Below are 58,527 nucleotides of genomic sequence, written 5' to 3'. Positions count from 1 at the left end.
TACACTATAGAACCCACTCTGGCTATGCTACATTCAGTTATACTATAGAGCCCACTCTGGCTATGCTACATTCAGTTACACTATAGAACCCACTCTGGCTGTTTTAAATTCAGTTATACTATAGAGCCCACTCTGGCTATGTTACATTCAGTTACACTATAGAGCCCACTCTGGCTATGCTACATTCAGTTATACTATAGAGCCCACTCTGGCTATGTTACATTCAGTTACACTATAGAGCCCACTCTGGCTATGTTACATTCAGTTACACTATAGAGCCCACTCTGGCTATGTTACATTCAGTTATACTATAGAGCCCACTCTGGCTATGTTACATTCAGTTACACTATAGAGCCCACTCTGGCTATGCTACATTCAGTTATACTATAGAGCCCACTCTGGCTATGTTACATTCAGTTACACTATAGAGCCCACTCTGGCTATGTTACATTCAGTTACACTATAGAGCACACTCTGGCTATGCTACATTCAGTTATACTATAGAGCCCACTCTGGCTGTGTTAAATTCAGTTACACTATAGAGCCCACTCTGGCTATGCTACATTCAGTTACACTATAGAACCCACTCTGGCTATGTTACATTCAGTTACACTATAGAACCCACTCTGGCTGTGTTAAATTCAGTTACACTATAGAGCCCACTCTGGCTATGCTACATTCAGTTATACTATAGAACCCACTCTGGCTATGCTACATTCAGTTATACTATAGAACCCACTCTGGCTATGCTACATTCAGTTATACTATAGAACCCACTCTGGCTATGCTACATTCAGTTATACTATAGAACCCACTCTGGCTATGCTACATTCAGTTATACTATAGAGCCCACTCTGGCTATGCTACATTCAGTTACACTATAGAGCCCACTCTGGCTATGCTACATTCAGTTACACTATAGAGCCCACTCTGGCTATGCTACATTCAGTTACACTATAGAGCCCACTCTGGCTATGCTACATTCAGTTACACTATAGAACCCACTCTGGCTATGCTACATTCAGTTACACTATAGAACCCACTCTGGCTATGCTACATTCAGTTACACTATAGAACCCACTCTGGCTATGCTACATTCAGTTATACTATAGAGCCCACTCTGGCTATGCTACATTCAGTTACACTATAGAACCCACTCTGGCTATGCTACATTCAGTTATACTATAGAGCCCACTCTGGCTATGCTACATTCAGTTACACTATAGAACCCACTCTGGCTGTTTTAAATTCAGTTATACTATAGAGCCCACTCTGGCTATGTTACATTCAGTTACACTATAGAGCCCACTCTGGCTATGCTACATTCAGTTATACTATAGAGCCCACTCTGGCTATGTTACATTCAGTTACACTATAGAGCCCACTCTGGCTATGTTACATTCGGTTACACTATAGAGCCCACTCTGGCTATGTTACATTCAGTTATACTATAGAGCCCACTCTGGCTATGTTACATTCAGTTACACTATAGAGCCCACTCTGGCTATGCTACATTCAGTTATACTATAGAGCCCACTCTGGCTATGTTACATTCAGTTACACTATAGAGCCCACTCTGGCTATGTTACATTCAGTTACACTATAGAGCACACTCTGGCTATGCTACATTCAGTTATACTATAGAGCCCACTCTGGCTATGCTTCATTCAGTTACACTATAGAACCCACTCTGGCTGTTTTAAATTCAGTTATACTATAGAGCCCACTCTGGCTATGCTACATTCAGTTACACTATAGAACCCACTCTGGCTATGTTACATTCAGTTACACTATAGAACCCACTCTGGCTGTGTTAAATTCAGTTACACTATAGAGCCCACTCTGGCTATGCTACATTCAGTTATACTATAGAACCCACTCTGGCTATGCTACATTCAGTTATACTATAGAACCCACTCTGGCTATGCTACATTCAGTTATACTATAGAACCCACTCTGGCTATGCTACATTCAGTTATACTATAGAACCCACTCTGGCTATGCTACATTCAGTTATACTATAGAACCCACTCTGGCTATGCTACATTCAGTTATACTATAGAGCCCACTCTGGCTATGTTACATTCAGTTACACTATAGAACCCACTCTGGCTGTTTTAAATTCAGTTATACTATAGAGCCCACTCTGGCTATGTTACATTCAGTTACACTATAGAACCCACTCTGGCTGTTTTAACATTCAGTTACACTATAGAGCCCACTCTGGCTATGTTACATTCAGTTACACTATAGAACCCACTCTGGCTATGTTACATTCAGTTACACTATAGAACCCACTCTGGCTGTTTTAAATTCAGTTATACTATAGAGCCCACTCTGGCTATGTTACATTCAGTTACACTATAGAACCCACTCTGGCTGTTTTAAATTCAGTTATACTATAGAGCCCACTCTGGCTATGTTACATTCAGTTACACTATAGAACCCACTCTGGCTGTGTTAAATTCAGTTACACTATAGAGCCCACTCTGGCTATGTTACATTCAGTTATACTATAGAACCCACTCTGGCTATGTTACATTCAGTTACACTATAGAGCCCACTCTGGCTATGCTACATTCAGTTATACTATAGAACCCACTCTGGCTATGCTACATTCAGTTACACTATAGAACCCACTCTGGCTATGCTACATTCAGTTACACTATAGAACCCACTCTGGCTATGTTACATTCAGTTACACTATAGAACCCACTCTGGCTGTGTTAAATTCAGTTACACTATAGAGCCCACTCTGGCTATGCTACATTCAGTTATACTATAGAACCCACTCTGGCTATGCTACATTCAGTTATACTATAGAACCCACTCTGGCTATGCTACATTCAGTTATACTATAGAACCCACTCTGGCTATGCTACATTCAGTTATACTATAGAACCCACTCTGGCTATGCTACATTCAGTTATACTATAGAACCCACTCTGGCTATGTTACATTCAGTTACACTATAGAGCCCACTCTGGCTATGTTACATTCAGTTACACTATAGAGCCCACTCTGGCTATGTTACATTCAGTTATACTATAGAGCCCACTCTGGCTATGCTACATTCAGTTATACTATAGAACCCACTCTGGCTGTTTTAAATTCAGGTATACTATAGAGCCCACTCTGGCTATGTTACGTTCAGTTACACTATAGAGCCCACTCTGGCTATGCTACATTCAGTTACACTATAGAACCCACTCTGGCTATGCTACATTCAGTTATACTATAGAACCCACTCTGGCTATGCTACATTCAGTTACACTATAGAACCCACTCTGGCTATGCTACATTCAGTTATACTATAGAGCCCACTCTGGCTATGCTACATTCAGTTACACTATAGAACCCACTCTGGCTGTTTTAAATTCAGTTATACTATAGAACCCACTCTGGCTATGTTACATTCAGTTACACTATAGAGCCCACTCTAGCTATGCTACATTCAGTTATACTATAGAACCCACTCTGGCTATGCTACATTCAGTTATACTATAGAACCCACTCTGGCTATGCTACATTCAGTTACACTATAGAACCCACTCTGGCTATGCTACATTCAGTTATACTATAGAGCCCACTCTGGCTATGCTACATTCAGTTATAGTTATACTATGCTACATTCAGTTACACTATAGAACCCACTCTGGCTATGCTACATTCAGTTATACTATAGAGCCCACTCTGGCTATGCTACATTCAGTTATACTATAGAGCCCACTCTGCTATAATATAATAATAATAATATATGCTATTTGCTACATTCAGTTACACTATAGAACCCACTACCCTGGCTATGCTACATTCAGTTACACTATAGAACCCACTCTGGCTATGCTACATTCAGTTATACTATAGAGCCCACTCTGGCTATGCTACATTCAGTTACACTATAGAACCCACTCTGGCTATGCTACATTCAGTTACACTATAGAACCCACTCTGGCTGTTTTAAATTCAGTTATACTATAGAGCCCACTCTGGCTATGCTACATTCAGTTACACTATAGAACCCACTCTGGCTATGCTACATTCAGTTACACTATAGAACCCACTCTGGCTATGCTACATTCAGTTATACTATAGAGCCCACTCTGGCTATGCTACATTCAGTTACACTATAGAACCCACTCTGGCTATGCTACATTCAGTTATACTATAGAGCCCACTCTGGCTATGCTACATTCAGTTATACTATAGAGCCCACTCTGGCTATGCTACATTCAGTTATACTATAGAGCCCACTCTGGCTATGCTACATTCAGTTACACTATAGAACCCACTCTGGCTATGCTACATTCAGTTGTACTATAGAACCCACTCTGGCTATGCTACATTCAGTTACACTATAGAACCCACTCTGGCTATGCTACATTCAGTTACACTATAGAACCCACTCTGGCTATGCTACATTCAGTTACACTATAGAACCCACTCTGGCTATGCTACATTCAGTTATACTATAGAGCCCACTCTGGCTATGCTACATTCAGTTACACTATAGAACCCACTCTGGCTGTTTTAAATTCAGTTATACTATAGAGCCCACTCTGGCTATGTTACATTCAGTTACACTATAGAGCCCACTCTGGCTATGCTACATTCAGTTATACTATAGAGCCCACTCTGGCTATGCTACATTCAGTTATACTATAGAGCCCACTCTGGCTATGCTACATTCAGTTACACTATAGAGCCCACTCTGGCTATGCTACATTCAGTTACACTATAGAACCCACTCTGGCTATGCTACATTCAGTTATACTATAGAGCCCACTCTGGCTATGCTACATTCAGTTACACTATAGAGCCCACTCTGGCTATGCTACATTCAGTTACACTATAGAACCCACTCTGGCTATGCTACATTCAGTTACACTATAGAACCCACTCTGGCTATGCTACATTCAGTTATACTATAGAGCCCACTCTGGCTATGCTACATTCAGTTACACTATAGAACCCACTCTGGCTGTTTTAAATTCAGGTATACTATAGAGCCCACTCTGGCTATGTTACATTCAGTTACACTATAGAGCCCACTCTGGCTATGCTACATTCAGTTACACTATAGAACCCACTCTGGCTATGCTACATTCAGTTATACTATAGAACCCACTCTGGCTATGCTACATTCAGTTACACTATAGAACCCACTCTGGCTATGCTACATTCAGTTATACTATAGAGCCCACTCTGGCTATGCTACATTCAGTTACACTATAGAACCCACTCTGGCTGTTTTAAATTCAGTTATACTATAGAGCCCACTCGGGCTATGTTACATCCAGTTACACTATAAAACCCACTTTGGCTGTGTTAAATTCAGTTATACTATAGAGCCCACTCGGGCTATGTTACATTCAGTTACACTATAGAACCCACTCTAGCTATGCTACATTCAGTTACACTATAGAACCCACTCTGGCTATGCTACATTCAGTTATACTATAGAGCCCACTCGGGCTATGTTACATCCAGTTACACTATAAAACCCACTTTGGCTGTGTTAAATTCAGTTATACTATAGAGCCCACTCGGGCTATGTTACATTCAGTTACACTATAGAACCCACTCTAGCTATGCTACATTCAGTTATACTATAGAACCCACTCGGACTGTGTTACATTCAGTTAAACTGTTGTGGAAATTCTATACAGGGACACTCAAAGTTAATATTGAATTCATAATTATTTATTAACAGTAAGCTGGAGAGTTCTCAGTCAAATTTAGATGCTTAAAGTACCGGTCTGAAGTGAACTCTGCCAAGGCTGTCCCGTTAGTTCTCATATATACTGCTTACACAGAGAAGTTATATTTACATGATTTATCTTATTCATTATTCCTAATTAATTCATCATTAACATTGGTTCCTGCTTGTGACAGACAAATACCTCACAAGGCTTCTTCTCTCCAAGCTGAGACCTTGAAACTGAGATATCCCTTTCCGTTCTCAAAACAATGTTCTGTGCGTACTTCCAAATTGCAGATACTGATAGTGAAGATTCCTCCCAGGCACGATCAGTCAGTTACTTGCATGAACACAGTCAAATTGGTTATTAGAAATGCACAAACATGACATTTTTCTTCACAATACTACAGAACCTACTCTGGCTATGTTACGTTCAGTTATTAAGCTATAGAACCCACTCTGGCTGTGTTTTATTCAGTTATACTATGGATCTCACTCTGGCTGTGTTTCATTCCAGACTTTTGCTCCCTCCCCTCTGTCCTCATTCCCTCCCCCTCATTACTCCATCTTCAAGGGAAGTGAATGCAGGCATAGTGGAAAGGAGAAACTTTCTAGAATGAAATGCAGTCACAGTCAAGCTACCCTCATCCCCTCCTCATCCCCTCATTCTGTACAACACTGAGATTCATAAACACAGCCATCTGTATCTAATCTGATTTAATGCCGACCTTCCCTACTCCCACCTCTCCACGTGTCACTCCAATCCCTGGCTATAGTCTCTGTTCAGCCCTGTGCCGATGAAGCAATACACCCTACCCCTCCCTAGCCCCATCCCCTCTCCCTCTCCCCATCATCACCCCCTTTAGCTCCCCCCACCCCTCTCCATCTTCATCCCTACTCCCCTCCCTAGTCCTATGTCTGAGGCAATCGCTCCCCCTCCTCTCTTCTACCCCCCTCCTTTGCGCCTCCATAATTGTTCCTGATATTTCACCAAAGTATCCGTGTTCCATTAACTGACCAGGGCTTGTTGATTGGCTCCGGCCGCCCCCTGAAATAGCAGGGCTGGCCACCAGCCAAACTCCCATTTCCTGTCGGTCTGAGAGGCTGCAGGCAGCCGCTGGGGCTCAGATGCATTTCCTGACTGACTAGGTATAAAACGTGTATTAATGGCCAGGAGTGCATCAGCAGCTAGGGCATGCGAGCCGAAAAGTGGACCGAGAAAGAGAGAAAGAAAAAAAGAAAGAGATGGAAGAGTGAGAAGAGAGATGGAAAAGATGAGAGGTTAAAAGTGACTGTTTTAAAGAGATGGAGAGAGGGAGTGAACCTGAGAGAGAGAGAAATAAATATAGGGGGAGTTTAGAGAGATAAAGAGGAGACAGACAGTCCATAATTACATCAGATGCAGGAAAGATGAGCCTACCCAGCAAACCAAAATTGGTTCTGTGGAAGTTCCCACCACATTTGTTAGGTCACAGCAAATATCACAAAAACTGTCATGTCATGCTGATGATTCTAGAATGTTTGTATAAAACATTTGCCTGATGTTGCAAGCAAGTTTCTAGAACACATTCAATATGTTCTTTAAAGGTTCCCAGAGTGTTTGATTAAGTTGAACAGTCTGCTGGGAACATTGTGTGGAAATCAATAAAGATATTTTTCCAAAACACAAAACTGTCCATTCTACAATGTGAAATTTTAGGTGCAAAAATCATTAACCAGAACACATTTAGTCTGTTCTTTAAAAAAGGTTCCCAGTATGTTTCTTCAGGTTGTGGGAACATTGGGGGGGAGATGATTTGAGATATAAAACAGTTCAGTTGTGCTGGCATTCGGATAATGTTTGTATCAGGGTGCACAAAACATTCCTCTGATGTTGCCAGACTGTTGACAGAACAGCCTTTCTGAGTCCTTTAACCTCTAGTGACTTCCCAAGACTGTTGACAGAACAGCCATTCTGAGTCCTTTAACCTCTAGTGACTTCCCAAGACTGTTGACAGAACAGCCTTTCTGAGTTCTTTAACCTCTAGTGACTTCCCAAGACTGTTGACAGAACAGCCCTTCTGAGTTCTTTAACCTCTAGTGACTTCCCAAGACTGTTGACAGAACAGCCTTTCTAGGTCCTTTAACCTCTAGTGACTTCCCAAGACTGTTGACAGAACAGCCTTTCTAGGTCCTTTAACCTCTAGTGACTTCCCAAGACTGTTGACAGAACAGCCTTTCGGAGTCCTTTAAAGGTTCCCAGAACATTTCATTATATTTTGAGAACAGTGTGGATACATTGCAAAATATGCTCAGTTGTGATGACATTCATACAATGTTTAAGGAAGGTTGCACAGGACATTCCTATAATGTTGTAAGAATTTTGACAAAACACCTGGTCTGTTCTTTGAAGGTTCCCAGAACATTTAATTAAGCTATGGGTATTCTCTGGGATGTTTCAAGAATATTCTTGCGATATTCACATAGGTTGCACGTAACATTCCCACAATGTTCCACAATTTCCATATCAGTCTGTTTTAATGACGTTCATATCATATTTGTTTTAGCTTTAACATAATATTAAATTGATGTTCACGCAATATACATTTTACCTTGTATTGGAGGTCCTCAGAACATTTCAAGAACATTTAGACAACTGTATATCTAAGTTTGACCTAATACCACCACATCATTCTCAGCATGCAAAAATGTAGCTCCTTAAAGCATAAGATAACTGATTGGAATACTGTACCCCCATTATGTTTCTTTCCAGACTTAATGTCAATTCTCATTTGAAGGTGTCAGAGACACATGGCATTTTCGTTTAATTCATAGGACATTTGAACAGCATTTAATCATTCAATCACAACCATGTTTTTTACACTTCATACTATATGTTGACCATCTACACCTTGGGGTTTGAACCTAGACTTTCTGGATCTCATAGCAGCTCTTCAATCCTCTGCACTACCAGGGAAGCTCTCTCAGATCTTCTTTTTTCAGTATATAGCCATGGCAGTATGGACAATCAAAGAATTCCATGCTTTTTTTTTTGTTGTCTTTAGACATACAATTGAAGTCAGAAGTTTACATACACTTAGGTTGGAGTCATTAAAACTCGTTTTTCAACCAATACACACATTTCTTGTTAACAAACTATAGTGGAAAGTCGGTTAGGACATCTACTTTGTGCATGACACAAGTAATTGTTTACAGACAGATTATTTCACTGTATCACAATTCCAGTGGGTCAGAATTTTACATACACTAAGTTGACTGTGCCTCTAAACAGCTTGGAACATTCCAGAAAATTATGTCATGGCTTTAGAAGCTTCCGATAGGCTAATTGACATCATTTGAGTCAATTGGAGGTGTACCTGTGGATGTATTTCAAGGCCTACCTTCAAACTCAGTGCCTCTTTGCTTGACATCATGGGAAAATCAAAGTAAATTAGCCAAGACCTCAGAAAATAAATTGTAGACCTCCACAAGTCTGGTTCATCCTTGGCAGCAATTTCCAAAATGCCTGAAGTTACCACGTTCATCTGTACAAACAATAGCACGCAAGTATAAACACCATGGGACCACGCAGCCGTCATACCGCTCAGGAAGGAGTCGCGTTCTGTCTTCTAGAGATGAATATACCTTGGTGCGAAAAGTGCAAATCAATCCCAGAACAACAGCAAAGGACCTTGTGAAGATGCTGGAGGAAACAGGTACAAAGGTATCTATATCCACAGTAAAACTAGGATTAAATGTCAGAAATTGTGAAAAACTGAGTTGAAATGTATTTGGCTAAGGTGTATGTAAACTTCTGACTTCAACTGTAACTAACCCGGGGAAATTCGGGGACAAGACAAAATGTTTCCTGGGAATGTTCTTGCAACATCACGGGAATGTTTTACACAAACATTGCATATTCATCAGCACATCTGGACAGTTTTTGTGTTAAAAGAACATTTTCTGCAACCTAACGAATGCTCTGGGGATTTTCACAGAACCAATTTTGGTTTGGTGGAAAATATTATTGGTACATTAGATTTCCAGGTAATGTAATAATGCAATAAGAACTTTTAGAGAATGTTCTGTGGTGGTTGTTACAGATGTTGTGCACAACATTTTAGTGAATGTTAGGAGAACATTCAATGATATTTCATATATAAAAAAATATATCATTATTTGAATGTTTTTGGGATGTTATCATCCTAATGCTAGATAAAACACTAACTAGAACTTAATGGGAATCTTATCTAAGGCTCTGAGAATGTCCCCGGTTTGCTGGGTAGTCATCTCTTCCATAGGAGAACAGAGAGAGTGGAGGGGTGAGGGCTCTTCCTGACAGAGTGAAACGAAGAGCGGAGGGGTGAGGGCTCTTCCTGACAGAGTGAAACGAAGAGCGGAGGGGTGAGGGCTCTGCTTGACAGAGGGAAACGAAGAGCGGAGGGGTGAGGGCTCTGCTTGACAGAGGGAAACGAAGAGCGGAGGGGTGAGGGCTCTGCTTGACAGAGGGAAATGAGCGGAGGGGTGAGGGCTCTGCTTGACAGAGGGAAATGAAGAGCGGAGGGGTGAGGGCTCTGCTTGACAGAGGGAAACGAAGAGCGGAAGGGTGAGGGCTCTGCTTGACAGAGGGAAATGAAGAGCGGAGGGGTGAGGGCTCTGCTTGACAGAGGGAAATGAAGAGCGGAGGGGTGAGGGCTCTGCTTGACAGAGGGAAATGAAGAGCGGAGGGGTGAGGGCTCTGCTTGACAGAGGGAAATGAAGAGCGGAGGGGTGAGGGCTCTGCTTGACAGAGGGAAACAAAGAGCGGAGGGGTGAGGGCTCTGCTTGACAGAGGGAAATGAAGAGCGGAAGGGTGAGGGCTCTGCATGACAGAGGGAAATGAAGAGCGGAAGGGTGAGGGCTCTGCTTGACAGAGGGAAACGAAGAGCGGAGGGGTGAGGGCTCTGCTTGACAGAGTGAAACGAAGAGCGGAGGGGTGAGGGCTCTGCTTGACAGAGGGAAACGAAGAGCGGAGGGGTGAGGGCTCTGCTTGACAGAGGGAAACGAAGAGCGGAGGGGTGAGGGCTCTGCTTGACAGAGGGAAATGAAGAGCGGAGGGGTGAGGGCTCTGCTTGACAGAGGGAAACGAAGAGCGGAGGGGTGAGGGCTCTGCTTGACAGAGGGAAATGAAGAGCGGAAGGGTGAGGGCTCTGCTTGACAGAGGGAAATGAAGAGCGGAGGGGTGAGGGCTCTGCTTGACAGAGGGAAATGAAGAGCGGAGGGGTGAGGGCTCTGCTTGACAGAGGGAAATGAAGAGCGGAGGGGTGAGGGCTCTGCTTGACAGAGGGAAACGAAGAGCGGAGGGGTGAGGGCTCTGCTTGACAGAGGGAAATGAAGAGCGGAAGGGTGAGGGCTCTGCTTGACAGAGGGAAATGAAGAGCGGAGAGGGGTGAGGGCTCTGCTTGACAGAGGGAAACGAAGAGCGGAGCGGGGGTGAGGGCTCTGCTTGACAGAGGGAAATGAAGAGCAGAGGGGTGAGGGCTCTGCTTGACAGAGGGAAACGAAGAGCGGAGGGGTGAGGGCTCTGCTTGACAGAGGGAAACGAAGAGCGGAGGGGTGAGGGCTCTGCTTGACAGAGGGAAACGAAGAGCGGAGGGGTGAGGGCTCTGCTTGACAGAGGGAAACGAAGAGCGGAGGGGTGAGGGCTCTGCTTGACAGAGGGAAACGAAGAGCGGAGGGGTGAGGGCTCTGCTTGACAGAGCCCTAACACAGGGAAACAGAGATGGGGAAATAGACATGAGAAAAGAGTGACATGACAAAACAGCTGTCAAACAAACACATTCTCCCAGGTCAAAAGGTCAAATAGAAAGACCTTACGGTGATTGGCACCGAATGGTAGGGGCTAGCGGAGGCTGGGGTTAGGGGGTAGGGGTAATGATCACAGAAGGTGGTGAGGGTTGAAGGCCAATGAGGGTGTGTGATATGGTAGGGTCGGGGTACAGACTAGAGAGACAGAGTTGAGTTAGAGGAGCTTGAGGGGTGATGAGGTTGTGCGTGGTTTAGCATTTGAAGCATATACAGTGTATTCGGAAAGTATTCAGACCCCTTGACTTTTTCCACATTTTGCTACGTTACAAACCTTATTCTAAAATGGATTAAATTGTTTTTAGATATTTTTGATAAATTATGTATAAAAAAAATTGAAATGTCACATTTACATCAGTATTCCGACCCTTTACTCGGTACTTTGTTGAAGCACCTTTGGCAGCGATTACAGCCTCGATTCTTATTGGGTATGAATGGTACAAGCTTGGCACATCTGTATTTGGGGAGTTTCTCACATTCTTCTCTGTATATCCTCTCAAGCTCTGTCAGGTTGGATGGGGAGTGTCGCTGCACAGCTATTTTCAGGTCTCTCCAGAGATGTTCGATTGGGCTCAGGTCTGGGCTCTGGCTGGGCCACTCAAGGACATCCAGAGACTTGTCCAGAAGCCACTCCTGTGTTGTCTTTGATGTGTGCTTAGTGTCTTTGTCCTGAACCTTCACCCCCAATGTGAGGTCCTGAGCGCTCTGGAGCAGGTTTTCATCAAGGATCTCTCTCTACTTTGCTCTGTTCATCTTTGCCTTGATCCTGACTGGTCTCCCAGTCCCTGCTACTGAAAAACATCCCCACTGCATGATGCTTCCACCACCATGCTTCACCGCAGGAATGGTGCCATTTTTCCTCCAGATGTGAAGCTTGGGATTAAGGCCAAAGAGTTCAATCTTTCATCAGACCAGAGAATCTTGATTCTTGTTTGAATCTTGTTTCTCATGGTCTGAGGGTCCTTTAGGTGCCTTTTGGCAAACTCCAAGCGGGCTGTCATGTGCCTTTTACTGAGGAATGGCTTCCGTCTGGCCACTCTACCATAAATGCCTGATTGGTGGAGTGCTGCAGGGAGAGGCAGGCGCCAATGACCCACTGCAGGGGTCCTGGTTAGATGGGATACAGGGGTAACAGGGAAAGAGGGTTCAACAGAGGCCAGAGAGAGAGAACTGCCACTCACACATTTCCTAGTCCGTTTCAAGTTTTAATGTCACATGCACATGTACAGTGAAATGCCTTTCTTGCAAACTCAAAACCCAACAATGCAATAATCAATAACAATGTAATACTAGAAATAAGAGGAAATATGAAGAATACAATAAAAATACAATAAGAATACAGTCAGTAAGCATACTATATACAGGGTCAGTTAATACCATACTATATACAGGGTCAGTTAATACCATACTATATACAGGGTCAGTTAATACCATACTATATACAGGGTCAGTTAATACCATACTATATACAGGGTCAGTTAATACCATACTATATACAGGGTCAGGTAATACCATACTATATACAGGGTCAGTTAATACCATCAGGGTCAGTTCCAATACCATACTATATACAGGGTCAGTTAATACCATACTATATACAGGGTCAGTTAATACCATACTATATACAGGGTCAGTTAATACCATACTATATACAGGGTCAGTTAATACCATACTATATACAGGGTCAGTTAATACCATACTATATACAGGGTCAGTTAATACCATACTATATACAGGGTCAGTTAATACCATACTATATACAGGGTCAGTTAATACCATACTATATACAGGGTCAGTTAATACCATACTATATACAGGGTCAGTTAATACCATACTATATACAGGGTCAGTTAATACCATACTATATACAGGGTCAGTTAATACCATACTATATACAGGGTCAGTTAATACCATACTATATACAGGGTCAGTTAATACCATACTATATACAGGGTCAGTTAATACCATACTATATACAGGGTCAGTTAATACCATACTATATACAGGGTCAGTTAATACCATACTATATACAGGGTCAGTTAATACCATACTATATACAGGGTCAGTTAATACCATACTATATACAGGGTCAGTTCCAATACCATACTATATACAGGGTCAGTTAATACAGGGTCATACTATATACAGGGTCAGTTAATACCATACTATATACAGGGTCAGTTAATACCATACTATATACAGGGTCAGTTAATACCATACTATATACAGGGTCAGTTAATACCATACTATATACAGGGTCAGTTAATACCATACTATATACAGGGTCAGTTAATACCATACTATATACAGGGTCAGTTCCAATACCATACTATATACAGGGTCAGTTAATACCATACTATATACAGGGTCAGTTAATACCATACTATATACAGGGTCAGTTAATACCATACTATATACAGGGTCAGTTAATACCATACTATATACAGGGTCAGTTAATACCATACTATATACAGGGTCAGTTAATACCATACTATATACAGGGTCAGTTAATACCATACTATATACAGGGTCAGTTAATACCATACTATATACAGGGTCAGTTAATACCATACTATATACAGGGTCAGTTAATACCATACTATATACAGGGTCAGTTCCAATACCATATTCACAACGTGCAGGGATTCTAGAGTGATGAAGGTAGATGTAGATATGTATAGGGGTAAGGTGACTAGGCAACAGGATATAGGATCAACAGAGTAGCAGCAGCTTGTGTGTGTGTGTGTGTGTGTGTGTGTGTGTGTGTGTGTGTGTGTGTGTGTGTGTGTGTGTGTGTGTGTGTGTGTGTGTGTGTGTGTGTGTGTGTGTGTGTGTGTGTGTGTGTGTGTGTGTGTGTGTGTGTGTGTGTGTGTGTGTGTGTGTGTGTGTGTGTGTGTTTGTGTGTGTGTGTGTGTGTGTGTGTATAGAGTCAGTATAAATGTATGTGCATATTATGTGTGAGTGAGCAGATGTTGGAGTGAGTGTGTGTGTGTAGGGCCTTGTGAGTGTGTAGCGCCCTGTGAGTGAGCATAGTCAGGTTGGAAAGAGAGACAGAGTATGGTTTGTGTTAGGATAGAAGGAGAGAGAGTAAGGTTTGTGTTATAGATGGAAAGAGACAGTGAAAAACAATGAAAACTAAACCTTCTATAAACACAACAGAATTTCAGAAGTTAAGGAACACCGGAAGACAAAGACAGACATGGTAAAAACCTCTGTGAGTTTGGACACACACAAACAGTTCTGTGGTAGTACTGTACAAACACACACTTACACAATCACTCACTTACACACACTCTACATGTGCGTGCATGCTCTCTCTTTCGCTCTATCAAACACAGAGAGAGCGAGAGAGAAAGAGAGAGTGTGTAAACCCAATATCCTCTGTGGCCCCCAGGGGCTTTGAGTTCACAGGCAGTGCAGGAAGAGAGAGACTGCATTATCCACATCAAAGCCCTGAATTATCAGCCATAATCAATGCTTCCCCATTATCCCCAGCCCCCACATCTCCCTCTCTCTCCTCACCCATCCGACGCTCAACCTCACACACACTGGCCCATGCATCTCTAACTCTCAGAGCTACATCAGGCCATGCAGTGGGAAGGGAGGGAGAGAGGATAGAGATGTGGAGAACGAGAGAGAGAGGGATTGGAAGAGGGGAAACTAAGAATGATACCGCTTCAAATCAAAATCAAATCACTATCGTGATCATATAGACACAATAGTGTGCGTGCGTGTAACTGTGCGTCCCCCACGCTTGTGTGTGTCATCAACTTATTAGGAAGTGATATACGTACAGGTACCAAGAGGCTAGTCTGACAACGCTGTTCTGCTGTTCGCTACATACTTTAGTCTGAGACTGCCATCATTGAAGTCGTTTGTGGTGATGAGGGGTATGAGGGGTGTCGTACAAAACAAAGTCGTAAAGAGATTGGATTGTCTCTAAACAATAAGAGTATCAAAACCAATTATGATTTTTTTTTTTACCCACGTGTGTTCTGGCTCAACGCATCGGTTTCTGGACCAATCAGATGGCCCGAATGTGTTCGCATTCGGTGAAGGGTCTGCGATGTTCTCAGATCCAGACTTGGGCGTGGTGTACCGTTTGGCCCTAGCAAGAAGTCTGGTTGGCCAGGCAATCAGGAGGCCAGGTTGGTAGGCCAATCAGATAGCAGAGGCCCAGATAATCCCCAATTTTATGAATGAGACAGTATTTTCCTTTAGGAGCCGTAGCTTCCCTCCCGACCTCATTCTCCTGAAGAGAGCAGTTGAAGACCTACCAGAGACCAGCACCACGCCTCATCACTAATTCATGAAGCATGCATAAAACAGGCTACGGAAATGGTTCAGTCAAGAAATGTGTCACAAAAGTTTCTCACGCACTAACAACACAACTAATAATTTTACTTATTTGACTGTAATACTACTAATAGCACTGCAATATCTAACAACTAAAACACTAGGTACTAGTGTCCTACTACTATTACCAAGCATATATAGATCACAGGGCATGTGTGCATCGTCAGACAGAAAGTCCAGTGAATGGGACAGTGAAATGGTTGACAGTCTTCCTGAGCCAAGCCCTACAGGGATATCATGACCTCATTCACTGAGAGCAGAGAAGAGGGGGTCTGCTCCATACCACTCCGTCACTCTGAGGCACAACTGTAGGCCACTGGCCCCCTCTGCTGCCACGAGAAGGTAACTGCATCACAGTGGAACCCTACTGGATAATATAGTAGTTGCCCCGAGGTCGTATTATTGGCGTTTCATAGGTAAAAAGAAAATAAAACACATAAAAAATTTAAGACAAGTGACGTTAAATTGTACATTTTAATCACAGTTCCAAAAAGCAGAGGTTAAGGCCTAAATAGAAAAGAACAGACTGACTTTAAATGTGAGAGCACATTAAAGCTAAGAGAACTTCAGCAGAAAACAATTGAAGGAAAAACATAGTACTCCATACAGTGTTTATTGTGCTTCTAAAATGACCAGATCATCCACTATGGTATATTACCCATAGAACCATGCACCAGTCCATGTCCAACCCAGTCATTCATAGTCTCATACAACCCCCAACCCCAAGCACAGCATTCCATTCAGATAACCCCTCAATCAAAACAAACCCATGCACCTCTTAAGGTTTAAACATGAAACCAAATTAATCTAAAACATATCACAGTTATGTACCATTACCTTGCCACAAAAGAATAGCAAAAGACCAGAACAGAGGTTGCCATTTTTATTAAATGTCTGCCAAAGCGAGTTTCACCATAGTCTTTTTAATTAGCGCATAATTAAAGCATATTTAGCAAACTTATTTACATGCAAAGTAACCATAACGCCTTTAGAGGAGTTGTCCCCAAAAATAGCAGGGTAGTGCTGGCTCCATGGAGGACAGAGGACTAGATCGCTGCACACTAATAAGCACCAACCCCCTCTTCCCTGTCCCCTCCCCAGCCCTCGTGACTGTAGCAAAAGCTTCTACTATAACATATTTGGTCGTTGAGTATTTGGTGTCCCTATCCCAACCAAAGTGAAGCCTCTCATCTAAGCAACCCCATTTGTTCCAAACAACTCATCCCAAATATAGGGGTGTTGACCCTACCACCACCACCACCCTGGCAGCCCTGAGGAAGAGGGAGACGGCAGCTGCAGGGGGGGAAGTGGAGGGACGGACGGAGTGTGGGAGGGAGGCGGAACACCGGGGTCTTCTTGTCGGTCATTCCTGTGCGGAGCAGAGAGAAGCAGCCTCTTTAAGGGGTTGAAATGATTTTCTGTTTCAAAACAAACAACATGGATACAGTCGTTATGGTGTGAAGGACTAATCCATCCGATGTACTTAATTACATGTCTTTTTCTATTTTTCTCACTCAGTATAAATCTGCCACACAACTCTTTCATTATGCCTTGGAAAGACAAAAAGCTTGATCTTATCCAACCCTCTGATTGATGTTGTTGTTTTGACTAGTGTGCTAATGACAGCTTTGATTCAGACGTCATGACAGCTCTAAGACTAACAGTGGATCTCCAATCCCTGGAAAAGTCGGTAATGTCACCCGGAAAGTATTCAGACCCCTTTACGTTTTCCACATTTTATTACGTTACAGCCTTATACTAAAAAGGATTAGATATTTTTAAAAGTCCTTTTCAATCTACAAACAATACCCCTTAATGACAAAGCAAAAACAGGTTTAGATTTTTTCGTGTGCAAATGTATAAAAAAAGGGAAATATGACATTTACATAAGTATTCAGACCCTTTGCTATGAGACTCGAGGCTGTAATCGCTTCCAAAGTTGCTTCAACAAAGTACTGAGTAAAGGGTCTGAATACTTATGTAAATGTCATATTTCCTTCTTTTATTTTTTTAAATACATTTGTACACCAAAAATCTAAACCTGTTTTTGCTTTGTCATTATGGGGTATTGTTTGTAGATTGATGAGGGGAAAAGCAATTTGATCAATTTTAGAATAAGGCTGTAACGTAACAACATTTGGAAATATTCAAGGGGTCTGAATACTTTCTGAATGCACTGTATGTCCACTCCAACTCAATCACTACCTCTTGCATGCTTCTCACAAACAAGGACACCTGTCCAATTAAACATACCATCCTGATGGGGAATTTAGTAGAGTTGGGAGAACATCCATTTATTTTACTACTAACAGACAGAGGCAGAAATGAACATGGTCTCTCCATGCCATCAGTGCCTAGCTCTCCAGGACCACAGAGGGAACAGCATCCATCCATCCATCAGCCTCTCATCATCCCTCCTCACACAGCGACCCCTGGCCCAGCTTCTGACAGGGCCAGATAGTAAAAGCCCAGTAAGGAACCCAAGCTCTCTCCCTCCTGGTACCCATGACAGTACACACAGGGTTAACACTATTTGGCCATGTCAGAATAGACATCACTAATCATATTTCACTTTTAACCACTTACCTTAATTATTTCCCTAATCCTACCCCTCACTTCAAACTCTAAACTGAGAACAATAACTGATAACTTGTCCATTCTAGCATGGCCAGTCTAGCTTATACTTCTTACCTGCTCTACTCTACCTGTTTGATAATCTCCCCTGTCCGGCTCTCGATGACGATGGTCTTGGCATCCTTGACGGGCAATGAAGATTGGAAGTCATCACTCAGCAGGCCCAGGAGGGGGTACTGGTTACTGTACCTACAAATCAGTTATACACAGTAAGGACCGCATACTGTTTGGTTATGTACTTACTGTAGACCAGTACAAAATCCTGTTTTGGGAAACATCACACTAGGCATCCTAAATGACATTAACCCATTTTAGGGGAGCTTCTTCCAAATATTCCCCATAAAATAGGCTCATGGTGTTGTGGGGGGGCTGACCTTTTGGTGATAGTGGTTGTGCTGACATTCTTGGCACTGTCGTTCTTCTCCTGCTGCAGCCGCCAGATCTCCTGATGGTTAAAGGTCAGAAATGGGAGGTCTGATATGAATAAGAAGGGAGGAGGAAGTAGGCCTGTGCTGTAAAACAGGTGTTAATGATGTAGCTAAAGGTGTACAAGCGTGCCAGATAAACACATTCCTAAGGTGTAATTAAAAGAACCCTCCGAGCCACGGTAACACAAGGACTGTGAGAGAATGTAGTCAGACTGGCCGGACCAAAACCCATAACTGGATTATGGGAACAAATTAGATGAAAGACCCTAAAAGCAAGGTTTTTTTCCTAATCCATACCTGTTGGGTTAGTTTGGTTCTCTTAAGGGGATTTAAGTCAGGCAATACATACAAATCTTGTTTGACTTTTTTCTTAGATCTGATCCAAGATCTGTGCCTAAAGGCTGAACAGTGACCAGTAACTAAGACCCCTGACCTCTTCCTGACGTTTGATGACGATCTCCCGCTGCTCCAGTGTTGTCAGCAGCTGTGTGATGCGGAGCTGCAGGCTCTTGTCACCTGATCTCTCCGTGGTGTACTCCGTGGTGATCCGTGTCAGCTGGGTCTGGACAGACACACAGATAGTCAGAGACACACATAGTATAACACTACATACCCATAGTCAGTGTAATACTATATACCCATAGTCAGTGTAACACTATATACCCATAGTCAGTGTAATACTATATACCCATAGTCAGTGTAACACTATATACCCATAGTCAGTGTAATACTATATACCCATAGTCAGTATAACACTACATACCCATAGTCAGTGTAATACTATATACCCATAGTCAGTGTAACACTATATACCCATAGTCAGTGTAACACTATATACCCATAGTCAGTGTAACACTATATACCCATAGTCAGTATAACACTATATACCCATAGTCAGTATAACACTATATACCCATAGTCAGTATAACACTATATACCCAGTCAGTGTAACACTATATACCCATAGTCAGTGTAATACTATATACCCATAGTCAGTAAAACACTATATACCCATAGTCAGTGTAACACTATATACCCATAGTCAGTATAACACTATATACCCATAGTCAGTGTAACACTATATACCCATAGTCAGTGTAACACTATATACCCATAGTCAGTATAACACTATATACCCATAGTCAGTATAACACTATATACCCATAGTCAGTGTAACACTATATACCCATAGTCAGTAAAACACTATATACCCATAGTCAGTATAACACTATATACCCATAGTCAGTATAACACTATATACCCATAGTCAGTGTAATACTATATACCCATAGTCAGTGTAATACTATATACTCATAGTCAGTAAGACTCTATATACCCATAGTCAGTGTAATACTATATACCCATAGTCAGTGTAATACTATATACCCATAGTCAGTGTAATACTATATACCCATAGTCAGTGTAATACTATATACCCATAGTCAGTGTAACACTATATACCCATAGTCAGTATAACACTATATACGCATAGTCAGTGTAGCACTATATACCCATAGTCAGTATAACACTATATACCCATAGTCAGTATAACACTATATACCCATAGTCAGTGTAACACTATATACCCATAGTCAGTGTAACACTATATACCCATAGTCAGTATAACACTATATACCCATAGTCAGTGTAACACTATATACCCATAGTCAGTATAACACTACATACCCATAGTCAGTAAGACACTATATACCCATAGTCAGTGTAACACTATATACCCATAGTCAGTGTAACACTCATATACACCCAATAGTCAGTATAACATAGTCAGTGTAACACTATATACCCATAGTCAGTAACACTAAGACATAGTCAGTGTAATACTATATACCCATATCATACCCATAGTCAGTGTAATACTATATACCCATAGTCAGTATAACACTATATACCCATAGTCAGTGTAACACTATATACCCATAGTCAGTGTAACACTATATACCCATAGTCAGTGTAACACTATATACCCATAGGCAGTATAACACTATATAACCACAGTCAGTGTAACACTATATACCCATAGTCAGTGTAATACTATATACCCATAGTCAGTGTAATACTATATACCCATAGTCAGTGTAACACTATATACGCATAGTCAGTGTAACACTATATACCCATAGTCAGTGTAATACTATATACCCATAGTCAGTGTAACACTATATACCCATAGTCAGTGTAACACTATATACCCATAGTCAGTATAACACTATATACCCATAGTCAGTGTAACACTATATACCCATAGTCAGTATAACACTATATACCCATAGTCAGTGTAACACTATATACCCATAGTCAGTATAACACTATATACCCATAGTCAGTATAGTCAGTATAACACTATATACCCATAGTCATAACACTATATACCCATAGTCAGTGTAACACTATATACCCATAGTCAGTATAACACTATATACCCATAGTCAGTGTAACACTATATACCCATAGTCAGTGTAACACTATATACCCATAGTCAGTGTAACACTATATACCCATAGGCACCACAGTCAGTGTAACACTATATACCCATAGTCAGTGTAATACTATATACCCATAGTCAGTGTAACACTATATATAGTCAGTGTAACCTATATAGTCAGTGTAACACTATATACCCATAGTAGTGTAATACTATATACCCATAGTCAGTGTAACACTATCATACCCATAGTCAGTGTATACCCATAGTCAGTATAACACTATATACCCATAGTCAGTGTAACACTATATACCCATAGTCAGTATAACACTACATACCCATAGTCAGTAATACACTATATACCCATAGTCAGTGTAACACTATATACCCATAGTCAGTGTAACACTATATACCCATAGTCAGTATAACACTACATACCCATAGTCAGTAAGACACTATATACCCATAGTCAGTGTAACACTATATACCCATAGTCAGTATAACACTATATACCCATAGTCAGTATAACACTATATACCCAGTCAGCGTAACACTATATACCCATAGTCAGTATAACACTGCATACCCACACTCAGTATAACACTATATACCCATAGTCAGTGTAATACTATATACCCATAGTCAGTTTAATACTATATACCCATAGTCAGTGTAACACTATATACCCATAGTCAGTATAACACTATATTCCCATAGTCAGTATAATACTATATACCCATAGTCAGTGTAACACTATATACCCATAGTCAGTGTAACACTATATACCCATAGTCAGTGTAATACTATATACCCATAGTCAGTGTAACACTATATACCCATAGTCAGTGTAATACTATATACCCATAGTCAGTGTAACACTATATACCCATAGTCAGTATAACACTATATACCCATAGTCAGTATAATACTATATACCCATAGTCAGTGTAACACTATATACCCATAGTCAGTATAATACGAAATACCCATAGTCAGTGTAACACTATATACCCATAGTCAGTATAAAACTATATACCCATAGTCAGTATAATACTATATACCCATAGTCAGTGTAACACTATATACCCATAGTCAGTATAATACTATATACCCATAGTCAGTATAACACTATATACCCAGTCAGTATAACACTATACCCATAGTCAGTATAACACTATATACCCATAGTCAGTATAACACTATATACCCATCGTCAGTAAGACACTATATACCCATAGTCAGTAAGACACTATATTCCCATAGTCAGTGTAACACTATATACCCATAGTCAGTAAGACACTATATACCCATAGTCAGTAAGGCACTATATACCCATAGTCAGTAAGACACTATATACCCATAGTCAGTAAGACACTATATACCCAGTCAGTGTAATACTATATACCCATAGTAAGTGTAAAACTATATACCCATAGTCAGTATAACACTATATATCCATAGTCAGTATAACACTATATAATATTTCTGCCCACAAGTACAGTCAGTACTGCTACACTACCTCCAACTGTGCAGAAAAGCCCAACCCTGTATCCATACATTTCTGTAGGCTTCTTACCCTGAGGCTCTGCAGTTCCTTGTCCTTCTCCTGGCGCAGAGCAGCTAGCTGCTCCGAGTACTGACGTGACAGCTCCTCTGTCTTAAACTGAATGGTGCTACTGCTGCACTGACCGGCCAGCTGGATGAAAACAGATGCAGAGAGAGACAAGTTAGTTAAGGAAGTTGGTTCTATGAGAATAATTCTACAGCCAGAAACTATAGTTAAGTAATCATGGGCAGGAAGAATTGGTGAGTTTATTCTAGCTCTGAAGTGAGGGTTAGAGTCAGAGATGGAGAGTAAAGTGAGAGTACCTTCTGTTTGAGCATCTCGTTCTCCTTCTCCAGGGCTCGGTAGCTGCCCTCCAGTTCTCTGATGCGGAACTCCCTGCCTGAGTCTGTACTGTGGCTGCTCAGGATCTGAGTCTCCAGGATGCGCTGGCTGGAGCTGCTCTCCTTCAGAGATATCTATATGGATGGATGGACAGAGTTGCTCACACATATACTGTATACACACAATGCACTAACATATAGTGCAGAGGAGGTGTACACACAGGCAAACCTACACAAGCAACACACAGTGGAAGACACACACAAACAAACTCCCCCAACACACACCTGTAGCTGTCTGTTGTTCTCTCGTACAGCCTCTAGGAGGCGGTCATACTGCTCAGCCTGGTCAGCCTTGAAGCTTAAGTCTCTCTCCAGGGTCTCCTTCTCACTCTCCAGACGCTGGGTGAACAGAGACCAACGAGACCAACGTTTGTTGTCGTGAAGATAGTAACATTAGTACTTTCAAAAAAGTTATACTTTAAGGAAAATGGTTTTATACATTTGTACATTTTAATGTTTAGCTCACAGAATTGAATTTAAAAGTAACAGCGTCCCCTGTCAGTCATCTAGCGCAGTGGTTCCAAACCAGGGGTACCTCTGGGGATACTTGGCCTATCCATAGGGGGTACTTGAGAAGACCCATGACACCATAGGCTTACTGGTAAAATACCCTGTGAGGGGGAACTTCAGGGGTACTCCGAGTAGAGCAAAAAACAGTTGGTGGTACAGTAACCGAAAAAGGATGGGAACCACCGATTCTAGTGCATTTATAAATCATTAACAGAGACAGACGCAGTAATACTCCGTAAGACTACCTACATGTATATTTCAATGGGACAGTTTAGAAAAGAGCCATTAGAGGCTACTTTAGGGGTCCACGCCCCAGGTCTTACCCTCAGGTCCTCTGACATGTGGATCAGCTCCTCCCTCAGGCTGCTGAAGGTGGTCAGCAGGAGACGCATTGTCTTGTCAGCTGTCATACGGGTCTGAGAGAGTATGAGAGAGAGGGAGAGGAGGTCAGAGAAGATATGTGAGAAAAACAAGAGTGACAGGAGAAAGTGATTAATAGAGGGAAACACAGCGAGGGAATGTTCTGGGAGAACACTGTTAATAAACAGCCAATAGAAACAGGTCTTACCTGCAGCAGGTAACGGATCTGCTGTTTGGTCAGTTCAGATGCTCCTTTGGGGATCAAGTCCTCGATGTCCTCTCTCTCCATCTGGACAAATACACACACACACGTTTAGTCTTTCATGTTTCGAATGGTTACCTTCTTCTAAAGAGCACTTTGGGCGCCTAGTGAGAAAATGAAGTTACTAACAAAACCATTTTGCTTTTCCCTACTGCATTCAAAAAGTATTCAGATTCCTTCCCTTTTTACAAATGTTGTTACGTTACAGGCTTATTTGAAATGGATCAAATAAATATTTATCCTCCTCAATCTACACATAACACTGCATAATAGCACATTTAAAATCATTAAAAAAACAGAAATACCTCATTTACATAAGTATTCAGACCCTTTGCTATAAGACTCAAAGTTGACCTCCATCATTCTTAAAAGGGAGAAGTTTAGAACCACCAAGACCAAGACTCTTAGCGCTAGCCGCCCGGCCAAACTGAGCAATCGGGGGAGAAGGTTCTTGGTCAGCGAGGTGACCAAGAACCCGATGGTCGCTCTGACAGAGCTCCAGAGTTCCTCTGTGGAGATGGGAGAACATTCCAGAAGGACAACCATCTCTGCAGCACTCTACCAATCAGGCCTTTACGGTAGAGTTGCCAAACGGAAGCCACTCCTCAGTAAAAGGCACGACAGCCCACTTCTAGTTTCCCGAAAGGGCACCTATAGGACTCTCAGACCATGAGAAAAAGATTCTCTGGTATGATGAAACCAAGATGGAACTCTTTGGCCTGAATGCCAAGCGTCACGTCTGGAGGAAATCTGCCACCATCCCTATGGTGGTGGCAGCATCATGCTGTGGGGATGTTTTTCAGTGGCACGAACTGGGAGACTAGTCAGGATCGAGGGAAAGATGAATGCAGCAAAGTACAGAAAGAACCTTGATGAAAAGCTGCTCCAGAGCGCTCAAGACCTCAGACTGAGGCGAAGGTTCACCTTCCAACAGGGCAATGACCCTAAGCACACAGCGAAGACAACGCAGGAGTGGCTTCTGGACAAGTCTCTGAATGTCCTTGCACTGAGTAAAGGTTCGGAATACTTATGTAAATGTCATATTTATTTTTAAAATATTTTTTTTATACATTTTCACACCAAAACTCTAAACCTGTTTTTACTTTGTCATTATGGGGTATTGTTTGTAGATTGATTAGAGAATAAGGCTGTAACGTGGTCTGAATACTTTCAGAATGCACTGTAACTGTTTAAACCGGACGGTACAAGACTTATAAGATGTACTGTGTAAAACCATCATGGTAGCCGCCTCTCCCTCCCTGCTGTACCTTGTAGTCATTGCTGGGGTCCAGGAGGTGTTTCCTGGGAGAGAGATGGAAAGGTAAACACTAAAGAACATGACAGGCCATGAGGCACACACACACACACACACACACTTAGTCTAATTCTAATCAGACTGGTCTATAAATCATTGCTGTGTCTCTACACAGGTTCACATGGATGCAGGACAGGGAAACAGAGGGGTGTGTTTGCTCAGTGAATCACAGGTACTATGAGTAAACAGAGTCTATAGAAAGAGAGAGGTCTGACTGACGGTTGTAATTAAGGGACTCCTTGGGAAACATTGTTGCTGAGCAGATTATCCCCAAAACCATTAGGGAGTTGTGCATTCCACAGCGTTACTGTACATATTATATGGCCTAGCTAGTGAGTCTAGAAAGTTTATGTAAAATGTGTTGACTCTGACTACTAGAGCATGTTCTTTAATGGCCCCAGGCGCGTTATATTCCACCAATACTGTAGTCTCTATGGGTTACAGAGTAGCAGTGCCTGCACCTCAAACCTCATCCAGTATTTTATGACCTAACCTGACAAACCTCATCCAGTATTTTATGACCTAACCTGACAAACCTCATGCAGTATTTTATGACCTAACCTGACAAACCTCATGCAGTATTTTATGACCTAACCTGACAAACCTCATACAGTATTTTATGACCTAACCTGACAAACCTCATACAGTATTTTATGACCTAACCTGACAAACCTCATACAGTATTTTATGACCTAACCTGACAAACCTCATACAGTATTTTATGACCTAACCTGACAAACCTCATCCAGTATTTTATGACCTAACCTGACAAACCTCATCCAGTATTTTATGACCTAACCTGACAAACCTCATCCAGTATTTTATGACCTAACCTGACAAACCTCATCCAGTATTTTATGACCTAACCTGACAAACCTCATGCAGTATTTTATGTTCTAGCATGACAAATTGAATTAGAGCAAGTGTGACATTCTGAACCAAGTGTGAAACTGAGGTGAGGAGAGCCAGAGCTAACACTGATTATTTAAATACTCAACCAGCACCCAAACTACCCCTACAGTTTAGAAGGAGATGGAGTTACAGTACTTTCTCCCTTTGGTTTCTGTCTTGCTTCCTTATTGTTTTTCTTAGTATGTTATGTTTTATGGTTGGTGCTGGAGGAAAAACAAAGCTATACCAAAGCTATAAGCATTAATAAGGCTTTATGTTGAAAAACCTAAACCCACCGTCCGCGTATCTTGGCCACGTGTTCTGAGATGCACGTGTGGATGTCACAGTTCTTCCTATAAACCTCCGCCAGCAGCTCTCCAAAGAAACGTGTGTCCATCTTCACCAGTGGTTGTACCTCCCTCACATTGCACTTTATCTTCACCTGAGACACGTTCTCTATCACCCTCTCCACCACCCTCTCCTCCACACTGGCCTCTTCTACCTCCTGAGGAAAAAGAGAGGGAAAAAGTTCAATCTTACACATCAATCTATCACAAGCAAAAGAGAGAGACATCTACAATCATTGAATCAATTACCCGAAAGTCGGTTTCCTCCAATACAACACATGCAACTGTTCCTTGCCCCAAAAATACAAATTGAATCATATAATTTTCGGTATGGTAAAACATTTTCAGTGTAAACTTAAATGACTAAAACTAGATATAAAGCATGTAGAAAAGATAATAGAACAATATATTATTTAATAAGTACATTTTGGAGAACTACGACTCACCAAAATAAAAACTAGACAGTCAGGGAGAATCTATAATGCAAAAAATGGCATGGCATGGGGCCACAATTGATTTTGCTATAATGTTTAAGTCACTCAGATCACATAAGAACACGGCATGAGCCACTGCAAAATGTGTAGAATGGTACATTTTCTCTCAGCTCAATGGGAAAATGTGTAGAATTGCAGGAAACTTGCTTTGAAAATGCAATTATTCTCTCAGCCCCATGACAAAATGAATAGAAAACTATGCAGGAAACTATCTTTAAAATGTTCTTTCCACCCCCAAACTATGTAGAATTGCATGCTTTAAAACGCTAAATGTTGTCTCTTCGGCCAGAGGGCCTCTAACAGAACTCTGCTACCCGATCCGAGCTCGACGGGCCCCGACGTTATAGATCGGGTTAGGACCGGGTATAGCCTGTTTTTCATCAATAACTAAAGTACGGGTAGTGCTCGGGTATCACCAAATTGATCACTAACATTTTGAAGCTGAGCCATTTGCTTAGAGTGATCAAAAGTAGCTTACTGCTCTCTCACGTCTCTTTGGTCGTTGAGCAGAGCCAGAGATACTTTTGAGGAGATGGGAAACTCCATTGGAATCATATTAATAGTACTCAGACTAAGCAGAGGGCATGCAGAGCGAGTTGACCGTGTGCAGGGTGCGATCAAGTGAGACAGAGAGGAGCAGTTAACGGATTTACTCAAATTTAGCAGAAGCAATTTGGCTTGGGTAGGGTAGGGCCTGAACGTCACGGGCATGGGGAGGGCTCGGCCTTAAAATTCATGCCTGTGCAGGGCTCTAGCCCTTAAAAAACATTTACGCTAATTTGACAACAGCTGTATCCCTTCTAGCCATGACCCTTTTTTGTGCTATAAGCCTTTTTTATGGTTCTTCATAGAACCATTATTGAGAATGGTTCTATAAAGAACCGTTCTTAATCTCAAAGGTTCTACAAAGAACATTTTGAGGAAACAGGGTTTTTCTTCTGGTAGCGATATTAAAATTCCATAGGTGTTAATTCACAAGTTGAATGAGGTGTGCTAGCCCTAGAACAGCTGGGGGTCCCTGAGGAGAGAATTGAGAACCACTGCTTTTGTCAACAGTCCTCAACTGACACAAGGCCTTAAAGGAGTCTTTCAAAAGACCATAACTAACCGTAGCCATATTTAATATGTAAAGACAAAACACAACAGATTAGATAAACTGGAATGACTCTCTCACTCACAGTTGCACAAAAAGAGCTGTGAGCAAACCACACCGCAAAATATTAGAATGAGCCGCCGCCCCTACATTTTACAGGTCAGTACAGGAAGAACCATCATGCTCTCACAACACTGGCTCAGTTTGAACTTCATCCACTCAGAGATAGGGTTGGTTCAGCGACTGGATCCTGGTGCCTCATAATGGCTGGCTGGCCTACATCAGGACAATCAATAGATAGGGCCCGTCTATTGTAGGCAATAGCTTAATAGCTGCCGCGGTCATCCCCCTCTTCAAAGAGGGAGACACTCTAGACCCAAACTATAGACCTATATCTATCCTATCCTGCCTTTCTAAGGTCTTCGAAAGAAAAGTTAACAAACAGATCACCGACCATTAAGAATCCCACTGTACCTTCTCCGCTATGCAATATGGTTTCCGAGCTGGTTATGGGTGCACCTCAGCCACGCTCAAGGTCCTAAATTATATCATAACCGCCATTGATAAAATACAATATTGTGCAGCTGTATTCATCGACCTGGCCAAGGCTTTTAACTCTGTCAATCACCACATTCTTATCAGCAGACTCAACAGCCTTGGTTTCTCAAATGACTGCCTCGCCTAGTTCATCAACTACTTCTCAGACAGAGTTCAGTGTGTCAAATCGGAGGGCCTGTTGTCCAGACCTCTGGCAGTCTCTATGGGGGTGCCACAGGGTTCAATCCTCAGGCCGGCTGTGTTAACTAACCTCCAGACGAGCTTCAATGCCATACAACTCTCCTTCCATGGCCTCCAACTGCTCTTAAATGCAAGCAAAACTAAATGCATGTTCTTCAACCGATCGCTGCCCACACCTACCTACCCGTCCAGCATCACTACTCTGGACGGTTCTGACTTAGAATATGTGGACAATGACAAATACCTAGGTGTCTGGTTAGACTGTAAACTCTCCTTCCAGACTCACATGAAGCATCTACAATCCAAAATTACATCTAGAATCGGCTTCCTATTTCGCAACAAAGCATTCTTCACCCATGCTGCCAAACATGCCCGAGTAAAACTGACTAACCTACCAATCCTTGACTTAAATAGCCTCCAACACTATACTCAGCAAATTGGATGCGGTCTATCACAGTGCCATCCGTTTTGTCACCAAAGCCCCATTTACTACCCAACACTGCGACCTGTATGCTCTCATTGGCTGGCCCTCGCTTCATATCCGTCCCCAAACCCACTGGCTCCAGGTCATATATAAGTCTTTGCTAGATAAAGCCCTGCCTTATCTCAGCTCACTGGTCACCATAGAGGCACCCACCCGCAGCACTCGCTCCAGCAGGTATATTTCACTGGTCACCCCCAAAGCCAATTCCTCCTTCGGCCACCTTTCCTTCCAGTTCTCTGCTGACAATGACTGGAACGAACTGCAAAAATCACTGTAGCTGGAGACTTATATCTCTCTCACTAGCTTTAAGCACCAGCTGTCAGAGCAGCTCACAGATCACGGCACCTGTACATAGCCCATCTGTAAATAGCCCATCCAACTACCTCATCACCATATTGATATTTATTTTATTTTGCTCCTTTGCACCCCAGTATCGCTACTTGCACATCTTCTGCACATCTATCACCTAAGTGTTTAATTTACCATGCTTTAATAATTTTGCCACTATGGCCTATTTATTGCTTCCCCCCTTATCCTACCTCATTTGCACACACTGTACATAGACTTTCTCTATTGTATTATTGACTGTATGTTTGTTTATTCCATGTGTAACTCTGTGTTGTTGTTTGTGTCGCACTGCTTTGCTTTATCTTGGCCAGGTCGCAGTTGTAAATGAGAACTTGTTCTCAACTAGCCTACCTGGTTAAATAAAGGTGAAATAATAAACATAATAATAATCATTTTACATTGAAAACGTCAGAGAAAAAGAATGGGCTGTAGAAAGAGTCTCAGATATTCCTTGATGTAATCTTGGCTAATTCACAAATCTAGAAATCGGATGTTTATGTTTTTGGCCTGATCTGATCAGAGTTTCAGTCTGGTTTTGCCTGGTTTCACTGTCAGTAGATTGAGAGAAGATAGTGTTCTCTGTCTGATCTCTTCCTCCATATCAAATGTCAAACCATGGTAGGTGTGGTGGAACTGCACAGCAGCCAGTCAGGCCATATTCCAAAGGGGAGACTGTTTATTTTCAGCAAACTTAACAGGTGTAAATATTGGTATGAACATAAGAATTGAACAAGTTCCACAGACATGTGACTAACAGAAATTGAATAGCGTGTCCCTGAACAAAGGGGGGGTCAAAATCAAAAGTGACAGTCAGTATCTGGTGTGGCCACCAGCTGCATTAAGTACTGCAGTGCATCTCCTCCTCTCACAGTTCTTGCTGTGAGATGTTACCCCACTCTTCCACCAAGGCACCTGCAAGACATCCGATCCTCGTTTGCTAAGTCAAACAACACCGCTGGTTCTGCTCACACTGCCCTACCCTGTGCTCTGACCTCTTTCTCCCCTCTCTCTCCAGATGAAATCTCGCGTCTTGTGACGGCCGGCCGCCCAACAACCTGCCCGCTCGACCCTATCCCCTCCTCTCTTCTCCAGACCATTTCCGGAGACCTTCTCCCTTACCTCACCTCGCTCATCAACTTATCCCTGACCGCTGGCTACGTCCCTTCCGTCTTCAAGAGAGCGAGAGTTGCACCCCTTCTGAAAAAACCTACACTCGATCCCTCCGATGTCAACAACTACAGACCAGTATCCCTTCTTTCTTTTCTCTCCAAAACTCTTGAACGTGCCGTCCTTGGTCAGCTCTCCCGCTATCTCTCTCAGAATGACCTTCTTGATCCAAATCAGTCAGGTTTCAAGACTAGTCATTCAACTGAGACTGCTCTTCTCTGTATCACGGAGGCGCTCCGCACCGCTAAAGCTAACTCTCTCTCCTCTGCTCTCATCCTTCTAGACCTATCGGCTGCCTTCGATACTGTGAACCATCAGATCCTCCTCTCCACCCTCTCCGAGTTGGGCATCTCCGGCGCGGCCCACGCTTGATTGCGTCCTACCTGACAGGTCGCTCCTACCAGGTGGCGTGGCGAGAATCTGTCTCCTCACCACGCGCTCTCACCACTGGTGTCCCCAGGGCTCTGTTCTAGGCCCTCTCCTATTCTCGCTATACACCAAGTCACTTGGCTCTGTCATAACCTCACATGGTCTCTCCTATCATTGCTATGCAGACGACACACAATTAATCTTCTCCTTTCCCCCTTCTGATGACCAGGTGGCGAATCGCATCTCTGCATGTCTGGCAGACATATCAGTGTGGATGACGGATCACCACCTCAAGCTGAACTTCGGCAAGACAGAGCTGCTCTTCCTCCCGGGGAAGGACTGCCCGTTCCATGATCTCGCCATCACGGTTGACAACTCCATTGTGTCCTCCTCCCAGAGCGCTAAGAACCTTGGCGTGATCCTGGACAACAAACTGTCGTTCTCAACTAACATCAAGGCGGTGGCCCGTTCCTGTAGGTTCATGCTCTACAACATCCGCAGAGTACGACCCTGCCTCACACAGGAAGCGGCGCAGGTCCTAATCCAGGCACTTGTCATCTCCCGTCTGGATTACTGCAACTCGCTGTTGGCTGGGCTCCCTGCCTGTGCCATTAAACCCCTACAACTCATCCAGAACGCCGCAGCCCGTCTAGTGTTCAACCTTCCCAAGTTCTCTCACGTCACCCCGCTCCTCCGCTCTCTCCACTGGCTTCCAGTTGAAGCTCGCATCCGCTACAAGACCATGGTGCTTGCCTACGGAGCTGTGAGGGGAACGGCACCTCAGTACCTCCAGGCTCTGATCAGGCCCTACACCCAAATAAGGGCACTGCGTTCATCCACCTCTGGCCTGCTCGCCTCCCTACCACTGAGGAAGTACAGTTCCCGCTCAGCTCAGTCAAAACTGTTCGCTGCTCTGGCTCCCCAATGGTGGAACAAACTCCCTCACGACGCCAGGACAGCGGAGTCAATCACCACCTTCCGGAGACACCTGAAACCCCACCTCTTTAAGGAATACCTAGGATAGGATAAAGTAATCCTTCTCACCCCCTCCCCCCTTAAAATATTTAGATGCACTATTGTAAAGTGGTTGTTCCACTGGATGTCATAAGGTGAATGCACCAATTTGTAAGTCGCTCTGGATAAGAGCGTCTGCTAAATGACTTAAATGTAAATGTAAATGTAAGTTCCCGGACATTTCTGGGGGGAATGGCTCTAGCCCTCACCTAACTGACCTAAGACTGGGAATTTGTACGAGGATTAAATGTCAGTAATTGTGAAAAACTGAGTTTAAATGTATTTGGCTAAGGTGTATGTAAACCTCTGACTTCAACTGTATATACACACAGTACCCGTCAAAAGTTTGGACACACCTACTCATTGCAGGGTTTTTCTTTACTTAAAAATGTGTTTTTCTATATTGTAGAATAATAGTGAAGACATCAAAACTATGAAATAACACATATGGAATCATGTAGTAATAGTGTTATATTTTAGATTATTCAAAGTAGCCACCCTATGCCTTGATGACAGCTTTGCACACTCTTGGCATTCTCTCAACCAGCTTCACAAGGTAGTCACCTGGAATGGTTTTCAATTAACAAGTGTGCCTTGTTAAGCGTTAATTTGTGGAACTTATTTCCTTTTTAATGCATTTGAGCCAATCAGTTGTGTTGTGACAAGATAGGGGTGGTATAGAGAAGATAGCCGTATTTGGTAAAAGACCAAGTCCATATTAAGGCAAGAACAGCACATATAAGCAAAGAGAAACGACAGTCCATCATTACTTTAAGACATGAAGGTCAGTCAATGCAGAGAACTTTGAACGTTTCTTCAAATGCAGTCACAAAAACCATCAAGCGCTATGATGAAACTGGATCTCATGAAGACCGCCACAGGAAAGGAAGACCCAGAGTTACCTCTGCTGCAGAGGATGAGTTCATTAGAGTTACCAACCTCAGAAATTGTCAATTAACTGCACCTCAGATTGCACTTCACATAGTTAGTTACAGACACAAGTTACAGACACATATCAACATCAACTGCTCAGAGGAGTACGTGAATCAGACCTTCATGGTCAAATTTCTGCAAAGAAACCACTACTAAAGTACGCCAATAAGAAGAGACTTGCTTGGGGCAACAAACACGAGCAATGGACATTAGACTGGTGGAAATCTGTCCTTTGGTCTGATTAGTCCAAATTTGCGATTTTTGGTTCCGACCGCCATCTCTTTGTGAGACGCAGAGTAGGTGAACAGATGATCTCCGCATTTTGGGTTCCCACTATAAAGCATGGAGGGAGGAAGAGGTGTGATGGTGTGGGGGTGCTTTGCTGGTGACACTGTCAATGATTTATTTAAAATTCAAGGCACACTTAACCAGCATGGCTAACACAGCATTCTGCAGTGATACGCCATCCCATCCGGTTTGTGCTTAGTGTGACTATCATTTGTTTTTCAACAAGACAATGACTCAAAACACACCTCCAGGCTGTGTAAGGGTTATTTGACCAAGAAGGGGAGTGATGGAGTGCTGCATCAGATGACCTGGCCTCCACAATCACACAGCCTCAACCCAATTGAGATGGTTTGGGGTAAGTCGGACCGCAGAGTGAAGGAAAAGCAGCCAACAAGTGCTCAGCATATGTGGGAACTCCTTCACGACTGTTGGAAAAGCATTCCAGGTGACTACCTCATGAAGCTGGTTGAGAGAATGCAAAGCTGTCATTAAGGCAAAGTGTGGCTACTTTAAAGAATCTAAAATAAAATAAAATATTTAAAAAGGATTTGTTTAACTCTTTTTTTGGTTACTACATGATTCCATATGTGTTATTTCATAGTTTTGATGTCTTCACAATTATTCTACAATGTAGAAAATATAACATTTTCCTACTGTAGAAACTCACTTTGTGAAGTCCACAGGAATGAAAATTAATGAATTCAACAAGCATGTCTCACTAATGTCACTAATAAACATAGTCATGGGTTGTAACTGTACAATTCACTTGAATTGGCAAGACACGCTGGGAAATTATATTGGGGGAGTGGCTTAGTGGGGGTGTGACTTTCAAGAAGTGTTATACCAGTTTAAGTGGTCTATGGTTATATTCATTAAAGTTTTAGCATGTCTGCTGCCAGTTCTAAAGTATTTACAGTATAAGCGCTTACATAAGAGCATGTGGCGATAAAGACCTGTAAATATTTTTGTAAATGTCCATTACCCAACCTTGTCAAGAGATATGAACCTCTTGGTGTAAGCAAGGGGGGTTCAACGCAATATTAAAAATACTATATGAGGTGTTATTGCATAACACTGAAAGTGTTCATTGCCTAACATTAACAAAGTGTAACATTGTCAGCACAAAGCACACTGTTCATTTAACACTCAAAAGTGTGGACCAGTATAGACACCGACCCAGGGTTAAATTTAACATGGTCAAACACTGGATAATTTGCTGTGCAATTTTCTGGATTCAGGTTCACTGAAACATCGTTTTAAGCTTTGTTTTACTTTTAACAGTTACAGCTGATTTCAGGATTTGTATATCGAGTCGCTCTACTTAAATGTTTGTCATCTGATGTATTTGTTCCAGTCTCTGAATTGTTTAATCGAACGCCAGCTCCTGATATTAGGGCATAAAAAGCTATTTCCTGTCCCGAGCTTGTTTCCCCTGTTTTTTACTGGCTGAACAATGATAGTTTTCATCCCATATTGCCAAACGTCATAAAAACTGCACCCTCAACTTCATAACTCCTTTGCTAGTTATTCAATCATATAACTAAGACATTTGCTGGAAAGAAACTTGAAAATTATTTCTTTTGTTGAATAGTCATGACTGGTTCATGCTATTTTGTGTGACGTAAGACAAATGTGGCAAAGAATTTCATTGCTACTTAACGCGGGTCCAAATTCAGTTTTGGGATCCACCGGCATCATTGGACGTTTCTGACAGGTCCTGGAACTGTAAAAACGGGCAGCCTCTCCCCGCTTGGTCCGATGGGATATGTAGTGATTTAGCCAACACAGCCAGATATGTACACAGTCTTGTGTACCCTTAGCCATTTTTAAACTGACTATAGTATTTATTGATTAAATCTGACTTCATTAGTATAATGAGTAATCAAAGAATGTCACAAGTTAATTGATACAAGAAAACTTGAGAAAAAAGCAACTATAGAGCGCCAATGGCTACAATGAATGGCAAAATTACTTCTGAACAGAAAGGGTCCACGGAGCTCCTCCTCACTGCTCTATAATAATGTAATAATCTAAAAAAACGTCACCCTCTATTTCCCTTCTCTCTCCCCTTCCCTGTCTGTCATAACATCTCAGATATTAGCACCATGTCGGGCACTAACCTTTGGGCTTCTGAGTGGCGCAGCGGTCTAAGGAACTGCATCTCAGTGCTAGAGGCATCACTACAGACCCTGGTTCAATTCCAGGCTGTATCACAACCGGCTGTGATTGGGAGTCCCATAGGGCGGTGCACAATTGTCCCAGCGTCGTCCGGGTTAGGGTTTGGCAGGGGTACGCCGTCATTGTGAATAAGAATATGTTCTTAACTGACTTGCCTTGTTAAATAAAGGTTAAATAAATAAATCCATTATATTATTATGACATATACTGTACTATGTGATGAGTGACAAGACTTTATTAATAAGGGGCTTTTTCATGTGGAGAGATAAGTGATAGTTTGGCTTATTCGCTCCAGCCTGCACTGCTGTGTTTTGGGTGTAATCACCCGTGTGGAGGGAGAGTGTCCTTTAACCTCGCCTGGCTCCTGGTTGGGTGTGTCTGATATGGAAACATTCCAGGGATTCTTCCAGTGAAAGAGAGGTAGTTGGTAGAGGTTATGGTGACAGGCTTGGCCCTGAAGCTGGCTGCCACTCAACCGGTTTGGAGAACAGAGCAACACCTGAGGCAAGAAGCAACATGCTGTGTAAACACTTTAAGCTGCTGCCACTCCATAGCACGGAGTTAAACTTATATGGATACAACTGAACTGGGCATGCATAACTAAGTTCAAGCACAATGGTGAGGTTAGCTAAACCCGGAGTGAAACTTCTCTATATCTATACAAATACACATAGGTTACCAGACTAAGGTCAAGATACCCTTTGAGTCAAACCTAAATATTTTAATTTGATAACCCTGTTGTAGGAGAACTTCATGCAATGCTTGTTTATACATGTAGTGTATTTGAGGTTTAAAAAGGCTTCTGAAGTTTGTAAATTCCACTTTGAAACGTCAGACTTGATTTTCCCTTCGGAAAATGTCCATATAATGCACATAAAAATGCACATTTCCTGTTACTGCAGGATCATTTTTCAGCTGCAGCAAACTGGCTTAAATTAAGATCCTACATTTGTATCTGTTTCCATATAGTTAAACCTATAGTACCAGTCAAAAGTTTGGATACACTTACTCATTCAAGCTTTTTTCTTTATATTTACTATTGTATACATTGTAGAATAATAGTGAAGACATCAAAACTATGAAATAACATATGGAATCATGTAGTAACCAAAAAAAAGTGTTAAATTAAGTTGCCACCCTTTGCCTTGATGACAGCTTTGCACACTCTTTGTTACGGCTGTCGTCGGAAGGAGACCAAGGTGTAGCGTGGTAGGCGTACATTTTTTCATTTATTAAATGAAATTTAATAATTTAATTAAATGACACCAAAAAACAACAAAATATAAACTAATGTAAAGTTCTGCAGGACTAACAGCAACTGTGCAAAAACAAGATCCCACAACAGAAAGTGGGAAAAGGGGCTGCCTAAGTATGATTCCCAATCAGAGACAACGATAGACAGCTGCCTCTGATTGGGAACAATACTCGGCCAAAAACAAAGAAATAGAAAACATAGAATGCCCACCCCAAATCACACCCTGACCTAACCAAATAGAGAAATAAAACGGCTCTCTAAGGTCAGGGCGTGTGTCACGTTCTGTCCATCGTTCGTATGTGTTTTCCATGTTTTAGTGTTGGTCAGGACGTGAGCTGGGTGGGCATTCTATGTTGTGTGTCTGGTTTGTCTATTTCTATGTTTGGCCTGATATGGTTCTCAATCAGAGGCAGGTGTTAATCATTGTCTCTGATTGGGAACCATATTTAGGTAGCCTGTCTCTGTGTTTTGCACCAGATAGGGCTGTTTTTGGTTTTCCACGTTTATTGTTTTGTAGTGTTCATGTTTATCCGTTTTTATTAAACATGAGTCAATATAACCACGCTGCGTTTTGGTCCTCCTCTACTTCACCACAGGAAAACCCTGACAGCGTGACACTCTTGGCATTCTCTCAACCAGCTTCATGAGGTAATCACCTGGAATGCATTTCAATTAACAGGTGTGCCTTGTTAAGCTTTAAAAATAATTTGAGACAATCAGCTGTGTTGTGACAAGGTAGGGGTAGTATACAGAAGATAGCCCTATTTGGTAAAAGACCAAGTCCATATTATGGCAAGAACAGCTCAAATAAGCAAAGAGTCCATCATTACTTAAAGAAGGTCAGTCAGCGCAGAACATTTCAAGTTTCTTCAAATGCAGTTGCAAAAACCATCAAGCACTATGATGAAACTGGATCTTATGAGGACCGCCACAGGAAAGGAAGACCAAGGGTTACCTTGCTGTAGAGGATAAGTTCATTAGAGTTACCAGCCTCAGAAATGAGCAATTTACTGCCATAAGCTTCCTACAGTAATTTGGGTGAATTTTGGCCCATTCCTCCTGACAGAGCTGATGTAACTGAGTCGGGTTGTAGGCCTCCTTGCTCGCACACGCTTTTTCAGTTCAGCCCACACATTTTCTATAGGATTGAAGTCAGGGCTTTGTGATGGCAACTCCAATACCTTGACTTTTTTGTCCTTAAGCCATTTTGCCACAACTTTATTTCTCTTTATTTCTCTAAAAAGTACAATCTTTGTCCCCATGTGCAGTTGCAAACCATAGTCTGGATTGTTTATGGCGGTTTTTGAGCAGTGGCTTCTTCCTTGCTGAGTGGCCTTTCAGGTTATGTTGATATAGGTCTCGTTTTACTGTGGATATAGATACTTTTGTACCTGTTTCCCCCAGAATCTTCACAAGGTCCTTTGCTGTTGTTCTGGGATTGATTTGCACTTTTCGCACCAAAGTACATTTATCTCAGAACGCGTCTCCTTCCTGAGTGGTATGACAGCTGCCTGGTCCCATGGTGTTTATGCGTGCATACTATTGTTTGTACAGAAGAAAGTGGTACCTTCAGGCGTTTGGAAATTGCTCCCAAGACGAACCAGACTTGTGGAGGTCTACAATTTTTTTCTGAGGTCTTGGCTGATACCCCCCCCCCCAATTATGTCAAGCAAAAAGGCACTGCGTTTGAAGGTAGGCCTTGAAATACATCCACAGGTACACCTCCAATTGACTCAAATTATGTCAATTAGCCTATCAGAAGATTCTAAAGCCATGACATCATTTTCTGGAATTTCCCAAGCTGTTTAAAGGCACAGTCAACTTAGTGTATGTAAACTTCTGACCCACTGGGATTGTGATACAGTGAATTATAAGTGAATTATAAGTCTGTAAATTATTGGAAAAATTACTTGTGTCATGTACAAAGTAGATGTCCTAACCGACTTGCCAAAACTATATCTTGTTAACAAGAAATTTGTGGAGCGGTCGAAAAACACATTTTAATGACTCCAACCTAAGTATATGTAAACTTCCGACTTCAACTTTCTATGCTTCCATATATGTTATTTCATAGTTTTGATGTCTTCACTATTATTTTACCATGTAGAAAATAGTAAAAATTAAGAAAAACCCTTGAATGAGTAGGTGTGTCCAAACCTTTCACTGGTACTGTATATCTGTCTCTAAGTGAAGCAGAGCACTAGTGTAGGGGTTATGCTGACCTCAGGCTGTAGAATGTGTATTGGAGAAGGAGAGTTCAACAATGGGTTAATGGTATAGGAGAGGGTGATCACTATGAAGTAATGGTATAGGAGAGGGTGATCACTGTGAGGTGATGGTAAAGGGGGGGGGGGTGTTCACTATGAAGTAATGGTATAGGAGAGGGTGATCTCTATGAGGCAATGGTATAGGGGAGGGGGATCACTATGAGGTAATGGTATAGGAGAGGGTGATCTCTATGAGGTAATGGTATAGGAGAGGGTGATCTCTATGAGGCAATGGTATAGGGGAGGGGGATCACTATGAGGTAATGGTATTGGAGAGAACTATGGAGTAATGGTATGGGACAGAGAACTATGGGGTAATGGTATAGGACAGAGAACTATGGGGTAATGGTATAGGAGAGAACTATGGGGTAATGGTATGGGAGAGAACTATGGGGTAATGGTATGGGAGAGAACTATGGGTAATGGTATGGGAGAGGACTATGGGGTAATGGTATGGGAGAGAACAATGGGGTAATGGTATGGGAGAGGACTATGGGGTAATGGTATGGCAGAGAACAATGGGGTAATGGTATGGGAGAGAACTATGGGGTAATGGTATGGGAGAGAACTATGGGGCAATGGTATAGGGGAGGGGAACTATGAGGTAATGGTATTGGAGAGAACAATGGAGTAATGGTATGGGAGAGAACTATGGGGTAATGGTATAGGAGAGAAAACAATGGGGTAATGGTATAGGAGAGAACTATGGGGTAATGGTATAGGAGAGAACTATGGGGTAGTGGTATGGGAGAGAACTATGGGGTAATGGTATTGGAGAGAACTATGGGGTAATGGTATAGGAGAGAAAACAATGGGGTAATGGTATAGGAGAGAACAATGGGGTAATGGTATGGGAGAGAACTATGGGGTAATGGTATGGGAGAGAACTATGGGGTAATGGTATAGGAGAGAACTATGGAGTAATGGTATGGGAGAGAACTGAGGTAATGGTATGGGACAGAAAACTATGGGTAATGGTATGGGACAGAAAACTATGGGGTAATGGTATGGGAGAAAACTATGGGGTAATGGTATGGATGAAAACTATGGGGTAATGGTATAGGTGAGAACTATGGGGTAATGGTATGGGAGAGAACTATGGGGTAGTGGTATGGGAGAGAACTATGGGGTAATGGTATAGGAGATAAAACTATGGGGTAATGGTATAGGAGATAAAACTATGGGGTAATGGTATAGGAGAGAACTGAGGTAATGGTATGGGACAGAAAACTATGGGTAATGGTATGGGACAGAAAACTATGGGGTAATGGTATGGGAGAAAACTATAGGGTAATGGTATGGGTGAGAAAACTATGGGGTAATGGTATGGGTGAGAACTATGGGGTAGTGGTATGGGAGAGAACTATGGGGTAGTGGTATGGGAGAGAACTATGGGGTAATGGTATGGGAGAGAACTATGGGGTAATGGTATAGGAGATAAAATTATGGGGTAATGGTATAGGAGAGAACTATGGGGTAATGGTATGGGAGAGAACTATGGGGTAATGGTATAGGAGAGAACTATGGGGTAATGGTATAGGAGAGAACTGAGGTAATGGTATGGGACAGAAAACTATGGGGTAATGGTATGGGAGAGAACTATGGGGTAATGGTATAGGAGAGAACTATGGAGTAATGGTATAGGAGAGAACTGAGGTAATGGTATGGGACAGAAAACTATGGGGTAATGGTATAGGAGAGAACTATGGGGTAATGGTATAGGAGAGAACTGAGGTAATGGTATGGGACAGAAAACTATGGGGTAATGGTATAGGAGAGAGAACTATGGGGTAATGGTATGGGAGAGAGAACTATGGGGTAATGGTATGGGAGAGAACTATGGGGTAATGGTATGGGACAGAACTATGGGGTAATGGTATGGGACAGAGAACTATGGGGTAATGGTATGGGACAGAGAACTATGGGGTAATGGTATGGGACAGAGAACTATGGGGTAATGGTATGGGACAGAGAACTATGGGGTAATGGTATGGGAGATAACTATGGGGTAATGGTATGGGACAGAGAACTATGGGGTAATGGTATGGGACAGAGAACTATGGGGTAATGGTATGGGACAGAGAACTATGGGGTAATGGTATGGGAGAGAACTATGGGGTAATGGTATGGGACAGAGAACTATGGGGTAATGGTATGGGACAGAGAACTATGGGGTAATGGTATGGGACAGAGAACTATGGGGTAATGGTATGGGACAGAGAACTATGGGGTAATGGTATGGGACAGAGAACTATGGGGTAATGGTATGGGAGAGAACTATGGGGTAATGGTATGGGACAGAACTATGGGGTAATGGTATGGGAGAGAACTATGGGGTAATGGTATGGGAGAGAACTATGGGGTAATGGTATGGGAGAGAACTATGGGGTAATGGTATGGGAGAGAACTATGGGGTAATGGTATGGGAGAGAACTATGGGGTAATGGTATGGGACAGAGAACTATGGGGTAATGGTATGGGACAGAGAACTATGGGGTAATGGTATGGGACAGAGAACTATGGGGTAATGGTATGGGACAGAGAACTATGGGGTAATGGTATGGGACAGAACTATGGGGTAATGGTATGGGACAGAACTATGGGGTAATGGTATGGGAGAGAACTATGGGGTAATGGTATGGGACAGAGAACTATGGGGTAATGGTATGGGACAGAGAACTATGGGGTAATGGTATGGGACAGAGAACTATGGGGTAATGGTATGGGAGAGAACTATGGGGTAATGGTATGGGACAGAGAACTATGGGGTAATGGTATGGGACAGAACTATGGGGTAATGGTATGGGACAGAACTATGGGGTAATGGTATGGGAGAGAACTATGGGGTAATGGTATGGGAGAGAACTATGGGGTAATGGTATGGGAGAGAACTATGGGGTAATGGTATGGGAGAGAACTATGGGGTAATGGTATGGGAGAGAACTATGGGGTAATGGTATGGGACAGAGAACTATGGGGTAATGGTATGGGACAGAGAACTATGGGGTAATGGTATGGGACAGAGAACTATGGGGTAATGGTATGGGACAGAGAACTATGGGGTAATGGTATGGGAGAGAACTATGGGGTAATGGTATGGCAGGGTGAGAGTGATAGTAAAGCAGGAGAAACGGTGGGAAAGCAGGGAGAAGCAGATAAAAGAGAAGGAGAACAATAAAGGTGTTAGCTGAACTATAGATATTGTGCTAGAAGAATGCAGAAACAAACACGCCCTTCTATTTTACATTCTTATCTCACGATGTTGTATTGCATGCACATGGGCTATATCATTAGGATGTTGGCTGTGAGTCAAGACAACATGTCATTATGAGCGGAATATGCTTATCCTTATCATAGTTAATTAACAACCAGCTCTGAAGGATTGCTGTTAGGAGATTGTATTTTATGGGCAATTCCACAGCAGCTTTGTCCAAAGATATTTTTAGGTACCACAGAGTGCTCTGGCAATTCTCACATCATTGGGGGGAAGGATGTTTAACATGCTTTTTACATTTGTATCACAACCCATTTTTTGAGGAAATCATGATGATAGTGACCATTTTAGGCCTCTTTTAGACCTACAGTGGGTCAAATAAGTATTTAGTCAGCCACCAATTGTGCAAGTTCGTCTACTTAAAAAGATGAGAGAGGCCTGTAATTTTCATCATAGGTACACTTCAACTATGACAGACAAAATGAGAAAAAAAAGTCCAGAAGATCACATTGTAGGATTTTTAATGAATTTATTTGCAAATTATGGTGGAAAATAAGTATTTGGTCAATAACAAAAGTTTCTCAATACTTTGTTATATACCCTTTGTTGGTAATGACAGAGGTCAAATGTTTTCTGTAAGTCTTCACAAGGTTTTCACACACTGTTGCTGGTATTTTGGCCCATTCCTCCTTGCAGATCTCCTCTAGAGCAGTGACGCTTTGGGGCTGTTGCTGGACTTTCAACTCCCTCCAAAGATTTTCTATGGGGTTGAGATCTGGAGACTGGCTAGGCCACTCCAGGACTTTGAAATGCTTCTTACGAAGCCACTCCTTCGTTGCCCGGGCGGTGTGTTTGGGATCATTGTCATGCTGAAAGACCCAGTCATGTTTCATCTTCAATGCCCTTGCTGATGGAAGGAGGTTTTCACTCAAAATCTCACGATACATGGCCCCATTCATTCTTTCCTTTACACAATTGCACAATTGGTGGCTGACTAAATACTTTTTTGCCCCACTGTATACATGCCTCCTGTAAGGCCCTATGATCCATGAACCGTACATGATACAGACAAAACCTTGGTGTCATACTCCTAACAGTGTGCTATAAAATATGTATGGCTATATTCTGAAGTAAAAAAATTCACATTAAAGGCCCCTTTTTTGATTTTAACTTATTTTTAGAACAATATACTCTTAAAACACATCACATTTCCAGAGTGGCTCTCTGCTCCTTCTGAGAAAATGATACATTTTATACATAGAAATGTACATTATAGGTCATTAACCGGTAGGATTGCGCATTTAGCAAATCACCAGCTGAGGGAGTTCTCATTCATGTGTAAAATCGTATTTTAGAATGTAGCGATGCCCCATATTTTAGAGCACACAGGAGGTGTTGTCTGTATAATGTACAGTTCATGGATCATAGGGCCTTACATGAGGCCTGTATAGCTCTAAAAAAGGACTAAAATTGTCACTTTAATCATGATTTTCTCAAAAATGGTTTGTGTTACAAATGTAAAAGCATATCAAACATCCTTCCTCCCAATTAAGTTTCTATGTGAGAACTGACAGATTAATCTGAGATACCAAACCTATTTCCAGGCTATGCTATCATGGAATTGCCCTTAAAATCCATACTACACTGTACACACCCATCCAGCTGAACCAGCTTTCCCTCTCTGGGGGGAGTAGGATATTATTAAACACAGACATTATATAGTCATTGATCAGATCCTATTTCAAATTCCTCCATTTTCTAAAGAAAGCACTTATAAACCCATACACTCATTTATCTAGAGTGAAAAGCACACTTGTATATGGTTTGTATCACATACAATTTGATCTAAATAAAAATGTGATCCCTTCAAAACAAATGTATTTTTAAAATAGAATCTGAGACAGCAATCCCCTTTAACTATGTATCCATCTGTAATCTAAAACTTGAAGTCAATACATCATGGTGGCTCTACCTGGGAGTGTGTCCAGTCCTTCTAGACTTTATTGCCTTATCCACAAAGGCCCTGTGTGTCCATGTGAATACTGATGTAGGTCAGGACAGGAGTATGAACCAGGGCATCAGTATTACATTGTAACAGCAGAGTCTGGGGTATTGTGACACTGCCTGTGTAGAGTGGGAGGGAATGTTAGCTTTCTAACAGTCTGACCATTTGACACTGGAGGGACCTCACAGGAATGTGAAGCCATAAGATAAACAATAACAAGGACATATGCAAGTAAAATGTAGGTCTGTTTGGTCATACACAAACACACAAACTCGCGCACGCACACCCAGGCACACATGCACAGCACTCAACACATACAACACAGAATCCAAAATGATCAGCAAACCATTTTACCGTGTACAGGCCTGTAACCACTAGTTATTGAGTAATCAACTACCTGTATGTACCTTGTCTTCCCAATCATCAAGGGCAGCAGTGTGCCAATAAAATGCCACGCCCAGTTATTATCATCGCTGGGCTGTTAGTGTATCGTGGGAATACAGGCCAGAGACTGAAAGAACCTGTCTAGATGGAAATGGCAATTAAACTGGCTGCTGCCTATATGCAAATTTTATTCCAAGAACACAGGATGAGATGTTACTATCCTTTGTGCAAGCACTTCCAAGAGTTAATGAACAGTGAGCGTGGTGAAATTTGGGGAGCGCATCATCAGTAGTGTACCTTTGGTTCCTAGGGTGTTTCGGCCTTTCACACTATACACCCTCCCCAAAGGCGGATAGCGACAGGGTGATCAATCCTACGCTTGCGTCCCATTCCCAATTAGTCATAGGAGTTGCCTTGTTGTTGATAGCCAACATCCCATGGGACTATGCATGGCAGGGGCGTCCTCCTCCCTGAGTCAAGCATTGTTGACCGCATACCTCCTGGCCCTCTCACTTCGGGGCCCAGCTGGGGTCTTTCCTCTTCATCCAGAGCCACTGACTGCTGCCTTCTGACGCCTCCGATACAGCTTTGATTGCCGAACGCTGGCTCTGGCCCTTAATTCCCAGGTCGCTAAGCAGTCTGGTTGTAGATGTTGCCACAAAACCTCTGCAGCCCACCTCCACGGGTCAGACTTCTGTGTTCCAGCCATGATGCCGTGCTTCGGCAGCTAGATCAGCATAGCGCAGATGTTTTCGCTCATAAGCCTCATCTACTGAGTCCTCCCAGGGTACTGTGAGCTCAATGATGAAGACCTTATTGAGCGAACGGGACCAGAGCACCATGTCAGGTCTTAGGGTGGTGGTTGCGATCTCCGGAGGAAACACAAGTTGCCGGCCAATGTCAGCTAGTATTTTCCAGTCTTGGGCCAAGCGCAGCTGGTCTCGCTCTAATGTTGTAGAGCCGCTCTTCGGTGGTTTAGCCCCGAAGAGCTAAACCACAGTGATACTGCTGGGGGTGGTAGGGAGTTGGTGGCAGCTCGCTTGTCCTCCAGGGCGGACGCAAGGTTTTTAAGGACTTGGTTGTGACGCCAAGTGTAGCGTCCTTGGGTGAGGCTTGTTTAACACCCTGTGAGAATGTGCCCGAGGTTGGCTGGCATGGAACAGAGGGCACAGTCCGGATCTTCACCAATTAACTGGTGTTGGAAGGACGTCATATGTTGCTCTGATGGAAAAGCTCAACCGCCTCGCTTCCATGGTCCACAGATCCTTCCAGCTGATTTTCCTCTTCTCCACACTGTCCCATCGAGTCCACTGTCCCTGTTTGGCAAGAGAGACTGCCTTGGCCCACCTTGCAGCCTCCTCCTGATGGCGTACTTCCTGCACTACCATCTTCCGCCGCTCTGGTGCAGTGGCCTTACTCCAAGCAGCACGGCTAGTTAGCCCAAGGCCTCCTCTCCCTTGCTGAACATGACCCACAATGTCAGCATGTCTGAGGGCTGCTGTTGCCTCCTGGACTGCTTTTCCAGGCCTCCATTTGCGCCCAGTTGCCAAGGTCGGCGGTTGTTGCTCACCACTGGGTCTCGAGATGCATTCAGTGTCATCTGGAGCCTGGTTTTTGCACACTTGAATTCCTCTGTTAGACTGGTGAGGGTCAGCTTGAGGACACAATCTCCATAGAGGCCTATGGTGGTAAGGCATTGTGGAACTCCGAGCCACTTCTTTAAGTAGCCTGTGACTCCTCTTTCCATCTTCTCCACTGTTGAGATTGGAACCTCATACAGTGCTAAGGGCCACAACACCCGGGGTAGGAGACCAAACTGCAGACACCAGGCCTTTAACTTTCCAGGTAGCTGGGTGTTGTCGATGGACTGTAGGCTACTACTGATGTCTTTGCGCAGCTGTTGCACCTGGTCTTTGTCCTTCAGTCTTGCATCATACCACCTTCCAAGGCTTTTTACCGGCTGCTCAGACACTGTTGGGATTTGGTCATCTCCGATGAAGAATTTCAGGTCAGAGAGTACTCCCTTCACAATCGAGATGCTGCGTGACTTGGATGGTTTAATCTTCATATGGGCCCAGCTGATGTTCTCCTCAAGTTTTCTGAGCAGTCTCCTGGTGCATGGGACAGTGGTGGTCAATATTGTAATGTCGTCCATGTAGGCTCTGAGTGGAGGGAGGCGGAAACCAGAGTCGACTCGCTGTCCACCAGCAACCCATTTTGAGGATCTGATGCTAACCTCCATTGCCATTGTGAATGCCAACGGAGAAATGGTACATCCCGCCATTATACCTACATTCAGGCACTGCCATGAGGTGGTGAAGCAGAACTGCAGATCCTGGAAGTACGACTTCACCAGGTTTGTGATGGTGTCTGGTATGTGGAAAAATCTGAAGGCAGACCACAGGAGTTCATGGGGCACAGAGCCAAATGCATTGACGAAGTCGAGGAAGACTACATGGAGGTCCCTTTTCTCCACCTTGGCCATTTGGATCTGGTGCCAGATCATGCTGGAATGTTCCAAGCAGCCAGAGAACCCTGATATTCCTGCCATCTGTACAGATGTATCGACGTACACATTCCTTTGCAGGTACTCGGCCATCCTCTGGGCAATGACCCTAAAGAAGATTTTACCCTCGACATTCAGTAAGGAGATTGGGCGGAATTGGCTGATGTTCACTGCATCCTTCTCCTTAGGGATCAGGACACCGCCTGCCCTACGCCACACTTTGGGTATTATCTTCTTCTGCCAAGCTATTCTCATAAGCCTCCAGAGGAACCTCAGGACGTCTGGTGCATTCTTATACACTTTGTACGGGACTCCATTTGGCCCCGGGGCTGATGCTGTTCTTGCCCGTCGAACTGTGTTTTCCACCTCTTTCCATGTCGGAGGGCTGGTCTCAATATGATGTTCTGGGGGTTCAATGGGTGGGATATCTGATGGGATGGCCAGATGTTCCTGTCGCTTTGAGTCAAAGTTTGTTGTTCTCAGGTGCTCCTCTAGGTCTTTCTTTGTTGTTTTTAGAGCTCCACTTTTTTCTGTTGTGAAGAGACTTTTAAGGAACTTGAAGGGCTCTTTATAGAATCAAGTTCTAGTTTGTTCTTTCTTCCTTCTGCATTTCCGTAGGTTCTCTGCTCTACGGAGGGATGCCAACCGGGTTTTGATGTCAGCCTGAAGTGCCTCTATGCCCTCCTTTTCCACTCCCGAGGCCTTCTTCCACTGTTTCTTAAGCTTCCGCCTTTCTTGAACGAGGCGCTTGATTTCTTGTTGCCTCCTGGAAACTGGTGGGGTTGGAACCTTTCTCCCGCCCTTTGCCTCTTCCACTCCAAATCTTTCTGTCCCGTACTCATAGATGATGTCCCCCATCCTCTCCAATTTCTTCTCCACTGTGCCTCAAAGTTTCTCGAGGGTCAAGGTAAAGTCAGTATTCACTGTTTCCCACAACTTCTTGTCACTGGCGCCAGGCCACTTCACATACGGTCTGTGCCCTGGTAGTCTCCTCTCGACTGCAGGTCTGGGAGGCTGGGTGAGTTCCACTCCTGTTGTTGGTTCCACCTCAGTTGCTACTTCGGTGCTTGAGTTTATGTCCTCCATGACAGTGGTACTGATGCACTGCAAACTTCCGCCCCCGCTCTCGCAGTCTCTAGGGGTATTCTGGTATGTTGACTTTCTGTAGGTAAAGCGGGTGTTTCCAACATACTGCGAAGCATGGGAAACTACAGAAATGGGAAGCTACCCCATGACTGTCCCAGTGGGGTCTATTCCCTCCTGTCAGCCGTCTCTCCGTGCCGCCACAAGGACTTTCCCCTGTTGTCAGCTGATCTTTCTCAGCAGTCACCGGACAAGTCCAGATATTCAGACTCCAAGAACACAGGATGAGATGTTACTATCCTTTGTGCAAGCACTTCCAAGAGTTAATGAACAGTGAGCGAGGCAAAATTTGGGGAGCGCATCGCCAGTAGTGTACAAAAAACAAGTTTGCATAGAAACATTTAGAGTCTGACCGATATATCATTTTCATGATCGTCGATATTGGCCTTTTACCGCTATATCAGTATTGGACGATAATTCAACAGATATTCAATAAATAGGTTGAAAAAAGGGAATGTCATGCTCATCTGAACACTTGCGGCCATTCTCATGATGATTTCATACATTGTGACAATAATGACACAACATTTGAAGCATAGTTATTGGACAATTGCTCTTTTGGAAGGAAACGTACAAGAATTCGGTGTGAAAAAATTACAACATTTAATTTCCCCGCAGTCAAACAGTATAATTGACAGATATTATCGGTATCTGTAAGTTTTGTCCCCCCCAAAAATCGGAATTGGTATCTGTAGGCTACACTCAATTAAGCACAGACCAACACTGATATCTTTTGGACATCTGTTTTTTGGTCCTGTCTGGTCCGGCTGTCTTTTTTAGGGGAGGTCCGGACAGGCCTTGAACCAATCATTGATGACCATGTTTGGTTCGGATTTGGTCCGGTTTGGACCAGCCTTGATTTGGCCCCAATATAGACATCAATGTTTGTTTCAGATTTGGTATGGTCTGGACCGGACCAGCCTTGATTTGGTCCAAAAATAGACATCAATGTTTGCTTCAGATTTGGTATGGTCTGGACCAGCCTTGATTTGGTCCAAAAATAGACATGAATGTTTGTTTCAGATTTGGTATGGTCTGGACCAGCCTTGATTTGGTCCAAAAATAGACATCTATAACTGACGTCTTATCAACTTTCATTCAGAACCGATAATGAACCTAATTTCAACATCCGGGAAATAAGTATTTTAACCTTTCATTCAGAACCTAAAATGAACCTAACTTCAACTTCAAATTCGTAGTAATGACGTCTTTTCAACATAATTTTGCTTACTGGGACTTGTGTAGATTTGCAGGGTTTAGAAGGGCTGCAATTACTTTTGCCTCGCCTAGGGCAGCAGAGTGGCCAAGACCGGGCCTGCACAAAGTCATCTAATTTGGGGGTGAGAGAAAGTTCCTGTGAGTACAGCCGTCTACTAACTTGCCTACATTTTCCTTAGTTATGCAAGCAGAAGATTAGAAGATAAGTGATTATCTTAGTCCCTCAGGGCAACAAAGCTGACTGAAATTTGTTTTGATACATCACTTTAAATCCCAACATCTTTATAGGAGGAAACTAACGTTCACGTTAGACTGCTGCGGTTTTTCCTTAGTGTGAAGAAAGTAAGAAACCTAGAATTTTGTCTTTCAACCTCAACTCTTCCAGATACAATAACACACGTAGGTGTGGTGTGGTTAGGAACAAGCTGGATCAGTCCTCCCTTCACAATGTACCTGACAATCAGTAGTGATTAATGGATATGTTCTATGTGATTCAGTGAGAAAGGAAAACTGAATCCCTGAAGAACGTTAAGTCTATGGCTGTACGCCCTGAAGCGTCTTGATCTTGGAATTCATGAATGCTTAATTCTATTCTTAAAATATGTTGAATGCAAGCCTGAACAACATAGGCATGTCACAACACAACGTGAGATGACAATAACCTAGAACAACTTAAACAAAGACAATATGCTAATAACTCCTCAGACGCTCAGTATGCCTCTTCAAGTGGCTAAAAAGATATCCTCGGTCAGACACAATCTACACATTAACACACACACACATGTACTCACACACTCAGTCACACACACTTTGACATGACCCAAGTACGCCGTGATGATTACTTGACAAGACAATACTGAACGGCAAATTTAAATGAAAGCCAGGTGATAACAACACCACACATGAATACAGTTTTTTTTCTCTGTTTTGACAACAGCTATCATCATGGCATCTCGGGTCTGATCAAAAAGAGCTGCCGCCTCTGACCACAGTGAAGGCTTCTTGGTAACAGGGTGGCATGCCGCACCCTAACCTGGCCCCACGCACAGTGTTGCATAAGACTAGGGACAATGCTGATGAACAAAGTTCAACTGTAATACTGGTAGTGTTCTCTATTCATAAAACCAACTGTATCGAAAAGGCCAAACTTTAGTCAAAGGTGTGTGTGTGTGATTGGCTCATTGTTCTGGTAAAGGCGTGTTAAAAGCTCCAAAGCCACTAGGTCAAACTAGGCCAAGCTTAAGTGCTCAATACAATGACCGCACCATTAGGTAATTACCATAGTTCCATAAAAGTTATTTGAGAAACAGCTGTGAACAGGGTCAAGGGTCATAAGCGGTCAATAGACCTGACTCCAGAAATAAAGGTCCAGGCAGGCAAATATATTCCAGGACTGTAGTGTGTGTGTGTTAGCTCTCGGCATTATTTACAGTGTGCTTGCATGACTACTTGCATGAATAATTGACTTAAGTGCAGTGCTGTACCCCCACACTGTGAAAACAAAAGATGTTGATTCAACATACAATTGTAAGGCAACCAGCTGCCATTGAGAGTTTGCTCAACAAAATGTTCACACACAAACTTTTTGTTGTGAGTTTGCTCAACATATTTTTTTGTTGAGCAAACTCACAATCCTATCCCCTTGCAGCTGGTTTCCTTACAATTGTATTTTGAATAAAATTAAAATGGGTGCATGTCAGGTCTTGCGTGTGTCAGTGCATATTTGTGTGTGTGCCCTGTGCAGGTGTGTGTGTGCATGTGTAATTAGATGCTTTCATGTGCACTAAACAGGTTTGCATGTAGGAAGGTGTATGTGTGTGTGTCTGTGTGAAGAGCAGTACGCAAGTAAATTTGATGTGTGTGCAGGTGTGTATAGTCCCTCTCACCACCTCCTCCTCCTCCTCCTCTTCTTCCTCCTCCTCCTCCTCCTCTCCGACACCAGGCTCAGGGCTCTTGATGGAGCTAGATGTCTGGCTGAAGACAGAAGGAGTTTTCCCATCGATATTCTGAAGAAAGCAAAAAAAAACAGGCACAGGGTCATTAAGAGTATAGGTTCTAGAATATTACTGGTAGCACTTACTATGTAATTTGTGTTAAATTTCTAAGAAGGAAAAATACTTGTATTTCTGTGGCACTGGTTTGATGATTAGAGCATGGCGCTTGTAACGCCAGGGTAGTGGGTTCGATTCCCGGGACCACCCATACGTAGAATGTATGCACACATGACTATAAGTCGCTTTGGATAAAAGCGTCTGCTAAATGGCATATATTATATATATATTATTATGATGAACCTGAAAGTTCAACGAGAAACACTGCTGCAGATAAGAGTGATGACTGGGGCTGCTGAATCAGAGGGGTGTAAGAAGTTTATTTATTATTTAGTTGTAATAAGGTGTGACGGCTGGTTTAAGCTTGACTAGGTGTGGCTCCGTAACAGGAGTACCCTGTGGGATCCAAGCAAAGACAAGCATTCAGGAAAGCATGCTTCTTTCATCTGTGTGCTTTTCTCAGGCTCAGAGATGCATTTTCAGGCTGGAAGTATAAAGGAGGCTCAAATGTCAAACATCCGTTAGTTTGCAATTTTGAAAATTGCGTAGAAATTGGCATACTGGCATTTTCCAGACCTACGACAGGTTCGGCAATTTACCTGTCTAACATCAACGGTCTTGTTCTGAGGTGAGAGGGGCGGAAATATGAGGTGTGTCCTTAAAAACATGCACCAATATGCCAATTTCAGTGAGTGCAACCAGAGATATTTAAGACCGACCAAAAGCTGGTCTTAGAGGTAGGCCCGCCTAATGTAATTGGTTATGGCATTGATTTTACCAGCTGAGGCACAAACAGTAGCCTTATGTAGGCCTACATCACCAATGTTTTATGAAAATATCACAAACAGCAAAATAGTCAACAGACATTGTTTTTTATTTATTTATATTGGACATGATTTTTGTCCAGCTTCTGTGAAATGTTTAGACTCATTATGTGCAATGCCCATTCCATGAAAGGTGTCAGTGACTGTAGGAAGCTTGTTTAGGAACATCAAGTAATTTAAAAATACTTTATCATTTTGATTTTTTTTTAAACTCTTCAACTTTCCTGTTGGACCGAACTGTCAAATCGCGAGAATTTTCTGTCCATGGTGCTGAATCCACTTGTAGGTTATATTTCCTGTTTGTTTGTTTGTTTACCTTTCAAGTGGCAAAGGCACTACTAGCCATATCAACAGCGATGGTATGGTATGCTATATCTATATATATATATATATATATATATATATATATATATTTGGATCAGTAACGGTGAGTGGACAGTCCCCCTTTCTCTTTATATTGGATCTTTTTCCAGGTCCTGTGAAAAGTTTGAATGTGTGTAAAAACCTCCATAGTCTACATTGTCTTTTAGGCCTAAAACTATATTCCCACGGGGAGTAATGATGGTGCCTCTAACTGTAGACATAGCCTATTTAAAACAAGTTGTTACATTTTATTAGAATTATTCACTCTCTTTCAAGGTCTAATTTATAATGAATGTAATCTTGCTTATTGACAACGTTTGGCATGTCCATGGCTCAGACATAATGCATTTTACAGTAGGCCTATATCAGTGCAAATGGTATGCTAACAATATATTTCCATATTGAAGCCGTGCATTTAATGTTAAGAATGATGTTAAACATATTTAGCAAATTAGGGATAGGTCTACATTTTGTTATTTTGTTTCTGTAGGCTATTTAACATACTAGGCTCTATATTGGGCTAACATTCAAATTGGAGTGGATGACAACGCAATACATAAAAGACCATAAATGCACAACTTGAACGAACCACATATTTAGCCATGGAGCACTTTCTGATTGGGACCAAGCCTCTACAAACCTTCAACTTGTTTATTCATCAAAACCCACCCGTTTCCCGCCACCACCAGCTATGAACCCATAATTCTGGTTGTGAAAATAGCTAAAGTATTTCTGACACACCCCTAGGGTTACCACCAAAGCTTAGATTTACCATTGCATTAGGTTTGTTCAAATGTTATACTGGAGCAAATTGTTGTTCCTTTAGCCTACTGCCAAATCACTATCACAAGCATGTGGCTTTGTTTCTGTACAGTATCAAAGAAAGAATGAATGGTGTAAAGACAATACACTGGGTAGATTATGATATACCTTGTCATGTCGACCTGCACTGACCAACTGTTCTCTTATTTGCACATGGGTGGATTTTCTAATGGGAGCCAAAGATCATCAGTAAGATATATATAATAATAATAATATATAATATATATAATAATATATGCCATTTAGCAGACGCTTTTATCCAAAGCAACTTACAGTCATGTGTGCATACATTCTACGTATGGGTGGTCCCGGGGATCGAACCCACTACCCTGGCGTTACAAGCACCATGCTCTACCAACTGAGCTACAGAAGGACCAAGATGATGCTCAAGTGTAAACAGTTCTTACCATTCTTAAAATAAATTATATACAAATATTATAAAATGTTAAACTCATACTCTTTTAGGCATTAACCCCATTTGTTCATTAACCCCATTTGTTCATTAACCCCATTTGTTCATTAACCCCATTTGTTCATTAACCCCATTTGTTCATTAACCCCATCTGTTCATTAACCCCATTTGTTCATTAACCCCATTTGTTCATTAACCCCATCTGTTCATTAACCCCATCTGTTCATTAACCCCATCTGTTCATTAACCCCATTTGTTCATTAACCCCATTTGTTCATTAACCCCATTTGTTCATTAACCCCATTTGTTCATTAACCCCATTTGTTCATTAACCCCATCTGTTCATTAACCCCATCTGTTCATTAACCCCATCATACAGTGTGTTGTAATGAACTCACCTCTACATTTTGTTGTCGGTAGATGTCAGATTCTTCCAAACTACTAACGCTGACCCTCTGCATACTCTGCAAATATACAGGTGACACCATTTGCTGCATAACCTGAGGGGCCTGGTTCACCAGTACGTACTGCATCTGCTGCTGCTGCATCGGCTGCTGTACGGGCATCAGGTAGCGCACGGTCTCGTAGCCATTACCGATACCATACTGTACCGGAGCAGACGAAACACTCATAGTTCTGTAACCGTCGATGTATTGGCCCGAGGATAGAACTGTGGTGGCCGGGTCCGACGAGACGCTGACGGTCCTGTATGATGTGGAGGTATTGTGAATAGACATCTTGCTGCGAAGAATTACGCCCAGACAGAAACTTTGAAAACGTCTATTTACCAAGTTTATCCAAAGTGGCCTTGTTAGACCATGTGTGCTCGCATGCGACCTTTATTATCGAACACAATCGAACAGCCTACTTCATGAAAAATAGTTGCAGAGTGAAGGCTAAATCAAGTAAGTCCAGTCCCTATGAAACGCTGAACTTCCTTGAAAGAGAAAGTGATTTGCATAATAGACTACGCAACCAAAGCCTTGGAGGGCGGCGATCTATGCAAATGACTTGCTGACATAGTATGCCTCGTTCTCAAATCAGATGGAATGTCGCCTACCTGAAAGGACGGGAAAATGTCATGTGGGAGGCAACCAACATATACAATACAGGGCAGGCCACAGATACACTGTATACAATTGTAATCTGTATGATTGTTCCAGGTGTTGACCTGTAGGCTACTACATCCTGCGGAGGTGCGTTCGATTTTTGGAAATCCTGCCTTGCATTATATATATATATATATATATATAGTCTATTTTGACCTGTGGTACAGTGAGACAATTCTTGTGAGCACATTCTAAAATCAAGTAAGAAGGTAATTTCCTTCTTACGGTGCTTAAAAATAATGATAAACTGGGTGGCTCGAGCCCTGAATACCAATTGGCTGACAACCACGCGGTTTATTATCTATGCATAGTCACTTCACCCCTACCTACATGTACAAATGACCTCAACCAACCTGTACCCCCGTACACTGACTCGGTACCAGTACCACCTGTATAGCCTCGTTATGTTATTGTGTTACTTTTTATTATTTTATTTGGTAAATCATGTCTTAACTGTTCTTGAACTGCACTGCTGGTTAAGGGTTTGTAAGTAAGCATTTCAAGGTAAGGTTTACACTTTTTGTATTCGGCACATGTGACAAATACAGTTTGATTTGATATCAGACCAGATAACACGGGCATGACAAAACATTTAGTTCCACTGCACTAATTACGTTGGTAACCAGTTTATAATAGCAATAAGGCGCCTCGGGGGTTTGTTATATATGGCCAATATACCAAATCAAATCAAATCCAATTTTATTTGTCACATACACATGGTTAGCAGGTGTTAATGCCAGTGTAGCGAAATGCTTGTGCTTCTAGTTCCGACAATGCAGTGATAACCACGGCTAAGGACTGTGTCCAGTCACTCTGTCGTACATAAGAACAGCTCTTAGGCGTGGTATATTGACCATATACCACACCCCCTCGGGCCTTATTGCTTAAATAGATCACTGATGGATGTATCAAAACCATCAGTGGATATGCTGTATTTTATTTCGGAAGTATACATACTTGTTATTTATACAAGGCCAAATCCAATCTGTAACTGAAAATAGTTTACACATAACTAATCAACCATACAATCAATTGACTAAACAAGCAAAACGATTATAAATATGATTGCAAATACATTTTTATCGACAGACATTTTACCAAAGTGCACATGACCAGGTAATATGACAGGCTAAAAGATTTGACAGAGACCAAACAGTGTCCCAGCCAGCTGAGTCATACAGCAGTAGAGAATACAACCACGAAAACAGAAATAAATACGATTTACTGTCATCAAAATATACAATGCCTTCAGAAAGCATTCATACCACTTGACTTCTTCCATATTTTGTTGTGTTACAGCCGGAATTGAAATTGGATTAAAAGTAGATTTTGTGTCACTGGCCTACACACAATACCACATAATATCAAAGGGATTTATGCTTGACATTGATTTTTATTTATTAAAAAATTAAAAGCTGAAATGTCTTCAGTCAATAACTACTCAACGCCTTTGTTATAGCAAGCCTAAATAAGTTCAGGAGAAATATGCTTAACAAGTCACATAATAAGTTACATGGACTCACTGTGTGCAATAATTGTGTTTAACATGATTTTTGAATGTCTGCCTCATCTCTGTACCCCACATATACAACACAGATTAAACCAGAAAGACCAGGGAGGTCCAATGCCTCGCAAAGGGTGGCACCTATTGGGACAAAAAAATATATATATATAATAATATATGCCATTTAGCAGACGCTTTTATCCAAAGAGACTTACAGTCATGTGTGCATACATTCTACGTATGGGTGGTCCCGGGAATCGAACCCACTACCCTGGCGTTACAAGCGCCATGCTCTACCAACTGAGCTACAGAAGGACATTGAATATCCCTTTGAGCACAGTGAAGTTATTAATTACACTTTTGATGGTGTATCAATACACCCAATGACTACAAAGATGCATGTATCCTTCCTAACTCAGTTGCCGGAGAGGAAGGAAACCGCTCAGGTATTTCTCCATGAGGTGATAGGAGAACTGAGGATGGATCAACAACATTGGAGTTACTTCATAAAACTAACTTAAATGACAGAGTGAAAAGAAAGACACCTGTACAGAATAAAAATTATTCCAAAACATGCATCCTGTTTGCAATAAGGCACGAATGTACAACATTTAAAAATGTGGCAAAGAAATGTACTTTATGTCCTGAATACAAAGTGTTATGTTTGGGACAAATCCAATGCAACTTCACTGAGTACCACTCTTCATTTATTTGAAAACATGAGGTCATATTTTCAAGCATGGTGGTCATGTTAGGGGTATGCTTGTCATCAGGAAGGGTGTTTTTTGGGGGGATAAAAAGGAACGGAATGGAACTAAGCACAGGCAAAATTCTAGAGGAAAACCTGGTTCAGTCTGCTTTCCAACAGACACCAATTCACCTTTCAGCAGGACAATAACCTAAAATACAAGGCCAAGTATACACTGGAGCTGCTTACCAAGAAGACATTGAATGTTCCTGAGTGGTCTAGTTACAGTTTTGTCTTAATTGGCTTGAAAATCTATGGCAAGACTTGAAAATGGCTGTCTTACAATGATCAATCAACTTGACAGAGCTTGAAGAATTGTTTAAATAATAATGTGCAAATATTGTACAATCCAGGTGTGCAAAATTCTTAGACGTACCCAGAAAGATTTACAGCTGTAAATTACTGCCAACGGTGATTCTAACATGTATTGTATTTTTTATTGTATGTATTTTTATTTGTTTAATACTTTTTTTCTCCTACATGATTCCATATGTGTTATTTCATAGTTTATGTCTTCACTGTTATTCTACAGTGTCGAAAATAGTAAAAAAAATAAAGAAAAATAAAGAAAAACCCTGG

At 42.3% G+C, this 58,527-nt stretch overlaps 1 protein-coding gene across 4 annotated transcripts; it reads right to left on the bottom strand.

Moving 5' to 3' along the window:
- Positions 1 to 16,335: 16,335 nt before the first annotated feature.
- On the bottom strand, positions 16,336 to 55,540 carry pof1b (POF1B actin binding protein). Of its 4 annotated transcripts, none has more exons than XM_046305572.1 (13): positions 54,986 to 55,540; positions 52,002 to 52,121; positions 26,967 to 27,175; positions 25,733 to 25,766; positions 24,411 to 24,491; positions 24,166 to 24,258; positions 23,558 to 23,671; positions 23,255 to 23,407; positions 22,962 to 23,081; positions 19,376 to 19,504; positions 18,889 to 18,959; positions 18,572 to 18,703; positions 16,336 to 17,298 (listed from the first exon to the last, which is right to left on the bottom strand). In XM_046305572.1, the coding sequence occupies exons 1-12, from the start codon at positions 55,322 to 55,324 to the stop codon at positions 18,577 to 18,579; spliced, it is 1,590 nt and encodes a 529-aa protein (XP_046161528.1). In that variant the 5' UTR covers positions 55,325 to 55,540; the 3' UTR covers positions 16,336 to 17,298; positions 18,572 to 18,576. The 4 variants fall into 4 exon arrangements, with proteins under 4 accessions (XP_046161528.1, XP_046161526.1, XP_046161530.1 ...); XM_046305570.1 differs by having other exon boundaries at positions 16,336 to 17,249; XM_046305574.1 differs by having other exon boundaries at positions 16,336 to 17,249; positions 18,586 to 18,703.
- Between the last annotated feature and the right edge of the window lie 2,987 nt (positions 55,541 to 58,527).

This window comes from Oncorhynchus gorbuscha, linkage group LG16 (genome assembly GCF_021184085.1).
Source record: "Oncorhynchus gorbuscha isolate QuinsamMale2020 ecotype Even-year linkage group LG16, OgorEven_v1.0, whole genome shotgun sequence".
In the NCBI taxonomy this organism is placed as follows: domain Eukaryota; kingdom Metazoa; phylum Chordata; class Actinopteri; order Salmoniformes; family Salmonidae; genus Oncorhynchus; species Oncorhynchus gorbuscha.
Note: the sequence above shows the minus strand (reverse complement) of the source record. Positions and strands in the feature narration are given on the sequence as shown.

What these genes read in the sequence shown, in the direction of transcription:
- pof1b (XM_046305572.1), bottom strand. Translation starts at nt 55,324, where the DNA reads ATGTCTATTCACAATACCTCCACATCATACAGGACCGTCAGCGTCTCG. An exon ending in AGATCCGTTACCTGCTGCAG is followed by an intron (nt 24,259 to 24,410) that starts GTAAGACCTGTT and finishes ATACTCTCTCAG; the next exon opens with ACCCGTATGACAGCTGACAA. An exon ending in AGAACAACAGACAGCTACAG is followed by an intron (nt 23,408 to 23,557) that starts GTGTGTGTTGGG and finishes CCATCCATATAG; the next exon opens with ATATCTCTGAAGGAGAGCAG.